This window comes from Hetaerina americana, unplaced genomic scaffold (assembly GCF_022747635.1).
Source record: "Hetaerina americana unplaced genomic scaffold, ioHetAmer1.1.p SCAF_46, whole genome shotgun sequence".
NCBI classification, from domain to species: domain Eukaryota; kingdom Metazoa; phylum Arthropoda; class Insecta; order Odonata; family Calopterygidae; genus Hetaerina; species Hetaerina americana.
In genome coordinates this window covers 1,473,304-1,545,392 of record NW_027287052.1, presented here as the reverse complement: position 1 = coordinate 1,545,392, position 72,089 = coordinate 1,473,304, and the positions used below count along the sequence as shown (strand labels likewise).

The 72,089-nt window shown below is 39.5% G+C and overlaps 2 protein-coding genes across 3 annotated transcripts; both read right to left on the bottom strand.

The window, feature by feature from the left end:
* Positions 1-17,069: 17,069 nt before the first annotated feature.
* On the bottom strand, positions 17,070-53,598 carry LOC139693288 (zinc finger CCCH domain-containing protein 18). Its single transcript, XM_071591401.1, has 16 exons — positions 53,113-53,598; positions 51,593-52,815; positions 46,067-46,196; positions 45,460-45,549; positions 41,806-41,966; positions 39,579-39,849; positions 39,148-39,256; positions 38,874-39,072; positions 37,050-37,256; positions 30,792-31,432; positions 27,906-28,131; positions 25,102-25,424; positions 23,416-23,495; positions 21,257-21,371; positions 19,886-19,980; positions 17,070-18,206 (listed from the first exon to the last, which is right to left on the bottom strand). The coding sequence occupies exons 2-16, from the start codon at positions 52,804-52,806 to the stop codon at positions 18,069-18,071; spliced, it is 3,999 nt and encodes a 1,332-aa protein (XP_071447502.1). The 5' UTR covers positions 52,807-52,815; positions 53,113-53,598; the 3' UTR covers positions 17,070-18,068.
* Positions 53,599-58,124: 4,526 nt separating this feature from the next.
* On the bottom strand, positions 58,125-66,578 carry Tcs3 (Probable tRNA N6-adenosine threonylcarbamoyltransferase Tcs3). 2 transcript variants are annotated; one of them, XM_071591409.1, is made up of 7 exons: positions 66,240-66,577; positions 65,279-65,358; positions 65,051-65,192; positions 63,065-63,284; positions 61,441-61,619; positions 58,701-58,932; positions 58,125-58,291 (listed from the first exon to the last, which is right to left on the bottom strand). In XM_071591409.1, exons 1-7 carry the CDS (start codon positions 66,352-66,354, stop codon positions 58,243-58,245), a joined length of 1,017 nt encoding a protein of 338 aa, XP_071447510.1. In that variant the 5' UTR covers positions 66,355-66,577; the 3' UTR covers positions 58,125-58,242. The 2 variants fall into 2 exon arrangements, with proteins under 2 accessions (XP_071447510.1, XP_071447511.1); XM_071591410.1 differs by having other exon boundaries at positions 58,140-58,291; positions 58,692-58,932; positions 66,240-66,578.
* Positions 66,579-72,089: the final 5,511 nt, after the last annotated feature.

Here is a 72,089-nt window from a genome sequence, read left to right as displayed (position 1 = left end):
TCGCCCCAACTTTCTCCCGGTCCTTTGCTTCCGTCGCGTCTACCCCATTGCCAAAGTGCACCATCGCCACGCAAACCGACGCCCCTCAAGTTACCGCTTTGGTCACGCAAAGCAAAAAAGTAAAAAGCACCAAAGAGGCAAAGAGTAAGGTGGACAATGAGCCACCTACTCCGGTGGGCCCTTCGAAGAAGAGCCCACCACGAAAAACCACCAAGGGGAACACGACGATACGGCGTGAGAAGACACCTTCCCCTACACCTCCCGCAAAACCAGGGAGGCCGGAGGTTCTGGAGGACCAGAGTATCTCGGATACGGAGGTCCTGGCAACTGAGTGGAGGAGAAAACATCGCTTTAAGCGATGATTTATAAACAACCGTTCATCTCCCAAATTTTAAAACACATTTATTTATCTATTTATTTATTTATTTTAATTATAATTAATTTTAATGGCCTTTTTACTGCAGTGGAACTGCAACGGTTTTTATCGGCACAAGGAGGAGCTGGCCGTTTTAATGGACGCTTTTGATCCCTCTTGCATCTGTCTGCAAGAGACGCATTTTAAGGCGACAGACAAGGGTGTTTTAAAGGGGTGCACTGTTTTCAGACTGGACGACACGAGTGGTCAACGCGCCCAAGGAGGAGTGGCAGTTGCGATTCGCGAGGCCCTTTACACCTCCCGAGTCCAACGGAACACCCCATTCCAGGCAGTGGCTGTCACAGTGCACACCCCAGAGACGATGACGTTATGCAATGTCTATCTGCCGGAGGGTGCACCGGTAACTCGTTTTAACTTGGAAGCCCTTGTCCGTCAGCTACCTCGTCCATTTATTTTGATGGGCGATTTTAATGCCCACGATCCACTTTGGGGAGGCCCATCCACCCCAAGCAACAGGAGAGGCCGAATTTTATCGAATTTTATTGAGGATTTTAATTTGTTTTTATTAAATAGCGGGGAAAAAACTCGCTTCAACAGCTTCAACGGGGAATTTTCAGCAATAGATCTTGCCATATGCTCGAGAAGCCTAGCCCCGAAGCTGAAGATGATCGTCCACAACGATCTTTGTGGGAGTGACCACTTTCCTCTTCTACTCGAGAAAGTAGACCGTTCGCCAAACACCTTCAGACCTCCGGAAAACTGGCGTATCAGCCGTGCCGACTGGTCGCTTTTTAGGAATAATTTTCATTTTAAACATGACGCAAGTCTCGACGCGTTGCAAAATGTCGAGACACTGACTTCAACGCTCGTAGCCGTAGCTACCGAAAGTGTTCCTCGCACGTCCGGCACCCTTCATCGAGCACCCGTCCCTTGGTGGAACGAGGAATGCGATAGGGCGATCCGGGCGAGGAAAAAAGCGTTGAATATTTTTAAGAAATACCCCACGGCAACAAACCTGACAGCCTACCGCCACCTACGAGCGCGAGCCCGGAAGGCGGTGAAGCAGGCCAAGAGGGCTTCCTGGATAGAGTACGTCTCTACTATTAACCAGAGAACTCCACTTTCGCAGGTATGGGACAAAGTCAAAAAAATCTCTGGGTCCAAGGGCTCCTTCGTCATCTCGCCACTGCTTGTTGCTGGACGGGTGGTGACTTCACCCCCAGAAATAAGCGACACTTTCGCCAAGCAATTCGAGGCCAGCAGCAGTGATGACGCCAACTTCACAAACTTCAAGAGGCAATGCGAGAGAGTCCCTCTGAATTTTCGCGAAGCTGGAAATCCTGCAGCATACAATGAGCCATTCTCGCCATGGGAACTCGAGTCCGCTATCACGGACTCCCATAACACCTCACCGGGAATGGATCAGATCCACAACGCCTTTCTTCGGAACATTCCGAAGTCAGCGTTGGGGGAGGTCCTCAATACCCTGAACCAATTGTGGATTGAGGGTAGTTTCCCGAATTCCTGGCGGGAGTCCCTGGTGATACCCGTTCCGAAACAGGGTAAGAATAAGAGCGACCCGAACAGCTATCGGCCCATCTCTCTCACCAGTTGCCTTTGCAAGGTGATGGAAAGAATGGTCAACCGACGTCTCGTTTGGTGCTTGGAGAGACGACACCTCCTCTCCGACGCTCAGTGCGGCTTCCGGCGTGAGAGGTCCACGACAGATCATCTGGTGCGCACTGACAATTTCATCCAGGAAGCCTTTCTGTTACGCCAACACGTCGTAGCAGTCTTCTTCGACCTCGAGAAGGCCTACGACAGTGTGTGGTGACGAAAGATTTTAAACACATTGCATAAGTGGGGTTTTAAGGGCAATATGGCCATATTTATAAAAAATTTTTTGTCAAACCGCCTTTTTAGAGTAAGGACGGGAAATCATTTATCCCGATCCTACACTCAGGAGAACGGCGTACCTCAGGGATCAGTGCTGAGCGTGACGTTGTTCGCCATCGCAATCAACGACGTCACGGAATGCATCAATAGCCCGGTGATGGCATCGCTTTTTGTTGACGACCTTGCTATTTTCTGCCGCTCTACGAGACTGACATATGCCTCCAGGCAAGCCCAGGTCACCTTGAACAAACTGGGAGAGTGGTCGCGAAAGAACGGGTTTCGCTTCTCCACGGAGAAAACGAAATGTGTTCATTTCCACCGTCTTCGCGGACACCACATTACACCGACCTTAGGCCTTCTGGGCAGAAATCTCCCATTTGTTGAGTCCGTCCGTTTTCTCGGCATGATCCTGGACAAAAAACTAAACTGGCGGGAGCACATACGGGTATTACGGGAGAGGTGTCGCCAGACCCTAAACATCCTAAGGTTTTTAACCCACACCAAATGGGGAGCAGATCGCTCCACCATGCTTTTATTATATCGAGGCTTGGTCCGTTCGAAGCTGGACTACGGTTCTATAATATACTCGTCAGGACGAGAGTCCTATTTGAGACCCCTGACGTGTGTCCACAATGCCGGGATACGTTTGGCCACTGGGGCATTTAGAACCAGCCCAGTCCCAAGCCTACTTGCTGACGCAGGTGAACCCTCGTTAGCCACCCGAAGGTTGATTTTGATGGGAAACTATGCCGGTAAAGTTTTATCTGTGACCAAGCACCCATGTTTTAACATTCTTTTTAAACCAAGATTTTTAGATATATTTAACAGGCGAAGAAGGGCAACTAGGCCCTTGGCCGTCCGTTTTACTGATTTTATCCAGGAACTCAATTTTACCTTACCTCAAGTGTGCCCTGTCGCCTATGCTAAACATCCTCCTTGGCTAACACCAAAGCCGGATATGAAGTCGTTGCCTCATGCGCACTGTAAAGCGTTCACGACCGAGTCAGAATACCTAGGACTCTTTAACGCCTTCCTCGGATCGCACCCGGACTTCGTACCGATCTACACCGATGGGTCGAAGTCGGAGTCCGCATGTGCTTATGCGGTCGTCTCCCGCTACCATGGAGTCGTGAGGGAAAGATTGAACATGCTTTGCGGTATATTCACAGCCGAACTGTCAGCCATAAGAACTGCCCTAAAACAACTACACGATAATAACGGCTCTTTTCTCATCTGTTCGGACTCGTTGAGCGCTTTAAAATCCATATCGGTGTTCTCATCAATGAACCCGATAGTCCAAGAGATCCACCATAGCCTCTTATCTCTTCAGAGAAAGGGGACCAGGGTATCCTTTATGTGGATTCCTGGTCATGTGGGAATACCTGGCAACGAAAAAGCCGACAAAGCAGCGAAGGAAGCCCTGGACCAAAATGAGTCCGATCATTCTTTGGTACCGGTGGAGGACATAAAGGCCGCTTTGCGGCATAATGTCCTAAACCAGTGGAAAGAAGCTTGGCGGTCCCTAATAAATAATAAACTTAGGGAGATAAAACCGGTTGTTTCGGCATGGCCCTCTTCCATCCGAAAGAATCGGAATGAAGAGGTGACGATTACGCGTTTGAGGATAGGGCACTCTGCCCTCACACACTCGTACCTCTTCACGGAGGGAAAAGTGCAACCGCGCTGCAATGAGTGCGACCTGCCCCTTACAATGAAACATATTCTTACGCAGTGCCAAAAATATACAAGGGCTAGAGAAAAGTTTCATGTAAGGGGAGATTTGAAACAAATATTAGGAGATGACGCCAACTCTTTAAGCAAGGTTTTATTATTTTTAAAGGAAACTGGACTATTGAGGCAACTTTAGCCATGGTATTTTTTATTCTTGTCGATGTCATTTGTTTTTAATATTTATCTATTTATTTATTTATTAAATCTTAACTGTGGTTTTTAAAAGTTTCGACGTGGTGCAAAATGACCTCAGCCGTCGATGCACCCCATAAACATAAATACTACTACTACTCTGTGACAGTGATTTAAAAAACTTATGTGTGTCAGAGGCAGACAGACTACTACAAATGTATACGTGAATATATATATATATATATGATATGATATGGAAAGTCTGCAGAGGAAGGGTGAAGTAAGAAAGGAAGAGCTATGCTAACAGTTAGAGATAAGGCGGGTAAGGTAATAGTTGACGCAGGAAAGATCCAAGAGAGATGGAAGGAGTATATAGAAGAACTGTATAGTAAAGAACTCAGACCAACAAAGTTAGACATTGGAAAAGAAAATGACCTAGAGGAAGACAGCTTAGGTCCAGGCGTACTAGACAATGAGATAGAAAGGACATTAAGGGAGATGAAACTAAATAAGGCCGTGGGGGTAGATAACATTCCCGTGGAACTTATAAAATGCTTGGGAAAATGTGGGAGGTAGAGGCTATATGGGCTGATCCGTAGTATTTATGAGGAGGGAATCTGGCCGGAAGACTTTGTGAGATCAGTTTTAGTTCCTATTCCGAAAAAGGTAAAGGCCACGTCATGTGAGGACTATAGGACAATTAGTTTGATATCCCACACAGCTAAAGTTGTTCTCAGGATCATAAACAAAAGGATAGAGAGTAGGGCAAATGATTACTTAGGGGATGATCAGTTTGGGTTTAGGAAGGGGAGAGGTACGCGTGATGCAATTGCAGTAAGGAGATTATTAATCGAGAGGAATATAGAACACAACCAGGAGGTATTTGCCTGTTTCGTAGATTTCGAAAAAACGTTTGATAGAGTGAATTGGGAAAAACTAATGAGTATATTGCAGAAAATAGGAATAGATTGGAGGGAAAGGAGGCTAATCCGCAACCTGTACATGTCTCAGACTGCTCAGGTGCGAGTGGGGAACGGGGAGTCCGGTTGGGCAGTGTTAGGAAGAGGTGTAAGGCAGGGTTGCCCATTATCACCGTTGCTGTTCAACCTGTATGCAGAGGAAATGATTAAAGAGGCATGGGAAGAACTAGAGGTAGGAATGAAAGTGGGTGGGGAATTCGTAAAATCAGTTAGGTTTGCTGATGACCAAGCTTTATTTTCTCAGTCAGCCAAGGGGCTGCAAGCATTGCTGAGTGAATTGGAAATTCAGTGCGACAGGTATGGGATGAGAATCAATGGTAATAAAACAAAGGTTATGCGATTTTCTAGAAAGAAAAAGGCCAACCTTAACATTAGAATAAGAGGGCAAAAACTAGAGCAGGTAGAACAGTTTACGTATCTCGGTAGTGTTTTGGACCAACATGGTCAAAGTGGTAGGGACGTAAGGAGAAGAATTGCACTAGGCAAAGAGGCTTTCACGAGGAGGAGGGAGTTGATGACAGGGATGTTGAGTAAGGATATTAAGAAAAGACTCGTAAAAACTTTGATATGGAGCGTAGCTATGTACGGCACGGAAACGTGGTCATTGAAGCAGGAGGATAGACGTAAACTGGAGGCTTTTGAAATGTGGGTGTGGAGAAAAATGGAGAAGGTGAAATGGACAGAGAAGAAAACAAATGAGGAAGTACTTGGTATGGTGGGCGAAGAGAGGGGTTTGCTGGGAGCAATCCTATGGAGGCAGGAAAAGTGGATAAAGGGGGTGTTGACCGGCAGTGGGATGTTGAAGACTGTGATAGAGGGTAGAATGTTGGCAAAAGAGGAAAGGGAAGGAACAGGATAGGGATGTTGGACAGGATGAAGGGAGGAAGAAAGTACTCAGAGATGAAGAGGGACCTGATATAGAGTAGGATGATGGATTTTGTGTTTTGTTAGGAGATGGATTTTGTGTTTTGTTTGGTAGTTGTGTCCATCCAAAAACCTACCTTAACCGGTAGATTACCTTAAAAAAATATACATATATATATATATATATACTCATACATATAGAAACAGATATGAGGAAAAGGGATAGGAACACATATAAAGGACGAACACACTAAAGGTGAAGAAGGCGGAATCGACCCACGGATCTCAGGGTAAATTACGTTTCCTCGATAGCTCAAGTGGTTAAGAGCATCCGCCCGGCAAGTGGAAAGACCGGTGTTCGAGTCCCGGTCTTGGAAATATTTTTACTCGTGTGATCCGTTCGATTCCGCCTTCCTCACCTTTAGTGTGTTCGTCCTTTATATGTGTTCCTATCCCTTTTCCTTATATGTTTCTATATGTATGAGTAGTTATTCGCCGTTAGGCGGGATTTCGTGTTTGAATGTGTATTTGGCCAATGTGGCTCATCTCTTTCTTCTGGCTATGCGTGCCACGAAACGCACTGTTCTTTTCCTGTATGATGTTGTATGAATTCTAACCCACTGTCCTTTCCTCTTGTGTGTGTCTATTTCTCCTTTGGTGGGTGAAAGAGTCCCCTGACGCCATCTCTTGGCTAAAGAATCGGGGCGCTTGGCGACATATTAGACCCACGGATCTCAGGGTAAATTACGTTTCCTCGATAGCTCAAGAGGTTAAGAGCATCCGCCCGGCAAGTGGAAAGATCCGGTGTTCGAGTCCCGGTCTTGGAAATATTTTTACTCGTGTGATCCGTTCGATTCCGCCTTCCTCACCTTTAGTGTGTTCGTCCTTTATATGTGTTCCTATCCCTTTTCCATATATCTGTTTCTATATGTATGAGTATTTATTCGCCGTTTGGCGGGATTTCGTGTTTGAATGTATATATATATATATAATTATATATATATATATATATATATATTTATCTTTTTTCTATATGTCATATATAGCTAGTGGTGGAAGTATTGTTCATACTCGAGGATTGACACATGTGTATATATTTTCCTGTCATTTTTCCGGTATAAGGTGTTGTATATGTATTTTATGCGTGCTCATAAGCTGTCACTGAGACAGGGTACTATTTGGAAGTTTCTCTTGTGACAAGCTGAGTTAGGATTCTAAACCCCGCGGAGCCTTTTTCTTTTACCGCGAGGGTGGTGTTGCAAGGTTTATGCGTCAGCACAATCAAACTCTTGGAAACCACCACCGCGACCGCCGGCCAATCAGTCCGGGAGCTGATACCGGGAGAACGTTGTGAGTCAGGAGCGGAGTCACGAGTGATTCCCCCGGCCCTGCCGTGCGTCACGTTCGTTTGGTCGTTACGACCAAACGAACGGCATTGCAATTCATTACTTTTACACATCTGGATGATTACCTTCACTTTATGCTTCTTGCAGGCGGCTTTACAATTCTTTCAGATGCGAACAGCTTCCTTAGGCGGAATTGTTTGTGTTCTATCCTTAGGACGAAATATTCCACATTTACCCAAAGTTGCGATTTAAAATGCCGACTTGTCCCCATCCCTTAATGGATACAAACGAACTGTGAACGGAAATAAGTATGGGGGAACGGGATAAGGATGGACATAGAATACGAACACAGGGAGGGGGAATTTAGCCGAACGCAGGGTAAAAAGCATTCCTTTTGTGTTCTCAACCCTTATCCTCGTACCTCAATGTCGTTGTAGCTGAATGTGTGTTCGCCTTGTGCAAGCTTCTGGTTTTCTATATATGCATCCGTGGGGCCCATTTGAACTTTCATGGTACACCGAAGATTGAATAAAACCCCATAATGATCAGTTGTATTTTTTAGTGTTCATTCAATGACTAGGACTTTTTTCCTTTTTTCCGCTCAAAATTAAATCTACGAGTCATTTCTTTTTCAATTAAATGGGCCGTTCAATAAATGTTCCATGTTTATTGCAATCAAGAATAAATATTGTGCAAGTTAATGAATGCATACATCGCTTCCATGTCACCAAACCGTTTAAAACTATCATTGGTAATTTATGCGACGTATTTTTAGGAGCACGTCAATATTCTACTTAACGAAATGTGCGAATAGAGCCAACATAATATTGAAGAGAAAAAAATAAACATGGCTAAAATAAGAAAGGTTAAAAAACTAGAGGTTCGAATGTAACGAAACCATTTTCGGGACACTGGTAATTTTCATGCGCCTGATTCAACTGATGCGACTGATCCGTAGACTGATCCGTCCATTAATCCGTTCATTAACCCGTTCATTAATCCATTCACTGATCCGTTCACTGATTCGGTCAATGATCTGTTCACTGTTCCGTTCACTGATCCGTTCATGATTCGGTCAATGATCCGTTCACTGACCCGGCACTGATCCAATCACTGATCCGTTCACTGATATTTTCAGCAATTCGTTTAATGATCCGTTCACTGATTCGGTCATTGACCCGTTCTCTGATTCGTGCACTGATACGTTCACTGAACCGTCCGTTGGAACGGACCTAATCCGTTCACTGATTAGGTCAATGAGCCGATCAATGATTCGGTCAATGATCCGATCACTGATTAGGTCAATGAGCCGATCAATGATTCGGTCAATGATCCGATCACTGATTTGGTCAATGACCCGTTCAATGATTAATTCACTGATCCGTATTCTGATCCGTTCACTGAATTGTTCAATGATTCGTTCACTAATCCGTTCAATAATACGTTCACTGGGCCGTTCACCGATCCGTGCACTGATTCGGTTAATGATCCGTTCAAAGATCCGTTCACTGATCCGTCCTCTGTTCCGTTCACTGATTCTGTCAATGATCCATTCACAAATCCGTTCACTGATCCGTTAACTGATTCGATCAATGATACGTTCACTGACCCGTTCACTAGTCAGTTAACTGATTCGTTCGTTGATCCGTTCACTGATTCGTTCTTTGATCCGTTCCCTGATCCATTCACTGATTCGTTCACCGATCCATTCACTGACCCGTTCACTGATTCCTTCACTGATTTGTTCACTGATTCGTTCACTGATCGGTTCCACGATTTTATTGCTGTTTCTTTCACCGACCGGTTCATTTATCCGTTCAATGATCCATTTTCTGATCCGTTCACTGAACTGAACAGGAACTGAACTTAACGGAACGGAACTGAACTGGACTGAACGGAAATGAACTGAAATGAACTGAACGGAACTGAACTGGACTGAACGGAACTGAACTGGACTGAACTGAACGGAACTGAACTGAAAGGAACGGAACTGAACTTAACGGAACGGAACTGAACGGAACTGAACTGAAGGGAACTGGACTGAACTGAAAGGAACGGAACTGAACTGTACGGAACGGAGCTCTGAACAGAATTGAACTGAACGGAACTAAACTTAACTAAAATAAAGTAAACTAAAGTAGACTAGACTAATCCTTTTTAAATTAAACTTAAATTAAACTTAAGTAAATTTAACCTAACTACACTAAGCCTAACTAAATTAAAACAAAAGCAAACTATAATGACTCATCTATGAGTTTTTGGGACATTTTAAAAGTAGTATCCATGCCATTGTTTTCGGCTTATACCCAAGTCGACAAGTAAAACTGCACCGAAAAATCCGGTATTTTGGTGTTGAGCTAATAAACAATGAGTGAATGTGCAACGAGGCAGTTTTTTACTACCAGTCCGATGAATATTGAAAGAAAACACTGACGATTGTTTTGCTGTTTAAAAATGAGATATGCTGGGATAAGTGTTTAGGGTTCCAAAATCAAGCATTACTACTTCTATTAAGAGAATATATCTTATACATAGACCTTAGTATTTTGAAATTTTTGTTTAAGGATATAATATTCTTCCCTGTTAAATGTATTGCATCATGGCTGGATTATTTTGAGGCAGACTTTTTGAATACTAAGAACTAATTTGTTATTTTGATAGAAGTACATGCATTATAAAGATCGTTATCACATCGTTATTTAAACATTGCTCTGTGCATCCAAAAAGGAGTATTTTATTGAAAAAAGTTCATTCATTTCTATTGCGGATGTACGGCCGTAAACCCGTGCACGAAAAAGGTCTATAAATACGAATTCTATTACCACCAATGTTAGTCGGACAAAATATTCCGTTTTTGCTCTGCTATGTTCAATGTCTCAAGTTTATTAGCAAATGTATGCAATTCTACTGGTATTTGGACGTAAGCAGTTCATAAGGGAAGCCATGATGAACACGGGTGTCACCAAGACATGGAAAAACATGTCGAAAATAGAAACATTTTTGCAATTTCCGAAAGCTATGATTGACTGCTTAAGCATTTATGATTCTGTGCATTAAAAAAATTTCAGACGACTTTAAAAATGAAATAAATAACCAGTTTAAAGTTGTGTCGAGATGATACCAAAGTTTCGGTTAATTGGCTTACTTCCTCAATTTAAAAAATATAAGACTTTAGGAGAGGAACACATCCGAGGGTTATTAAGTTATCAAAATAAATGTATTGGTTAATTTTGCGTCATTCCTTGGTGCCCATGGCGGCTTAAAATAAACAAATGGTGATTGACGCAACCAGTTTGAAGGAAAATAGAAGAAAGCGATTTTCATAGAATTAAGGTGTACATTTGGTTCCTATGGCAGGCGTCAAATTTAAAAAGAAGACTCCACCGTTCCTGATATGTCGCTTCAAACTCACTTCGATGTAGGAGTCGTGCAGGTGAACATAAACATAGGGATAAAAATAATCTAAAATGAATGATTGGGATATTTCAGGGCGAATATTGCTCCAATAATACAATTACTGGGTTGATTATTGCAGCAATCCCTTAGTTATTACGTCGTAGGCATGTGCTTCGTTGAAAAGATGAGGTATTACCTGGTACTATCATCTATTCAACCATTGACTTTATAAAAATTTCAGTTCAAGTTATTAATTCTTTTTCCTCATCAGAACTACACACTTCAGAATCTTTAAACTCCTGTCAAAAATCATTTGAAGCCTCCCCTAGATGTTTAGTGTAAAAGAGCCGATTCCAAGTTACTTAAGGCCGGAAATGACGATTATATTAAATGTTTCACAGAAAAATTAGATTTAAGTTCTTCACAAGCAATAGTTTATATTCCCCTCCCCGTAACAAATGACTCAGGGCATTTTCTGAAAACAATTCTTGCATTAATTCGATCAAAAGTCATCATAATAATAGTGTATAAACACTCCTAAATGAATCAAAAACATTGAACGCACTTAATTACTCGAAATTCCGTTTTAACAGCTTGAACACCTCTAAAGACCCGCCAAACACGATTTAGCAAGCATTTAAAAGACTAAAACGCTTGATTAGATAAAAGAAATCAAAATACCTTTAATTAGGTTTATAAACCTCTTTGCGCCCTCGCTAACCACGCTTGAACACGAATTACAATGCAATAACCTTCCCACACGTTTTTAAACGCTTCACACACATTAAATCCCTCTAAATTGTGTCAACGATACAATTTCTGGATCAACTATTGTTGAAAACCCTTTTATATTACATAGTTTGCAAGTGCTTCGATGAAAAGATAAAGTTTTATCTCGGGTTAGTAAATACTTTATCTCTTAAATGGGTGAGGTTGATAATTTGTCAATATAATTGCGTCATTAGCATAAATTTAGTGTCCCAGATGTCACAGTCTGTAACTACCCAACCCAACACTGCCAACCCCAACCAAATGAAACTTGTTAAAAAAATAAAACTAAAAAAACCAAGAAAAAACAAACCCAGACAACATAGCAATACCAAAAAAAAACAAAACAACTCAAAACTAGACTAAACGGTATCGTCAATGGCCCTTTCGCTGTGAATGCCGAGCAGTCGAAGGCGATCGTCTTCCACACGGGGCACGGAGTCCGCCAGGAGTGGACCTTTACGGGGAATGGAGTCGTCTTACCGTGGGAAACCTTGATTCTCTACCTTGGAGAGACGATGGACCTTTGGAATTCCCTAGCGCTTCGCGTTCGTGCGTAGGCATGGGCCTGGGCGCTTGGTCGGCTTTGGCCGATTATTCGCCCGCCTGTGTTGACCATGGACACGAAGCGTGGACTGCACCGTGCGTGTGTGTAGCCTGTCATCCCTTTGGCAGCGCCGGTGTGGTCAGTGGTGTCGTGATCGAGTCTCACTCGAATCCTAGAGGTGGAGATTTGAGCTCTTCGGTGCATTTTGGGTCGTGGTCGCTACAGTCACGTATCCCAGATGCACGAAGACGGGAAGCATTAACCCCAGGATGTACTCCTGTCGAATAACTGGAAGGATTTCTTCAGCGAAGCAATGGAATCCGAGGGGCCTCTCATTAGGAGAAAAACTTACATTAGAGTCAGGGCGTGGGACCGTTATCTTATCACCAGGTTGGAAATAAAAGATATCTCAGCGAGTAAGCGGCCAAGGATGACACTGAAGCATGAGGACAATTGAGGAACCCGAGAAAACGTGAAAGAACTCTGCACGCCTTAGTAGACTGGAAAGGCTACCGACGTATGTTTACTAAAAGACACTTGTACTCATTCCTCATGTATTTTCACCTGATGATGCCATGCAGTGGCGAAACCATGATCATCAATAAATATTAATTGTGGAATTGCTCTGTTTTTCTTGCGTCCATGCAATAAAACATTTCACCGGGTCAAGGAAAAACCGGTGTCATAAAATTAAAAATTTTTAAATACCCTGAGTAATTGTTTACCATATGTCCTCACTTACGGGACCCTGCAATGGGGTACGCTTGAACCAAAGCCATCTCCACCAACGCCATAATGGTCTTCTATGTCTAAAATTATTGGCAATATGTTGCCAATAATTTTAGACATTAATTTAGTAGTAGTAATTAATTTAGTAGTAGTAATTAATTTAGTAGTAGTAATTAATTTAGTAGTAGACATAATTTAGACACTACGTAAATATTCACATCTATTCCTACACACTTTCGTACCTCAATTCTTAATGTCACCTTTTAAAGGACGTTCGCATCTTCCCTTCTTTCTTCACTATAGTTCTTTAACCTTTCTTTACAAGGCACTCTAGTTCACATTCCTATATAAAATATCCATATACTCGCCCAACTCCTTTCCACTGAATGCTTTCCCGCCTTTGGTGACTGACCTTACGTCAAAGTCATTCTTAGGGCTCGACAGTATATAACTAGGAATAACTTTCAACCTTTTTTTGATCCGCACGGAAACCTGTGCTCAATTATTGCCGGTTCATCCTTAAAAGTATTTGACGTAAAAAGGCAATAGCAATACCTTCGGTATTTAAACACCAAGTCACAATCTAGGCGGCCTATAATTAGTTTGATACATGTATGCTGGAAAAAATAGCAAGATTTTAAAGACCCTCTTCATATATATTTCACGCAATGTAAAATCATCTCTACGTAAGTGTCGTAAAAACAAACATTTAAAAGAGCGAGGCGGTTTTGTCTTTAAAGCCACTATACAAAATAATGAAGGTTGTAAAAGAACAAACGTATTTCTAACCTAATCATTGGATGGTTAGTCCGAGACAGGGAAAGTAGCGATAAACATGTGGCATATATATCATTAAATGCTAAATATAGAGAACCACGTACTAACGTGTCGATGTGAATTGTGATTGAAGGAAAGGGAAGAAAGAGGAACTGAAAAATATTGCATGGAAAATGGTAGCAGCAATGTGAAGTAATGTAATGTAGAAATGCATTGATTTGGGATTAAATGAGCAGTCTTAATTTTAATTATCCTAATACTTTCAATAAGGAGCTATATATTTTGTACGCCGGTAAAAAGAGTTTTGGACAGCAATGCAGTTTCAGTCCCCAGTTAGATTAAGATTTCTCAAAGAAATTTAGATTCCTAATACACAACGTGCTTGTTTTTCAAGCACACGTTTTTCGCTTGGACGCGAGCTTTCAAATAGCACATCCGTCGCCTCCTTCATTTGACGGAGAAGCCATGACCTTGGCGGTCCCCTAGGCCTCGCTCGTATTCTTCCTTCGGTTCCTGCCTCACAAAACAATGACACAGAGACATCGTCGACCCTGACTCACCGTAACTGACTCTGCTAGCCTACCCGCGTATTATTAAGAAGGGATTTGATGGAACGGCATTTAATCTAGAGGATTTTTAGCGTGAGTGGGAACAGGGATAAAGGCAGGAGTATCGAACTAAGTAGAATTTACTAGTTACTCTCTCTCTCTCACGGACCCCCAATAAGATAAACGGGGCCCATTGGGAGGCTAACTTCAGTAACAGTAATTCACCGACATGACATGAGGAAAAACCAGACACAAACAAATCCTCATTTTCGATGTATAATTTCTTAGCCTAAATAATAAATAAACCATTGATATCACATAAAATAAGGAAAAATATACTCTGGATTAATTCAATGTGAAAGCGCTTCGAGGGCCAAATCCCTAAAGATGTTATTTTTTAGCTAATTCACACAATTACTTTCACTGACACAATGGATGCATTGTTCACTTTTCTGGTGAAGTACATGGAACATGTAATGGCAAACACTCACCTTCTGCCTCTTGCTCTTACACATGTAATCTACTTTCTATCTTCAGGAAATGAGTTCTAATTGCCTTCCCCTAATGCCAATGGGTGCCTGTAAAATTAGAAAACGTAAGATAGGCTAAATGCAAAACATGCAACTCAATTGCACAATTAAACGAGGTTATAAACATCAATCCCATCACCAATAAGAGTAAATGTCCATAGCCTTACGGTGACCCTCAACAAGTAAAATGAATGACAAACCTTTGTTTAACACCAATGGCTGTCAATTTAATGTTATAGAACCGGCTTCTCCGTTCTTTGAAATTTCTCAAAGCAATTCTGTCTTGCGGCCAGCAATCCACCCAGGCACCTGAATTATTTTTGCAGCGGGGGCAGTCCGATGGAACTGAGGGTATTAAAACCTTTGGCAAACGCAGTAATTACGGTCATAAAATGCAAAAAACTCTGGAACACTTTTTTAGTGCCTCAGCTGTAGTTGTCCCTGTTCCTAGTTCATTATATTTGTTACAATGTTTAAAATGCAATGTAACTGAGTCTTACATTATTATTATGGAATCAAATGTTCACTTCACGGTTGCAAAGAATCTTCATAAGGACGAGATCGAACAAGATATTCATCTTCATTATTCTATTAATTGTGAGACTATTCCCAACACTTCTTCTAGCAAATATTTAGGAGTTTGCATGTGCCATTTCATGCATACTATCACCCCTATGCTGATTGTGGATTTGTGGAGGGTTTCAATCACCAAAAGTGAGAAGTAGTTGTCAAATGATTGGCCATGGGAAACAACGAAAGTCGGGATGGGATAAGTTAAGGAAGGTGGGAGATTTTGATTCTTAAGGGAGAGATTAAGATTACACACAAAAGGCAATAACAATAGGAAAAGTAGTCATCCATTGTCATACAGAGTAGGTACAGTACGTTTTTAAAGGCACGCATAGCCAGATGAAGGAAATTAATCACATCAGCCAAACACAAAGGTCAACAAGAAAACCCTTCAAAAAGCAAGCAAATTTTCACAGAGAGAGATAAGTAGATGGAAAATGGATAGAAACACATAGAAAAGACTAATGAAAGGATATATAGGAAAGCAGAATGATGCACATTAAAACTATAAGTCTCCTCAACCAGCACTTGAACCACAGATCTTTGACATATATGCAGTCAAACACTGTATTTGCATTATTGGAATTCTTTTACCAAAATTTACAAATTTTTTATCGCATCCCATGCAATTTCCTATTTTACCAACATATGTGGACCATCGTTTTTACATGATTTCATTCTCTCCGATAATTGAATCACCACAAGCCTGATGAAAAATATTTCACATAGTAAAACAGTTACTCATGCATATCAGCCTTTATATAGAATTTTTTTTGATTCCATATCATATTATCTTGGCTTCCAAGGAAAAGATTCGAGCTATGAAATGAATACACTGTTGGACTAGGGCGTTAGTAACGTAGTTTTTAGATGGTTAGAACACCTAGGGGGAGACTATGGTCATTGCACATAAGCTGAAATTATTAGGTTGAAACTGATATTGAACTGAACGTTTAGAGGCAAGAAAAAACACAAGAACTATTGACTGACAACTGAGATCATTTGTACTGCCTTCACATTAAAGTTTTAGCAGTGATGGCTCCTGAACAATAAAAAGTATTGAAACTAGCTTCATCGCATATAAAAAAAACCATAAACATAGTAATCAACCCGAAGGTCGGTTTGTTAGGCAATGGCAAGAGTTCACCCAGTACTAAGCCTGATATCAGGTGAAATTCACACATTAGAGTAGGGGGGCCAGTTTCTTTCCCTGCGCAGGTTACGGTTTCCCAGGAAGATCTGGTACCCAAAAAATCACATAGCTCGGGTGGAGCTGCAGATGCTCAGAGAATTGCCCGGGAATCGAACCCGGGACCCTCCAGTCAATAGTCCAACACTCTACCCCCTGGACTACATTGATTCAAAGTAAATTTTATCTTCTTCATAAAATTTAGAAGTTGGGCAACTGTTCGCACTAGTCGAACAGGGAGGTAGCTCAGAATCTCATGTATTAAGACAATGACTTCAGTAATTAAACAAGTAAAAATGAAAATTCTCCTTTTCTCACAACTTGCATTTTCCCTTCATTTAACACTTTTTTCTTAGGTCCTTATTAAAAAATTTAAATGAGGGATTTTACTGTATGTTTGTGCGTGGCCCAATCATTATATTCTTTGCAGACAACAATACCATATAATGGTGAAATATATTGTTTAAAAAAGTCAAATCCAATGGAAAAGTATGTCATTCCTTTGGCTATCATAGATTAAGAAACAATGACAAATATTTGTCCCATTTCTTAATCCTGAGTATGGATTTACTGCTACTGTAATCATTTGTACTGGTGAAAAGGCATTCACAACATACCAGTGTGAGTAAAGTAAATGTGGAAATACAATTCGGGGGAATCAGTTAAGTAACCATCACCAATTGCCACCAATTCAGATGTTACATATTTATTTCATTCTGGCAGAGACACCAGTGCCAGTGGGATTTCCTCAATCAAACAATACAAACCTAAAACATGCACACACATACATACACACATTCGCTGGTCACATTAGCAGAATTCAATGTGAAATGCGGACCCACATCACTCTCTCATTGAACATGAGTCATGACAGTGTTGCTACCAGATATCCACCAAGTTCACTGCCATTTCAATGTTGAATGAATCAGATCCAGTCAGGAATCAGCGACCACAATCGACCAATGAGTGCTGGTGCCATCAGTAATTACACGAGATGCAAACAATGATGTTACAACACGTGACAAATTAACATGAAGCTCCATGAAACCTTAACAGCAAACATTCAAAAATATAAATTTGTATTCACAAAGACTACTTGAGAAATGTGTTTTTTTTAAATGATAAAAAGTTCCATGAATATGACAGATAAATTTTTTTCCTTTGCAAAAGATTTTCTTAAACAATTACTCACATGCAAAATTGAATCAAAAAGGCTTTGACTTCAATGACAATGATATTTTTATCCAAGCTGTTCATCAGAGAAAGGAACTGTTGTGATAACAGGTGAGGACAAACATACATCAAGTAGTTTCTTGTCTTCAGTTGAGCACACTAACTAATTAAAGACCAACATGGCGTTGTATTCAGTCTATAGCTAGATGAGAGCAATGCCAAGTTAACTTTAGTTTAATGTTTAAACTGCACAACCTCCACTCATCAAATCATGGATCTGGAATAATTTCTACTTCAGACATCAGGAAATATTCCTCACAGTCAAAATGCAACAAACAAGCATCGTTATCATTTCCTCCAACCACACAATCATTTCAATATATTTTTTTATTCAAACTTTTTGTGAGCCCACAAACCAACTTGCTACTCCTACGCAAACACAAATTTCATATAAGAGTTCCGCAAGATGAGCTCCATGTGAGAATGCAAATTATCCCCACCATCCTTTCTTCCTCCTTATGATGTCCCTGGGAATGTGATCTTTGACCTCTTCCGTGCTATGGCATCCTCCACGGCCTTTAGCTGCTTGAGGAGCTCCTCCCGACGAGAGGGAGCCTTCTTGACACTCGCCTTCGGCACACCCCCTATGGTCAACTGTAAGAAAAGCAAATTTTCAGAAGAGAACCAATTTGATGACTACCAACATGGCAGTGGTAATCTCTGTATGAAAATCCTCTAGTGGGTGTAAGGGCGATAGAATTAATGAAAATAGTAACACAATGGAAACTCCCTAAACGAGCACCTCAGATTTGCACAAGCAAATATATATGGCCCAAGAATGACTCAGTTAGCAAGCGACATTATGCATAATGGAATAACGAGGAGAGGAGGATGCCCAGAGTGATTGTACCAGCTGTTTATGTCTGTGTTTGACTCGAGTTCCACTAGCATCATAGTGCCGCTATTATTAAATTTGTCCAAAAATACACACTAACCAAAAGTTTGGGCGTATTTTTGTGACTTTTCAAGCAGTTTAATAAAATTCTATGAATGGTTTTAAATATATATTCCCACTGAAAAATCTGTAAGAAGACAGTCAAAAGAGAATGAAAACAAACATAGAAATTAAAAGTGAAATCATTCAAAAGGGAGAACAATGGGTCAGCACGGTTGATCTATCATGCACATACAATTGGTCGACATCAATGATTTGTACTATCCCCAAGAACAAGGCAAATCTCGACTCTTGAAGAACTTATGGAGTTGCATTGTGTTTCACAGGAATAGAGTGTGGAGGAGATTTTGTCTGAGGAAGAAGAGGAGGTAACAGAAAACAACTATCAACTAGCACAATAAGAGAAATGCTGAAAGCATGGAAATCTGTTGCATTGTACATTAAGAGGGCAGTCTTATTATCAGATAAATCATAGTACGCATAACAACTGCCCCAATAGGGCAGTTGTTATGCGTACTATGATTTATCTGATAATAATGCTGTGTTGTATTTTTGCAACAATTTGAAAATTTGGCAAAAACAAATGTATCTTGACAGTTTCATAGTAAAAAAAAGAATTAGGAATGTATCATAAATAATAAACTAATTACTTTAATCAGTTTCTCTACAAATCTAATTCTTATTCTAGGTTGGTTCATTTGATGATAAGAAAATGAGATAAAGGCTATAATTCTCTGTTGCATCGTATATTGACAAGCATCCCCGTGCGGCACTGTATTTTTTAGTTATATAGCAAGAATCCGACAAGGAAGCAGATGATCATTCCGAAAAAGGACTTGGCCCATTTTTTTTCTAAGTGGAAGAGATGCTTGGATAAATGTTTGAGATCCCAAGGGAAGTGCTTTTAAGCAGAACAAGGCCCCATTGCTCTTCCAGGTTGGCTATTTTTCTCAAAATATTGCATGGCTGGAGACCTTCTGGACAGAAATTGTGCATCCAAAGTTATTCAAACTGGACAACAGACACAAAAACTTTCTATTGCAACATTTAACATATGACCACTAATTTTCAATGATGAAACTCTGTGCATGCAGAGGACATTTAAATCAACTTCAATCCTGAGAACTGAGGATATATTTTTAAAAATCGCTCTTTTTGATACACCTATTTTGATGTGCTTTGGGACAGCATCAGTCTGTTCTATCAACTTTGCTGGGACAAGGATACCACACAACGTTTTGGGCTTCTCCTGGGCACACCTAGAAATGTCAACCTCACCCACTTGCCCTGCCAATTACTATCAGTCACACAGAATTGTTTGTTGAAGGAGCCGGTGCTGGGCTTAATTCAGTCCCCGTGGAAGGGTTTTGGTGCTCACCTTGGAGGGGGGCTGAGGTGGCTCCGTGGGAGATGAGGGCGAATCGGGTGCTGGCCTCTTCTTGCCAGCCATCAGCGGGAAGTTCATTGGGCGGTCTAAAGCATAGGAGAAACAAATAAATAGGCTCATTAAAAACATGCATGCTATAAAATAGGATATTGCAAACCATTAGGCATCATAAGGAGGGATTTTGTAGTTTGGCTTTGTAATAATTCCATCAAGCGCCTTCAGTAAGCTGTTATATAAAAAGTAAAATCAAAATCATTATTCTTACGCCATATTTTTTTGTAAGCATTCTCAAATATATAGATCTCACAAAATGAACCATTCACAATTCAGGAATATTATAGTTTGCAAAAGAGATGTTCATATTTGAGGTGAGCAGAGCAGAATTGATAGGAAAATTAGTTTTCTCTCAATTGGGGCTATGATTCATATTGGGGCCAATTTAGGGAGCCACCAGTTCTTTACATCCAAAGCAATAAAACAAATACCACTTCTGTTGATGAACAATTATGCCAGACAGACATTCTAGATGCCATCAAGACAATGCTTGAGCCCGTGCAAGGGACGTATAGGTACATCTGCCAACATCACACTATTTAATGTGAAATTACAGTCAAGGACACAAATCTGTTCTACTATATTTCAGAATCTACTATTTTCACAGTAAGAACATATTTAAACCCCTCTAGTGATTTGTTAACCGTGAGTACCAAAAAGATAGAACAAAGGCAGTCCCACATTTGTGTTATCAGTTTGTAACTGTAACCGGGCTGGGAGATGGATCTGAAGGAATGGGCATACAAACAGGAAAATGGGTTGCCAAGCAGCATCTGCACAAGGGCTCACAGTAGCAGTGATGTCAAAAATGTCACCAAAAGGTAACTTAGCATTCCTTACCCGATAAAATATATTCCATCCGGTTTTCTTTGTAAACTCTGTTGATGATCACTAACTTGATGAATAGCTACTAGAATAATGCACCAACATCTCGTTTGGAAAACATTATAAAAAGTATTTATGCTCAACGTCAATGGCTACATTAAGTAAAATTACAATAATGCAAAAAAATTATCATATCATGAAAAAATATAAATTCAGTTGATATAAAATTGAGTTTAACCTTATTTAAAGTATTGGATCATTTAAATTTGGTTGCACTTTGCTTCCATAATGAAAAACTGCATATTGTTGATCTGAAAACAAAAACACAAACATCCAAATGTGAACTGCTGTAAATGCACGGCCCAGTACATTAACTTGGTCACTCAAGTTCAGTGCTCCTTGGTGTTGTTTGCCTACTGTTTGGCGATTCCCCTTGCAGTGCACAGAGTAGGGCATTGGCACAGGGCCAATTGATTTACTTACCCCGGTTCCGCATGACCAGAGGTTCTGGCATATCCAGCATTGGTCTCTTCCCAGACACAAGGTTAGATCCAGGGGCCTTGAGGGTCAACTTGATCTGCTGCTTTTGACCTGACAGCTGAAACAAAATACAAGATACATGCTCATCAATTTTCTTGGCCCAAGGGCAATGATAAATGGGGAAATTTCAAAATAACAGCAAACCAAAAGTTGGCAATGGCCTTAGCTTAAGGAGAAAGGCAAAGCAAAAATACTTCCAGGACATATATATACATCCACATACATACATCAAAATACATGCACTTCCATTATTGCACCTACTACTGCAAATGAAAATGTATTCATCAAAACAATTACTGACTCTTTTACATATATTTATATTTTGAAAAGAAATATCTGCTGATCAGTTGATTCAAGATGGTGGTCACCTGAATTGGAGCATTTTAAGGAAGTAGTTACATAAATCACAAAAAATAAACTTCTGCTCTATAAATCACTGGAGTATCATAATCAAATGAAAAATGGAGTTAGTTTTAGAAATTGGAAGCAGGTCAGAAATATTCAAATGCAATGCAGTAATGAAAATATTTCAAACCAACCCATACAGCTCAAACAAAGGGGATATTGCTGGTGAGGAGTTGTGACCAAGGAAACCTTAAATTACTGGAATGGAGCGGGAAGTGTAAGTAGCTAAACACATTTTAGTAGCCAATAGTGATAAATTCAAAAGAGAAAAACGTGCTTGTATGACATAATTTACATTAGCAGTAGTTCACAGGCTTATGCTACAGGTCTTTTATGGGCTCTTACAACACATCAATTTATTTTCCATAGGCTATAACTAACGCGACCACAACATATCCTTAAATTCCATGCTAGATGAGTTGAATACTGAGAACTTGTAAAACACCATTACTCCATCATGATCCATGATTACAAGGGGGAGATGCAGTCTTTTTTTTCCAGATTAAAAACACAAATGCCTTAACCAATCACCCAAACTTATGAAACCCTGATTGATGATGACTGAATATAAGGATTTGTAGGTGATCAAATTATATCCAAATTATTACCAAAAATGTTCCCCAAAGGAAAAGGCAGTGGTTTCACCATTTGAAGAGATTAATGAATTTCACATGTCCCTGAAATACTATTATTCTAGGATAAGAGAATGAAGAAGTTCATGGAATAGGTAATACTGTTCCCTCTCCCAGCCAAATACTTAAATTTTACCTCACAGAACTATGAACAAAAAACACAGGAAAAGTACTTCCAAACATTTGTGATGAACATATTAAGATTGGTTACATAATTTGAAACTATTACAGTGTGGTAAACGTTAAGATTATAAAAATATCAACATGGGCAACAGGATGCATAAAATATTGGCACAAGCAATAGCCAAAATATTTCAAATCGATATATTTTACTTATACATATAAACTAATACAGAACCCTTTAATAAGTATTATATGTTTTGTCTTTTGCAAACCCAACTGAATGCATCTATGAATATAAGGGTCATCATATATTAAGTACGAGTTCAGGATGAAGCGGAAGGTGCAATTTATAAATTTCCATCTTTTTCGAGAAATGGGACTTCTTCAAAAGTATGGCTGAAAGAGTAATGGGAAAGTTAAAATATCCATGGTGATAAGGGGCATAAATGGCAACAAATTTAATCCACAAATGGGTGTTGCCAAAATCAAAAACATACTGTCCACAAAGTTTTAATATGCATTCAAGTTCCTTCAAATCTTTTATATAAAGCAACAATATAAGAGTGTAAAAACCATTTTTCCAGAACAATTTTTACGCTTAGAAATTGTTGCATGCACGCACGGTTAGCAGATGACCCAGTTAGTTATCAGTTAGATATCGCACAGTTAGCAGATGACCCAGTTAAAAGTTACTGTTGCGGCACCTCCCACAGTTTTTGGAATATTTTAAATAAAATTTATGATGAACAAATGGATATTTTAAAAATTCTGATGATTGAACAGAAAGAATGAATGCTTTCACTTGGGCCATACAGAAGTGGATCAAGGATGACCTCCCTTTCCCCCAACATTTCTCATATTGGAACACACCACTCGCCCCCGCACCACACACTCCGACTCAATCTACTTTGCTGAGCCACAGATTAGATTTTGGACACTTACTTTGAGTGCATCCATAGCTTTGACTTTCATGCTGTTGGCCAGAGCTGCTCGGTCGTCTATCATAAATCGCTTAGGTCTCACTGTAAATAGTGGAGAGAGGAAATAATGATTAAAGAACAGCAAAACCTCTTTTTGCACCATCATCATATCAAAACACATTAACACATTCATTATCATTGGCTGTTCAATCCTATGATTGGTTGACTGCAGCCCTCCACATCCTACCCTATCTGATGCTAATTGGCTTACTTCCTGGTATATTTTACATTGTACTTTCTTCTTTATTTGTCCCATGCATTTCTCCCTTGCCCTTCCTCTTGGGACTTTTCCCTCTATTTTTCCTTCTATTATATTCTTCACGAATCCATTGTGCCTCAGGGTGTGGCCAATCAATCCATCTGGTTCTTCTTTTCTCTATGTGGTTCCATAAGGTCCGTTCTTCATCTATTCTTCTTCATTTCTTATTTTACCCATCCATTTGAACTTAAGCATTCTCCTCCACCACCAGGTTTCGAAGACTGCTATCCTTTTCTGGTATGGTCCATGCTTCTGATCCATAGAGTGGCACGCTCCATACAAATGTTATCACATATTGTTTCCTAATCCTTAGTTCTATCTTCTTTGAACACAGCAGTTTTCTTTTCATTATAAATGCTCTCTTAGCTTGAGCTATTCTTCGCTTGATGGCTGTGTCCTTCCGTCCCATGTGATGGTACTTCCGAGTTCGGTGAAGGAATCCACTTGCGCTAATTTCTGTCTTTTCAGTGTGACTACTGTATTCTGCTTCTCTATTCCAGAGGGGAGAGGTAGAATTGAAAGCTGCAAGGTTTTATTGACATTTTAGTAATGATTTGCTGGCAACCACTTCTTCATGCTACAACGGTGGTCACCCCCTTCAAATGACTACAAATTCATGAATATTCACGGTTTTCATGGCATAAAATCAAACTCCAAGGTGTTTATATGAGTTATCTGAAAATTTTAATGAAATTATAATGGCTTTATCATAAGGATTCAATAATGCAATGGAATTATTCACCAGGTAACCAAGTCATTTACATTCCAGTAAGTCACTGCTTTCCTAATAAATATTTCAAACATAGATATTTATCATTTAATCAGAGCCATTTCAATTGTAATCAGGGGCAAGAAATATTAAGCAATCAATGTTTAGTAAATATAAGGTTAGCAATATGTAATAGAAACGTAAAAATAAAATATCGAAACAGTTCACTTTATGCACAATTTTACTTTATTTTTTGTATTTCTTCATTTTATTAGGGTGAGATTGAGAAATTGTCTAGTCCCCCCTTCCACCCTACCCTTACTACTTACTTACCTACTTACTACTACTTACTACCACCTACAATTACTAATACCCAAGGCCCTTGGTCAAGGAAAATCCAACCAGGCGGGAATCGAACCCACAACCTCTGGATTGACAGGCGAGGATGTTACCCTGCCGTCACTGGGGCCTCTAGATTCTCACTGTTTCCTTAATAAGAAATACAACTGATATCACTGCTTATTTAAAAAAAAATAAATGCTTGAAAAGCAAATTCGTGGCTGATTCACAGTTTTGACATTTCTCTTTGGGTGAATCACCATGGTTGGGCGTGTGCACCCGATGGATCCATGAAATGTGCGCACAAGAGGCTGGGGTCTCTTGAGGAGGGGGTAACGCACCTTGAGGAGACGTGGCTTTCTTGATAACTTCGCCGCTGGCATCCGAAGAGGTGGACGAAGTGGACGAGGTCGAAGATGTGGAGGAGGCGCTTGAGTCAGATGAGTCGGAGGATGAGCCACTGGCCGAGTTGTCATCGTCTGAGAGGTCATCGTCAGAGCGAGATGAGCGCGAAGAGGAACGCGAGCGGCGGGAGGCAGATGAGCGCCGTCGGCGGCCATGCAAATCACGACGCCTTCGGTGGTGCCTGGACGTGGACTCGGTGGCCGACTTGGCAGCGGCTGCCGCCACAGCCACGGCTGCCTGTGGTGCCCTCGTTGTCCTGCTTTTCAAGATGAAAACAAAGACGGAACTCACACCCATGTTTACTGGGAGAGAAGCCAAGGACGCCACATTCCCAAAGAATCCAGATTAGGGACTAATGGAAGCACAGGTTCGATTGCCATGTTTTGGTGCCCTGCAGACCTTTGAAAAGGTACAGATAGAGTGGGGACTGTATGAAGACAATGGAGAGACTCTGATAGAGGGAAGAATGGACTGAATGGGGAGAAGCCTATCGATGAGCCTCAATGAGGTTCAGAGAGATGCAGTGGTGGAGGAATGAGAGGGTGGGGTTAGGCTGGGTTGCAGCTTATCACCTTGAGATATACCAAGAAGGAATAATAGAAGAGTTTCATAAGAGAGAGAATTTCAAATACAGTGGCAGCTTGACACAATGAGAGCGACATTTCATAACAATCTATGCATTAATAGTTAAGTCTAAGGTGCAATTTATAAGTCTTATTATTTACTTGAAATATAACCGTAATGGCAAGGCCTTGCACGTGGTGCCCAAAACGGTCCTTTGACATAAAGAGTGATTCAGCATCATCATTAACAAGGAAATCATTATAATGAATCTTTATTTTGTGGGTAAGCACAAATATTATTAACCATTCCTGGCAGCCTGTATTTTTATTTTCACATTAACTTATTGGCTCATAAGCATCATAAAAATTAGTTTTGTTTTTAGTTTTCTGTCTACTTTTATTAATGTTACATTAGCAAATGTAGATCGATAATATTGCACTGGAAATGTCACTACCAAGATGAAATACAGTATCTGTCGCCCTGAAAGGAGTATTTAACCAAATATTTACAGGTTAAAAATTAAAATGAAAAAAAACAAGAGTTAAAAAGTTTGTAGTCTTTACAATAATAGATGAAATTATCAACCCCTTCAAAGATGCAGTCTGCAACCTACAGCCACGATATACTGTGTTCATGATATTAATCTAAATTACCCATTCAGATTGACCACAGAAACCTTTCTAACACATTACTACAACAGAGCAATGAATGGCTATTACAGTTTCTGAACAATCATAAAAATGTAAGGTAAATTATTATTAATTGTTCCATGGTTGGTATCATTAAATCTATGACAAAATTCCTACCCTTAAAAATAAAATATCCTGAAAAAAATAGGAATTAGCTCATGATTGAGTATTGAATCACCTTGTAGTCAAGGCGGAAGGCAAAGCAATTTAGTGGGGGGCCTTGAACTCTTTTCATATCAAGCTGCTTCTATACTTGCAAGTGTGGTGAAAAATAGCCAGAAATGTAAGAAGTGTGCTAGGGAAAGAATGTGAATAGCACCAAAGGCATTCATAAGGATTAAAACATTGTTTACCAGCAAAATGGATGTGGATCTTCATAAGAGATAGCTCAATTGTCATGCTTGGAGCATGTTCTTCTACAAAGGGAAGACAAGGATTTTGGGAGCACCAGTAGGGAAAAAACTAATTGAGGCATTTGAAATGTGGGCATGGAGATGAATGGAGGGAAGACAGTTGACTGAAAAATGGAGTGAGGAAGGTGCTTTGCTATGTGCGGGAGAAAAGGCTGCCAGAGGTAATTGAAGGATGGTGGTTGGCTAATTTCTAAGACATGATGGCAAACTAAAGGCACTTCAGAGGAGGGAGTGTTGGAAGGAAGGAGGGGAGAGGAGGGGGAAGAAAAGGGAAGAGTGGGAGAGGTAAAAGGATGACGGGAGAGAAATGTAAGTTTGAAAGAGACAGATTTGGAGAGCCATGATAAAGACGGAGAACTTCATAATGATGAGATGATGAAGCCACAATCAGGAGTGAGATGTCTTGCCAGTGTTTCTTTCACCTCATCATTTATACACTTCCAATCATTAGTGGTGAAATAATAGTACAAATTTTAAGTTACAAGATTCTCACAAATGCACATATCTAGGGATTTTGTCAGGAATGCATTGACCTGGTGTCAATTAATACTTTATGATACCTAGATACATAACAATGAGATTCTTTTGTGAACACTAAAATGAGTTAGCTGCTTACGTTAATAATAGCAGAGGCAATACCTTACTTGGAGGGGAGACATGCACAAATAGCGATATGAAAGGGGAAAGAAGAAATAGAAGAATGAGTGAGTAAGGGGGAAGATTGCTTTCATCGCCTCCACTTGAATACACAACTTTTGTTTATACCTGCTAACCTGTGCTCCCGCAAAGTGAACATCATCCTCAAAGGACGGCTTTCCAAAATTGGAGTCACACCGACCAACAAGCAGACATGGCACATGACCTCTAATAATTTCCATTCACCCTTAGAAACTCATACTCTGTTGCGTCAGGTCCCTGGGCAGGTTACCTCAAATGGGACTTTACACTCTTCCCATACACTTCAAATGCAGCAAAAGTGCCTTGTTTAACAGGAGAGGAGAGACACAAGGGTGACCAAGTTATGTTATTCTATGGACTAGAAAAGAGGCCAGGTGTCCTGGAGATTATGCTCACCCCATGATCCTAGGAGAGGGCTGTGGCATTGGGATGGATGCCGTGGCATGGAGAGCCTTCCTCACCAGCTGGGGAGATGGCTCCCGCACCATCGCCCCCTGGCTACCTCTTATGCTGGCCGTCAGCATGGCAGCCGAGGGCGGAGGCAAATTGTAGCCACCCGGGGCCCCCATCACCATTGCGCTCACCTTGCGCTCAACATGGCTGCTCCCAGGTGGGGACAGCGCTGCAAGAGAATTACCCTATTCAACAAGCATGCCACAAGAATCCATCGAAATCAGTCACACATCTCGCATTTACTACACATGCAAAGTCATATATTATTATTATTATTATTATTAATGGTATTCTACTGGTTAAGGTATGCTACACATCCTAGACAATGGTATAACAATACATTCACTGGCCTCTCCTAACAAAACAAAGCCTGATATCAGTCTCTCTTCAATTCCCCATATTTTCTTTCCCCTCAGACAGACAGGGAATTGATTTCTTTGCCACTTCTAACAAAACAACCTGACACTCTAACAGACCCTTTCAATATTCCACATACTTCCTCCATCCTGTCCAACTTGCTTATTCTATTCCTTCCCCTTCCTTGCTTGCATAACGTACTCCTCTCTATTAGAGTCTTCAACATCGCATTTCCTATCAATATGCTCTGCATCCATCTTTCTTGCCTCTTTTGGATTTCTCCAAATAATTCCCTCTCCTTGTCCACCCAACCCAGCACTTCCTCATCTGTTTTCCTTTCAGTATACTTCACCTTCTCTACAGCCACATTTCAAAAGCCTCCAATCCTAACCTATCATCTTGCTTCAATGAACAATTTTCCACATCATACAAAACTCCAGATTGAAGTTTTTTCTGGAGCCTTTTAGCATCCATCCTTATACATTGATCAAGAGTTTTAAGGTGAGACGGTACTGACATCAATAAAATGGCAGAGCAATACAAATTAATTGGAAAAAAGCTGTTGAAAAATATGATTTTAGATTGCTAATTTGAGTGAATTGGTTTAGCAGACTTACGGGAAACATGACTCTAATTTGAACTGTCTGGATATGGCCAGAGAAATTTAGTCTATCATTTATCAACATGCCATGATCCTTAACTAAGGGCATATGGTGCAGTGGTATGGAATTAATGCAGTTGAAGTTAAATTTTAAGAAATTGCATCTTTCTGAGATCCTATTTACAGCAACCTGAACTGGAGACTGCGACTGTCTGCAGGAAAATGCATTTGTTTGAATATCTTGCAGTTTACAGCTTAGAGCAGGATGAGCATTTGGGAGGCAAGAACTAGGGAGAGGCTACATGATCGATAAAATATTATTTAGATATGGCCTACGAAATAGCACAGCAATCAGTGTAATCATCCACAGGGAAAAAATAGGGTTCAAATAAATCCATGAGTCCTTAGATTGTGTGCAAAAACAAGGTTTGCAATTTGTTGATCCAAACTGTGGATTTAACAGCTCTGATTTTGATAGAGACTTGTCTACGTCTTAATAGAAAGGGATCACTTGCCCATTTAAAAATACTAGTGGACAACATGTGATATGAATTTCCCACAGAGATGGAAATGATGGGGGTGGGGAGGCATACACAGAAATCATTAAGCTATATTATATGCTAAGTATTACTCCAGTTGTGAGAAACGTGACACCAGAGCTATGGAGAGCAGAAACAGGGGTTGGATCATAAGGCTCGCAGCAACCAGAGTGGAGGGGTCAGGATGTAAGCAAATGCTCAGGTGGGGTCAGGACATTGCGGAAAGAACTCCCCCAACGGCAAGGCACGGTGGCCCTCCAAAGGATTACACTGATTTGCATGCAAATGAAAAGAAACTTGAAGGCAAGAGTTTAAAATTGCCTTCAACAAAATCAGAGAACTTGAGACTATGATGGATGTATGCCAACCTAACATTTAAGTGGGTAAAGAATCTTGGCTCAGTTGTAATAAGTATTATGTAAACATGATATTTTTCTGTCAAACTTAAAAGTCTTTGGAAACTGTCAGGTTGACACTGGGGAAGGAGGGAGGGGGGCATAAACTCCCTGTGTGGGTCAAACAATAACAATATGGCCATAAATATAAGCAAGAGCATGCACATTACTTACCTTAAGATGAAAAACAGAAATATAATACGTCTTATACATTTTTGAGAGTCACAGTTAAAAGTAATAATAATTTTAAATATCTACGTGTACTTGACCTTTGATCTTGGGAAGGGACTTCAGGTAGAACACATAACAAGGGGCACTTTTAAAAAAGTTGCACTGGGTGATAAGAAATTGGAAAGGAAGCGGAAAAACCACAAAGGAGAAAGACATCCGAAAGATTCAGGCAAGGGGTAGTGGAAGTTTGTCATTTTGAGAAAACAAATTTACACTTTTCCACCAGTTTATCAGTAATGAACTTGAACCTGATGATGGTTCTGTGAACCAAAACACGTAGCACATTACTAATAAAATTATGGATAAGTGCAAATTTCGTTTTCTCATAAAAAAGAAGCTAAGTCCTCAGAAGAAGCTCACTTGGTGAGCTTTCTTTGTTATGAGAAAACAAATGTACCCACTGGTGTGTACAAAGCTTGAACTCACAGTATTGGTGTAGGATCTACATGAGGAAGGTCACGTTGAGAAGCTGGAGAAAATACAGGGGTAGGTGGTGAGGTACGTCAAGAGTAGGCATTAGAGGACTGATAGCTTAATGGTTATCTTGGATTGGGAGAGCTTGCAAAGCAGGAGGAAAAGAAGAAAGCAATGTGAGCCAAACAAAATCACAAAAATAATAAAGAAGGAAAGAAAAACTTGTGGTACGCTATGCAAAGACACAGAAGAACCAACATTCACTAAGGAAGGAAGGAATGACCACACGAACCAGCAGTCCTGCCAACTTTCCTGCCAGCTGTCACCGCGCTCACTGGCATCCGCGGGGACGAGGGTGGGAGAGGCGGCTGGGTCGGAGGTGCCTGCTGCCCTCCCCTTCCAACCATGCCCCCTGCCATGGTCCCCACACCACCTGGTTGCTGCAGTAACCCTGCACCACCCAGGGCTGTGGTGCTCACCCTCCTCCGGTGAGCCCTGCTCAGCGGAGACCGTGAACGTGACTTGGCAGAGGGCCCTCCCGCACCTGGATGAGGTGCTGGTGCTTGTGGAGGCAGCGGGGGTGTCCTCGGTGCTGGGGGTGGCGAGGCCCGCTGCGCCATTGCCCCTGATGATCGGTGGTGGTGATGGTGGTGGTGTGGGCGCCCCATCGACCCACCCTGAGATGACGATGACGGCACCACCCCTGATGATGGCACCACCTGTGGCTGCGGTGGTTGCTGGTGGTGGTGGTGGTGATGGTGGTGATTGGCACTTGCTGCCTGCTGCTCAGGGGGAGGCGGATGCCGATGGGCATGGCGCTGCTGTCTCGCCCCAATTGTCCCAGAGGAGGGAGGTGGCACGGTGGGGCGAGGGGACCGCGAGCGGCTGCTGAAAGAGCTGTAGCTTGAGCGACTCGAACTCCGGCTGCTCGAGCTGCTCATGGGGCAAGAAGAGAACAAAAAAAGGAAGTGGAGGGGGGGGGCAGCAATCAGCGAGACTACACTAGGTTCTTCTCCACCCTGCCAGAGTTATGAACTTTCACAGCTCGTCAACACTATGACAGGATTGGCTGAAAAGGCACAGTTAAACATCATCTAAACATAACAGACATTCTGATTAGGGTCGAGTCCACTCCTCGTCCGGCAACTGCAAGGCCTTTGGGCCAGATACATGAATGGCCAGTTAATTAGAAAGCACAATCAAAGCATCATCATTCAGGGCTATAAATTGAATGAAATACTACCTTGATCAAAAAGTTCCCGGAATAACCACAGTGTGGCACTCCCATCGTTCTGATTTGAGTTCTGTTTTTTGGTTAAATTGGTACATCTGTTGTTGATATTCCCTTTAAATCTTAGTGTCATAACTTGACATTTGCAAAAGTTACGTAGCCAAGAGTACATCTATCTGTGTGTGTGTTGGCGATTTTTTACAATTGCAGAAATGGATTTAAATTTGCAACAACGAACTTGTATTAAATTTTGCGTAAAAAACGGATTTAGTGGCGCACGGACGTTGGAAATGTTGGAAAAGTGTTTCGGCAACGATTCTCTAAAAAAAAACGGTCGTTTACCAGTGGCGCGAGCGGTTCAGAAGTGGTCGTGAGTCAATCGAAGATGATGAACGCAGTGGCAGACCATCGACATCGAAAGTCGGTGAAAAAATTGATAAAGTAAAAGAAATGTTGGTCAATAACCGCAAATTAACCATCAGAGAAATAGCGGAGGACTTGAACATTGCCTATGGATCCGCCCAAGACATTGTGGTTAATGATTTGGGTTTCCGTCGTGTAGCAGCAAAGTTGGTGCCAAAAGACCTCAATTTCATGCAAAAAAGAGACCGTGTTGACGTCGCAAAAGACATGATTTGCGAGGCTGAATCCGATCCCACATTCATCAAAAGGATCATTACTGGAGACGAGACGTGGGTTTATGAGTACGACACGCAATCCAGACATCAGGCAAGTGAATGGCGTTCACCAAATGAGCCGAGACCAAAAAAACCACGTCGTTTTCAGTCAAGAAAGAAGGCAATGCTGACGGTTTTCATGGATTACAACGGTGTAGTGCATCATGAATTTTTGCCAGAAGGCCAGACAGTAAACAAAGAGTATTATTTGGGCGTTATGAGACGTTTGCGTGAAGCAATTCGCCGAAAGAGACCAGAAATGTGGGCAGAAAACTCGTGGATTTTGCACCATGATAACGCACCGTCGCACAGTGCTATCATTATTCGTAATTTTTTGACGAAAAATGCAACAAATACCATCCAACAGCCACCGAATTCACCTGATTTGGCTCCCTGTGACTTCTTTCTGTTCAATCGAGTTAAAAAACCATTACGGGGAACGCGTTTTAGCAGCCGAGAGGAAGTAATGGAAAAATCGCAGGAAGCACTGATGGACATACCGAAAACCGAATATAAAAAATGTTTCGAGGATTGGATCAAGCGCTGGCATAAGTGTGTTGCAGTCGATGGGGATTACTTTGAAGGGGACAATATAGATTTAGATGAATAAACTTGTATTTTTAATTTTCTGAATAAATTCCGGGAACTTTTTGATCAAGGTAGTATTGGGTGTTTAGCAATATTTTTCATTAACGATAAAACGAATAGTAAAGAAAAAATACATCAGGTATCATTGTCTACTATGTTCTATTAACTTTTGTGATCTTTCTTTAGTCACAGGTCTGTTGTTTGAATATAATTAATGATTACTTGAAATTAAGAGTTAAAAGGAAACTGTAAGACCTGATCTAATGTATCTGACATTTGAGATGAAATGATGGCAGCATCCACTGTTCCCCCAATGCACAGCAAAACCTTGATTTACAGGAAGCGTAGGGCTGGAGAGAAATTCAAAGAAGCCAAAAAGGGTGAATGCAGGGCATATTAGTAGCATTGAAACATTAAAGACAGAGATACAGTGAAACCTCGCTTTTAGACCCTATCATTTACTACTTTCTGTGGTTTAAAACATTCTCTATGGGTACGTTGAATTTTTGCATCCCTTTAACTTTATCATATCCCACTATTTATGCATTCAAATTTTGAAATATCCAACAATTCACAATAACTGGCAAGGTGGCACAATTTAAAAAGAGAAAATAACAAACATGACAGTAGTCATTTGGATAAGTTAAATATGAAATTTTGGATTATTTGACTTCCTCTAATCCAAATTTCTTTGAATGATGGAAGTGCAATACATCACTATCATTGGAATGCAAAATAAGTACGTCAAACATTGTCATAGTTGTGTATCAAATTGTTTTCAAATGGGAAAATTTCATATTAAGTTACAATCACACGAAAAATTTAGCGGATGCCAGGAAAAATTTAATTAGGATGCTAAGTTGGAGTGAATCTTCCAGAGCTTTAACCCTAGAATGGTAACTGGGGGTGAAAAAAACACCTCAGAGTGGTAGACTATATCACTATATAAAATAAATTTTCTCTCATCCGATAAACTTTGAAAAAAAAATCTTTGCATCACGTGATTCTGCGTTTGGAAAAAGAAAAAATGAGCCCCAAAGAACTCTCACAGTCATAATGGCTATGAGATACAAATTTTGAAACGAAGTTACCAGAATAGGGTGAAAAAAAGAGCGTGACCGTTTTAGGGTTAAGGATATCAATTAGTGGAATTTTGTCACAATGTGATTCAGCAAGACTAGGCATTAAAAGACTTCAAAGCATCAAATGGCAGAATAGCTCTGAAACGGTTTGTGACTGGTACGGTCAAAAACCATTTCAGAGCTATTCATACACACACATCTGTGCACTGAGCACAGCTCAGTGCACAGATTTGCATAATTAGGCTGATAGCTATATTTAAATATTTATCAAGTATTGCGGGTTTCATTATTATGTTATGTGTTCACTTTCTTTGCATGTACCAGCATTTCCTTTTCATTACTAATGTTATAATAATCTTAATTTATGAAAATGATGCCATAAAAGAACAGGCATAGCTTATTTTTTCAAAGAACATTTATGATTCCTGTGGCAATGGCAGTTAATAACATACTGTTGGATGTTAATTTTTCTTTATTCATTTATTTCAGATTCAGTGGTCAGACACTTGTGAGGAGATCAAATAACATAATGGACCAGTTATAATGTTGCTTTCATTTCCCACCAATTACAATTCACTTTTGATTTGCACTTTCCCGTGACTTAATACTTTTCTATTTGCTCCCCACAAAGAGAGGTTTCACTGTATACTGTAATAGAATATTAAAAAAAAAACACATAATAGCAATCACACCAAATGTTGGTTTGGTAGGCGATGGTTAGGTCTCACCTCATGCAAAACTTTACACAACATGTGAAATTCACACATAAGAGTAATAAGGGAAGCCAGGTTCCATCCCTGGGCCATCTATGATTTCCCACTAAGATTTTTCTAGATTTATTTGATTTCAGTTCCCTTCATGTCCTATCTATCTTGTAATCCTGTTGGTCTGTACATCGCTATCCTCATCTACATCACACTCCCTTACTATGTCTAAGCTTGGGGGCCTAATGTCTCTTCCATTTTGTTCTTCTATATATTCCTTCCATCTCTCTTGAATCTTCCCTGGTTCAATTAATAATTTTCCTGACTTATCATTGAGTTTTTGCATGGATTTTCCCTTCTTACACACTGAGTGCTTCCACCTTCCTATACATTGCACCAATTCCACCCTCCCTTTGCAAACTTTCATACCACCTTGCTGCATCTTCCACCATTCTTCTTTCACCCTATTAGTTTCCAATCTCAATTTCTTATTTAACTCTTTGTACTCCTTATATTTTACTTTGTCTTTACATTATTCTATTCCCTTCTCTCCTCTATCTTCCTGATGATTTAATCTATAATATATGGTTTTCTTGTCATATCCCTACAGTTTTTATGCGGCTTTCAATATACCTTTTTCCATATGCTCCAATTGTTTTATGGTACCTCTCTCTCTTGCTCTCTTTCCTCACTCATTTATATCTACAGCTCCTTAATAACTCTATCTTATCATGTCAGTTGAAGTTTCAAAATTCCATTTCCTAAACCATCTTTCATGATCCGAATCTACATCCCCTCCAGGGCAACTGTGAGAATTAATAACACTATTCCTTAATCCACACCTAATCAAAATATATTCTGTGGCCCATATTCAAAAAGGACACTACATAAAGTATGCACAGAGACCCTATTAGAATACTAGTGTAATGTCTCCTATAAATCCGTATTCATGGAATACTACCACTAGCCTTCTTATAGCAAGGGAGAGGATCATGTTACCACGTCTTTTTCCCTTTTACATGTGAATATCAGCATCATTTTCTTATAGTTAGAACAGGAATCGGTCAAATGCAGATAGGCAAATCAAATACGATTCATACTGACATGATACCAATCAACCACTTCCAAATTAAGTGGATTTCAAAACCTTTTTGGAGCATCTCAGTTAATCAAGAGTCTACCACGTTTAAAGGGAACACAGCAAAATACTTAAATCTTTAATCATTTCATGGGATCTTTGAGGAACCACGCTGAGTATTATCATCTTATGCAAGCTTCTGATGCATGGAAACTAACTCAGTGAAAATCTTACTAAAAAACATCAGTTTCAGATGTCCACCAGAAAAAATTGAAAGTACAATTAATCATCTTGAAAGAAAACTTCTTCGCTAGAAAATTGGTTCATATGACTCCTGGAAACCTAATTTTGGGTGATCAATGGGTTTCACAGTGCCAACCACCAGAGTTGATACAAAACAAATGTCTTGGGTAGGACCAGAACCCAAAGAAGAAAAACTATTGACAACAAAGATGACCATTGAGCATGCAACAAAATAATTACAGTAAAAATCCAATGTTATGAAGTTGATCAGCCAGAAAAATGGACTAGATATTATAAATCCTAGAAGAATAGAATTTTGTTAGGAAATGGAAATACATTTTCAGATATTTCCCAAAGACACAACAGAAACGAAGTACATACAATCACAATTATCATCTTCAATGAAAAGCATGTTAGGAAGCAAGGCATTTTATGCAAAAAAACAATTGTTGTACCCAGTGGATGCCATGCTGCTTTCAGTATTTTAAGAGCATTTTTCAATTGCCAACACCATAAGAATGAGAGTTGGATGGATGAGTTTATGAAAATATTTCTTTTTTTTTAAGTTTTCATCTTCTTTATTCCAAGAATGTTAGGTTGGGATCCAAATAACACCATTGGGGGACATCCCTCATTAGAATATACCTGGAGAGAACTAACAGTTAGCCGAATAATTACATATGGTCAGCAGAGTGGAAAGGTCCAAATGATGAGCAAAAATGTATCTACTTGGGGAAGGAGTGGAACAAGACAGGCTGATCATGTTCACTATAACTGTGCATTTCTCAGGTAAGGGTTAACAGGCTAAGAGTTTCAATCGACTTCATACATTTAACACAGCCATAAGGCTGTCACTTGATTCCACTCACACAGAAGCATCATCAAGTAATGCTTGTGTGTGGGCGCTAAGCAATGCCCTCGAGAACGAGGGAGGGAGAAAGACTCACGATGAAGAGGAGTAAGAGGACCCTGAGCTGAAGGAGTGGTGGTGACGTCTGGATGACCTAACGGTGGCTGCAGCTGGTGCCCCTGTTGGTGCCGTTGAGGAAGCCAAGGCGCGCCGAGTGGGGGACTTGGATCTCATCCATGGGTCAGCCCATTCGTCTCCTCGAGCCTTCTGCGAGTGTGGTGCAGATGGTGGCATCCCAGCATACCTGCGGCAGGGGGCCAAAAATACACTCAGATTGGTGCACTTGAAATATATTAAAGTTTCTTTGATGTACAATAAATTCCTTAATATTAAAGAGACAGGAAACTGTGCACACTGAAATAATGAATGGTTACCTTCAAGCATAAAAACCACTTCTCATTTTAAATATCATTCTTTAGGAAAGGGACATTGTATGACAGTATGAGGGACAGTCAAATGAAAAGCGAACACAGTCTACAAAAACATTCCGCACACCAACAAAGACATATCCCATCAACTGCATGCACCTGAGTTGTCACAATGCAGTTCCCCTACCACAGGGATGCCAGTATCAATATATAAAAAGCTAGCTTCTAGCAGGCTGTGTGCTATGACATGGAGGTTTCGGTTTTCATTTGATTGTCCCCCAATATATAATCGGTAGATGTCACCACAACGTGCAAGCTAATTAGTTGAACAAAAAATGGGCATTTATGGCACCCCAAACAATAAAAGGAAAGATCTTAGAGCAGGATTGGCTAAAAGAAAGTTGAAGAGGGTGGACACACTAAAAAGCATGCCAAAGGGAAACACTGCTTGCATCAGGAGTACAATATATAATACCATCCCTAAAAAATTACCAAAACCAGAATGGGATTAGGTGTGGTGAAGCCAAGAGTGGAATGCAATTACAAAAACACCATTGGTGGTGTTGATTACAGTGATCAAGATCTTCCTCATTACCAGTTACTTAGGAAGCTACAAAAAAATTACAAGAAGGTTTTTAGACAATTTATTGGCCAGGCAATATGGAATTCTTATGTTTTGTTCCAAAAAGATAAATCTGAAAAGCCGATTGAGTTCATTTTATTGAAAACTCAAGAAAAAAGAGGATTTAATGGACAAATATCACACTGAATTTCAAACATGCTATTATATTTCCCAAGTTTTTCCCAAAGCATTTGGAATCTGAATAGAAGCTCTTTGTGAATTATCTCACTCACTCTCTCTATCTCTCTTCACAGTCAGTCCTATTCAGGCATGGACCCAGACTTTCAACTTGGGAGATCGCATTCCCAAGATTTTAATTGGCAGCTCTAATTTTCTTCATTTTTAGCATTTTTTTTTAATAATGGTTTTCACTCATTCACAGAACAAAATCTTTAATTCTTCTATTACTCTCTCCAAAACTACTGATATCAAGTTCATTTTTTCCATAAATGTATTGCAAAGCAAGGCTAATGAGCTGGCCTTGAGGGTTCCTTGAGCACCATGACATTCTCATAAATCAAACACTGGTCCAACTATAATTTTAGTTCATCCCAAAGTTTGCAAATGCATGATGACCTGTGATAAAGCACAAACTGGACTTCAAACTACAGGGAACCTAATTCTCATCATGATATTCCAAACTGTACACCATAGTCCAAGAATTTTTACAAACTTTGACCCTTCCCTCTACTTTTTCCCAAACTTTTGAACAAATTTGAGAAATCACAGACATTTTCAACACTTCCCCAACTGATTCGGTCGTCCCAAGAGCGTGTTTCCACCCAGAGACTGAATATTGTACCACAAGAAGGGCTTCATACATCACAAGAACAATTTTACACTCATACACACATGTATACCAATGACTCACTTGTCTTCCCTGGACCATGGTGCTGTTGCAGCCACTGATGGCTTCTCTGGAGGCATCTGGGGAAGGGGGATGGCATTTGCCCCCGTGCGAGATGCACTCCCACCCCCTCCTCCGCCACTGCTGCTTCCGGGATGGGCCCCCCCTGACAACGCCCCCTTCTTCCGCCCAGCCCTGCCGCCGCCCCCTCCATCTGCTAACCCTGCCCCGTCCGTGCCCCCAGACCTGCTCCCACCTCCATCCCCCCTCCTCCCCTCGCCTCCTCCTCCCCGCTCGCCCCCCCCTCCCACGTGGTGCCTGTGATGCCCCCCGTGCTCCCCTCCTCGTGGGGGCGCCATGTGTCCCACTGGCTCACTGGTCCCATGATGGTGGTGGTGATGGCGGTGCTACAACAAAGAGGGGGTAAAAGTCAAAGACAGTGAATACACGCACCCCATCAACTCCACTCTTTAAGGTCCACTTTCATCATGTCACACTTTAACTAGCGGCTTAAGTTTAGCGTATTTAACATTTTTTTAATGCATGATCAAACCAATATTTGAGTAGAGGTGACATGATAGGGAATGTGCATGTTGTGCACCACCACTACTCCAAATTAAAACATGAAGTTGCATCATGAACCCATGCCAAGAGCACAACACTCCACAACAGTGATCACTGCAACATGACAACAATGAGGGGGAAGAAGGAAGAGGGGGTGCAACTCACGAGATCCCTGCCCTCTCGAGTCCGCTCCTTTCTATCGCCACCACTGCGGCCCACATACTCTGCCTCCACACGCAGGCTGCGTAGTGCATCGACACCTTCATAGCGTACCCTGCGCCAATAATCTCCACCACCCCCAGCGCCCCCCGCTGGGGCCATCCCTGGATGCCCATGGTGATGGTGGTGCGGCTGCCTCACTTCCACAGGTGCCATTGGAGCACCACCACCCATGCCAGTGCCCACGGGGTGGTAGAGGTCAACTGGGTCCTCATAGCTGCTTGTGAAGACAGACAACAGACTTCATTAACAACAGTGTCATCACGTCTCTCACCAAAAATACATCCCACAACACGTGAAAGCATTGGTACAGCTTCTTTCTGCTGATGATCAACAACTTAGAAAGTAACAAACCTACTGATTGTATCCTGTAACCTGGTGACACCACTTTTAAAAATTAATGTAAAATTCCTGAACAGGCAAATGAAGAACTGAGAGACTTTCAACGACAAGCTAGTGACTGGTTCTCAGCTAATAAAGTTTTTTGAATCGTGAAAAAAGACAATATCTTCTATGTGACCTTAGAAGTGCTGGTAAAGCTTCAAGCTCTGTCAAGCTCCTAGGGTTTTTTATTGACTATTAATCTTTCTTGGAAAATTCATGTAACCACAATCTCCAAAAAAAATTTCTAACAATCTCTTCCTCATCAGGAGACTTAAAAGGACTTCCTGTGGAGCATTTGCGACTTGCCTATTTTGCCTTTTTCCAAAGTCACTTAAGTTATGGCCCAAGGCTTTGGGGACGTGCAAGTGGCACAAAAGCTCTGCTTATGTCACAAAAAAGGCAGTTAGGATTATAACCAGCTCTGGCCATCATGATCACTGTCGTCTGCTATTTGCCAGGCTAAGAGTGATGACAGTCTTTCACATATATATATATTTACCAGTGCTTAATTCATGTAAAAGATCATGCAAATAACTATGCATTCAGAAGTAATAAACATAGCCATAATACAAGGTAAAAAATATGCTAGAAATATGTTACCCAATGCAGACTGTCCAAACCTTCAACCAGTCAGATAACCTTGCCTTAAAATCTTATTACAGACTTCCCCATACTGCAAGATTGACTGGCTACAATCCCCATACTGCAAGATTGACTAGCTACAATAGTTTCAAAAATATAATTGAGGATTCGTTCATTTCAAACCCTTTGTATTCTTTTAAGTGAATATTTTGAACTGGATTTCTCAAGGGTGAAATTTTAATGCATATGTATCTATTCACCACAGTAATGAATGTATGTATTTAAACTTTTTCTTTTGACAACAGCTATAGCAGCAAGTGCTGCTCTTTGATAAATAAAAATTAACATTATGTTCAGGCCTCTTCCATGCTCCTGAGAACTTTCAGTAACTTTGCACTAGTATGGAACTTCTCAAAATTATAAGTATAACTTCTATTAAGGTGATAATTCCTTTGAAGGTCATCAAGCTTTTGCTGACAACTGCAACTATCAATACACATCGGTTCAAAGCAACTATTGGAAGCAAGAACTGGAAGTGACAACTGAACCATTCCTCATCACTAATATCAAGTTTTCTAGAGCCATTTCATTCTTTACTTTTAAAGAAATTATAATTAATCACAAAATTCAAACAGGGTATTTAATTAAAGGAGCTTCAACTTCATTTAAATACTAACAATTACAATTAATACTACTCAATTTCTATGCTTATTACGGATTGTCAGTAACAACAAACAAAATTTTTCATTATTCTTCAGAAAAATTTTTCATTTTTCTTCAGCAAGGATTTCTGGCCGAGGGGTTTTCACCCACAAAATTTCCTGAAAATGTTCACCCATTTAAACTTGGAAATAGGTGTACATATTTGCGCACAGGCATAAATGTCATTTCATATATACATACACACTGATTCATGATTTGAAGGTCATATTATAGGAAATATTATATTATACATATAAGATTATACAGGAAAATCTGTCATATTATTAAATGATATACTGACTGCTGGTGCAACCATGTATATGTGTGTGCAATTTGATTATGTAATACCAATCCTATACACTTGATAGAACACAGCCATGTACTTCAACTTCAGAACTTGCTGGGATTTGTTGACTGATCATTAATGGGGAGAGAAAATAGGAATCAAGCGCAAAGCAGCACTTAATACATGAGAGGACAGAGAGAGAGAGAGAAAGGCACTCACTTCCAGTGATCTGGGTCATCCTTGGCTTGGATGATTGGACTGGCCGGCCGTGTGTAATAGTCGTTCTCCTTGTCTAACTCCTCTTGCCCCAGGCTCAAGTTCATCTTCTTCTCCTCAAAGTCAATGTCCATTTCCTTACGCTTAGTTGCCTTCCTCATCATCTGCAAAAAGGAGACCAATTCCTTCCAATGACTTGGGTGGACACAGATGGGCTTGCGAATGGCTACGCACCACAGCCCCAAACATGAACTCAATCATCCTTTTATCAGCTGGCTCTTACTAATTTTAATTAAAACAAACGTCCATGTCTGGACCTTTACTGATAATGTACTAATGGACATCATTGAATCTCATTTAAAGTGACTTGATTTCATTTGCCATAAACTAAGGGCTGAAAAAGCCATTCAAAATCATTAGCAGATTAAGGAGTAAGAGAATTCAACAAAGAAGCTGACAAGTCTGTAAAATACATGTGTAAATCTGAACATTATATACATGGAAATTAAACAACAATAAAATGCAAATATTTTCCAACTGATTTCTCCAAAATTTGTTCAGTAAGGAATCTATTATTATGAAACTTAAATGTAGACAATAAGGGTCAAAAATACAAACACCCTCTAATAGCAGAGACTGAAAGAGAGAGGTGTCTTCATTTTGGCAGATTCAGCACACAGGTGAGTCCAAATTTTTATTTGCCATAATTAACCCTCCTAGAGCAGCGGGCTGATATATCGGCTTTTGTATCCCTGGCGAAAAGTGCGGCGGGCCGATATATCGGCTCTTGCGTAGGCTATTGTTTAAATCGCTGTAACTTATGGTTTTTTCTCTAATAATTTATGTTTTTTGTGCTATCGATAGGGTGAATTCCATACAATTATATAACACATATTTTAATCTTTCATTAGCAATTTTAAATGCTTTTCAAAAGGTATAATTCTCACTATAATTTTAGGTTCAGTTTTGTACATGTCGAGAAGCTCAGACTAATTGCCTGCTCATAATTTTTCTGAGTGGCCTTTACACTATAGTGAGCCTTGGCCTTTACACTATAAAAGGCACTGAAAGGCTACTAATCTGTGTTTATCTGTAATCTCTTGAATGTGTTATGGTGTCGTGGTGTTGATACGATGGAAATGACCGCACTGCTTTGTAATCATTTTGATTTCTCTTGCTGTCCATCCTATCTAATCATTTGCGCCCTGTGTGTTGGATTACATTGTCAGTAGTTCTCTGTGAGTTAGAACTTCATTTTTTTCTGCCATTAGATTGTAAGCACATTGCCACAGTCTCAAGTAAAGGGGAAAAGTCCCAATTTGACTCAGTGAGATCAGCCTTTTCAACAAAATCGAACTATGCAGAATCTGACAAAAAAATTTTCAATTCACTGGTTTTTCTTTATTTATTTATAATTTTTTCTACATGTCTTTTTTATTCTTTCTTATATTTAAATATAGTAGTTTTATTGAAAAATGTTTTTAAAAAGTATAAGTATTGTGTTTAAAAATTGAAATATTATTCTAAAAAAATATTCTAAAAAATTTTATAATACTGTAAAAATTACATTTATTTTTCAGATGATGTAAATGTATTACATCATTATTAACTACAATATTTTATTTTAAAATAAACAAAACTGCATATGGATATCTAAACAAATAACTTCATAATGTTTTTTTTCCTGAGGTGATACATTTTCTTAAATTACCCTTCACACTTCTCACTAGTACCCCTGGAATCCCCGCCGCACTAAGAGGGTTAATCATTTGAGGGTTTATTTGATGATGTCTTGAATATCAATATTCATTTTAAAGAGCACATGTTTGGTCGCAACAGTTTTGGTTACATATCAAAATGAGCTTAAATGAGAATTACAGCAAGCTTTCATTAAAGACAGCCATAGAAATGAGGTAGTCTTAATATTTAATAAAAAAATAAATACAAACTAAATATGGTACTGCAACCTAGTGAAACTTACACCCAGCAACTTACAAGAGGATATTGGTTTCTATTGCTAGACAATACCTTTGGACAACCCTACCTGAATTATAAACAGTATTTACTTAAGAATTATTTTGGGTAGAACAATTTTTTAAATAAAAAATAATGGGTGAGTCTATAAACAAAAGTAGACTAGACTAAGCAAATGTCTTTATTTCCCAACAGCATGAGGGAAAGTAGGGATTATTGTAGCAATATACAGAAGAGTGGAGGCAATTTCATTGAACAAAAAGGTACCATGACACAGTAAAAAAAAGAGCATACACATGATTGAATATTATTAGTAGAGGCGAAAGATGAACCAATAAACTTTGTCATTACTCAGGTCTACATGCACACAAGCAATTACAGGAAGGATGAAATACACAGGGTACCCAACCAGTATAGGGGCATAGTTGTGGCTGTCCCTGGAAGGAAACATTTGGGATTGGAATGACATTAGTTGAAGGAAGAGAGGGAACTAAGGTAGGCGACTTCAGTTAAGGAACAAGGAATTACTGCAGGAGAAAGCATTGAGTTCTGAAGGAGACGGGTTAATTTTAAGTACCAATTGGTTTAGATAGCAAAAAAAGGCATAGATATACATGGAATATGCCAGGGGATTGAGGAAGATAGGCTACATAAGGTTTTACAGCGTATCCAATTAGTGTATTTTTACCAGGAGTGGACACACAAGAATAACAAATAATAACATTAAAAACTTCACAGTTCATAAAACAATAAATATAGCGCAGACTATAAGGAAAGGAAAGACTTGGGAGTACTTTAACAAATTTAATAAGCCACACAAATCAACTGTCACCTACTGGACAGCCATGGAGCATAAACAACCTAGCCACTAAGGTCAAGCATTTGTATTACCAGTCAAAGCACAGGATGCCATTCTATAAGGGCATTTATCGGAACATTACTGTTCACAACAGAAGTTCCAGCAGAAGAAAATTTAATGAGTTTTCCTAAAAGCTGATTCACTGTTGAAAATTCTGATTTCCGATATGGAAACTTTTTTTCATTCCTAATGATTAAAAGAATTATTGCTTTATAAGAATGCAGAATTATCATCATGGGAATATCAGAATGCATTTTCCTCAGCAAGCTATACCAATCAATCATGTAGCCAGGGAAAAACATTTGACAGATGAATTTGAAAAAAGGATCACAGATAAGGATTCATGCTCATCATATGATACACTGATTAAAATAATGCAGTGTAGTTAAAGACTTATTTGCTGCACAGTAAAACTTATGTACCCGCTCGCTATAAGGGAGAATATGGAACTCTCAGAGTTAGTGAATGAATGCAAGGGAAACAATAGTTGGATAAAGTATGGATGGTACGAAAATGTTTAAATAAAAATATACCATACCACCGACAACTACTGATTTTGTGAAATTAAAAACTTTGAAGAAAGTACAGATATTTCAAACTTTCATACATAAAAAGATATATCAAAGTTTCAAAGCATTTAATCATCTTTACGATTGTAATTTAATTTAAATTTAAAAGTTCTGGGAAGAGAAAAACACGAAGAGAGTAACACACAGATAATGAAGAGTTGACTGTGTTCTTAATTCAGCATCACAAGTCATCACCCTGTATAATATTCGCTACATAATTGCAAAAAGGCAACCAAAAGAAAGCAAGTCACCCACCTCCTTTGCGTGGCGTAGTCCCCGCTCCCAAGCACTCTCAAACACCGGCACAACCTCCTCCTTCCTGGTCACCGGGAAGGGGGCAGGCTGCTGGAAGAGGTCAAGAAGAAGGTAAGTGTCAGCCAAGGAGTCAACCCGAGGGGAGTTTTATCATTTGGGGGCAGTTTCCAATTAGTGAGGCAGTCCTTAGCAAAATCACCAAACTCAAAAGGGATCACATCCTCCATGGATATTCTTAAAGGGCAAGAATACGACCTCCTGGTAGGTGGGCTGCCATGTGCCACCACCATGCTGTTTATCATGAGAGAATAACCTATATAAACCATTTTAGCGAATGATAAGTCACTTTGAAAAAGTGGATTTTCCAATACTCCCTAGTCATGTGGACTAATCATCCTCAATCCAGTTCCACTTAGGGAATTTCCCAAAAGAATTATGGCTTGACAAGAGACCTTCAATGCTTGTCTCAATTTTTCCAGCATTCTGGCACTCAAAATGTCCTTCTTCATCACCTCATTCACCTGGTTACCCCCTAGATTCAGCAAAATGAACGAGCCAATAATTAGGTTCAAAATAAGTTCATTCATGAGATTTCAAATCCACTTACTTGGAAAGGCTTTTCATATGGTATCCTGTAGTCTGGGGAGTAAACAGGAGGCCCATTCACAGGAAGGAGTGCCCGAGGGAGCTCAAACATTGTGTAGTTACCTTTGTCGGTCACTCCCGGGTGAACAAACCTGAAAAATGATTAAAAAAACGATTACTTATTAGCAATAATAATATATTTATTTGCCTAAAGATCAGGTAACAATTGCTTGCATGAGATATGATGCACTTCAGATTTTAAATATTCATTAACAAATACATGTTAGGCATAGAATAAATCATCGTTGTACATAAATATGAAATTAATCATTGAATAAATATTATTCCAATTGTTTTGTAAATATATCATGTACTGAATGGTAAAAATTAATTCATGGATAATTTTTCAACCTCATCTTAAAAATAGATATGGAGTTGGCCTCATTTACATAGCTGGGTAACACACAGTATATTTTTGCACCCATTGCTAAGGGGCTATCACAAAAAATTTTCCTCTGATGGTGTCATAAATGGATTTGGTGACTAATTCTATGGATATGATATGAATATCTTTGTTTAAGCAATATTTTTTCAGGTTTTATCTCACCAAGACTTACACCAAGTGATAAATGTACAAACTTGGAATAGTTAATGCATTTAGCTCAATTAATAGTGGCCAGCAAGGAATCAAATAAGCCTCCCCTAGCATACATCTTTCAATTTTTTTCTGCCACAGAAACACCAAACACAACATGCCCACTGAGGAGCCCCCCTCCAAAAAAAAAACAAATTAATAAAACAAAATTTAAAATATGTGAGGGAGAAAATTATCTAATGCAGAAATTCCATTAATCTATGGCACAGTGAAAATATTATTGGATGATTAATTAAATGTTTCAAAGGTTTTTAATACATCATGACTTGAAGAATGCTTACACCTGTTTCATGTTTGCATGAGACTTTGGGGTTAAAATTGAATAATAATTGAGACCTTTTACAATGGAGATGGAAAATTGTAGTTTTTTTAATGCATAAAATGGTTTTACATCCTGCTGATAGTTCATAAATGTAATTAATTGATAAATGAACAATGCCATTAGTGGCATGTAAGCCTCAGCATATCATATTATCATGCCTTAGTGGCCTCTATTTATTATATCTCTAAGTATCAGACATTTAACTTCTTTTCCCCAGAAAAAAGGGTAGGTAGAGTAAATTAAGTCTCATACATAAGGGAACATGGTAAACCATTGGGATGAGCATGGGCTATTGGCCCTGAGAGGGCCTGGGTGCAATTCCTTGGGATACCTCAGGGAACCCTCATCTTTACCCAAGAGCTGTGAGATTTTTGGGGTAGCAGGCCTTCCTTGGAAATCACTGTTGGCACAGGAAAAGGAACTGGCCCCCTACCATGATGTGTGAATTTCATATTCCATTAGATTTCTCAATATTGAGTTCTATCCTCACCTATCAAACCAACCCTTGGGTTGACAACTGTGGTTATATATTATAAGCAGTATTCTACCAGGTTAACAGAGATTTTATATGGGCCTAGGCACTATCCATTGCTCTACTCCAGAGTAACTTTAAGTCCCAACTTACATGACAAAAAAATTCCTAAACCCCAACACATCATCTCACCAAAACACATCATTTAGCTGTGCATACTTTCTACCAGCCTTAATGCTATCCAAAATGCCAATTACTTTCTCCACTCCTTGCTTTCCCGGCATTCTCCCCTACGTCCCTGTCTTCAGCATCTCACTGCCTTTCAGTACTTATTTCATTTAACTGTCACACCTTCAAATTTTTCCCAACAGTCATCTCTCTTCCCTTACCATTTTCAGAACTTGTTTTTACTCCTTCCGGCCAATTTTATTTTTTCCATCCTTCCCCACACCCACATCTCAAAAGCATCCAATCCATGCTTACTCTATTGCTTCACTAATCAAGTTTTCAAACCATAGAAATTTATGAACCAAAGCACCAGTATTTTATTTATACCTTTACTTAAGGTGCCTGTAATCTACTCTGGCCACATTGTAAATTCATCTTTATACAATGTAGTTCATATTTTAATGTCGGTGGGTCGCGGTAGTCCAGTGGGTAGAGCATTGGACTACTGACCGGAGGGTCCCGGGTTCGATTCCCGGGCAAGGCACTCTGGGCACCTGCAGCTCCACCCAAGCTAAAGTGATTTTTCGGGTACCAGGTCTTCCTGGGAAACCATAACCGGCACAGGGAAAGGAACTGGCCCCCCTACCCTGATGTGTGAATTTTCACATGCCGTATAGGGCTTAGTACTGGGTGATCTCTACCATCACCTACTAAACCAACCTTCAGGTTGATTACTGTGTTTATGGTTTGTTTTCATGTCTCAACTATTTGGCCCACTCTCTTCCAAAACACCTCTTAAACAATTGAAATGTTCCATCTGTTCTAGTTTATGCCCCCCAAATTCACATTAGTTTATCTTAGCCTCCTATTTAGGATTTCATTAAATCCTAAATAGGAGGCTATCATTCTTGGTTTTCTAATGATTGATTCACATCTCATGCCTATCACACATTCTTCAAGGCACTCAGTAATAATTGTAACTCTTTGGCTGACTGGCTAACTGACCCTTGATCATCCGCAAATCTAACTGATTTGAAAAGAGTCCCACCACCACATGTTCACTCAAGCCCTTGCACTGCCTCCCTTACCATTTTCTCTGCATATATAGGTATGTATTGAAAAGAATAGGTAATACATAATGGTCACCCCTGTTGTTTTTCCTGCCTTGTACCGCAGAATCCAACTCTTCATTCACTGTCCTCACCTGTGCATTCTGAACATGTACAGGTTCCAGATAGGTCATCTAACCTATCAGTATCTTCAGCAAAATATTCATTAATTGTGCCCAGTAGTCTATATCAAATTCCTTCTCAAAATCTATGGACCATTCAGATATATCCTGGTGGTACTCGTAGTTCCTTTCTACTGATGACCTCATTACAGCTACAGCATCTTGTGTACCCATCATCCCCTTCCTAAACATAAACCGATTTTCTCTTAAGTACCAAATTTCCATCTTCTTCATCTTTTTGCTCATGATCACAAAGTAATACCTTTGCAGCATGTGGAATCAAACTTATAGCCTGCATATAGTTCACACATACAGCTACTTTTCCCTTTTTTCTGAAAGTTTATCAATACTGTCCTAAAAAATTCTTCTGGCCATATTCCTCCCCCATAAATGCTATCTCAAGTTTAATATGCCCATAAAAACATTTTCCTCATTCGTTTTCCCTGATTCTCGAGTAGTTCTGCAGAAATATTATCTATTCTCAAAGCTTTCTTTGATTTAATTTCCTTCTATTCATTTTCTTTATCGGCTCAATTTTTACAGTTTCATATCCTTAGCTATCATTTTCAACACCATATTCCCTTTCTAAATCCAAATTTACTGGTCTATAATCTTTATCATAAAGTACCCATCAAGTTTCATACTGTACTGAAAAAAATTAATACCATAAACATAGATAATACACTGCAGATATCTGTACACCAATTGCGCTCACTTATTAAACTAAAAATGTAACCTTTGTCGTTGATTATCTTTCCAATTCACACCAACTGAACTATTTAGTAGAACATAGTCGATCTGCTACTACTTACTTAGAACCTTATTAACAGAGAACTGCATACATATGGACTATTGTAAAATTTACAGATTCTTACTTCACTCTTAGTCTAAATGAAGTATTTGCTTAGTATCTGCCTTAAGGTGGGAAGGAATTCGGTTGATATCTATAAAAAACTTTTGCCCAAAATCTTAATTGCATTAAATTTTCACACCTGAATAGTTTTTATACAATAGATATGGAAAATTGCATCCATTTGCTAAAATATGCCCTAGTAGGAGCCTGGGTCCCTAGATATGTATATGAACAACAATTTTTATCGTGAAAGCACCCATTTGATAGACTCAAGTTGCAATCATGTTCATTAGCAACAATAGCAACACCCATTTATCCACCTGGTCAGCACTTCAAATTAGGCTTACAATAAATGGATATTCTACAATTACTCCTTCACAAACAAAATAGGCTCATGGTAAGTACGACACCAAATTACATCTGCTCCGTAACTAACAAAGGTAGGGATGTGCAAGTCTAGACAACTATCCACTTTAGTATTTATCACTCCTTGCTAATTAATTACGGCTAAAATGCAGAAATGTATCCAAACTGATCAATCATGGGACCCACAATTTTCAGTTAAAATCAATAAATCATAGTCACAACCACGCATGAGAGAACATTAAGGAGGGCTCTATGGAGTGTAGTGATGGACTATTATCCGGAAGTCTCAGGGAAGTTAAATCACATGTTAAAGGACTTTGACTAGAAGATTTGGTTTCTTCAAGAGATTCATCTTTGCCCTTTCCTGGGAGAAGTGAGGCAGGAAGAATGCGGTTGAATCGTGGGCAAATTGCACACAGGTGAGCATGATTCTTAGAATGGTTAAGATATCAAATGATGCTGGTATTAACAGGACTCCAACCAACCAAATTAGGCATTGTTATTTTTTAAATCAATTTAAATTGAATAATTGTTAATTCAATGGAAAAGTTAAAAGACTTATTTTTTTGAAAAATAATAATAGAGTGTAAAAGAATACATGGGGCAATGCTAAATCAATTCGGTTTGCTATGTTATGCATATGGTGTAACCACGTGCATATTGTATTATGTGCATACCACTACATGGCCTTGTTATTTCTGACTTGTCAGATCCTTGTGCGAACAAATCATATGGCATAATAAATATCATTTATACTTGAAAAATTAAACGCCATATTTTTACTATCATTATCATTTAAAATGGCATTAGTAAATTGTCCATATGGAACTCCCCTACTTTTCCTTGACCTTTGTGGCCCAAAAATTAAGAAATGAAATGCCACTCCGGTGGCAGTGGTTCAGAATATTAAATGTGTGAGGTGCTGAGAGTCTTGGAACAACTGGAGGACGCACATATTCAACCAAGCCTCCCAACTCAAAATTTAAATTCAAAAATTTGTACCTTTGAGAAATGGAATTTTGACTTTCATACAGCGCCTATTTTGACATCTAGCTACTCTAGCTCTAAATACAATGCATTGTTTTTTTTAAGGAACACTGGCCAATGCTATTAAGAAGTCTCAACAACTTGAAGGATATAACTTCAGATCATTTTTCTCCTAAAAAAAAAACAAAACTGATGGCTTTCGTACCAACCACAATGACACCTAACAAAGGTTGGTGTAATGTCTGAGGGTGGATTTCACTCAATCCATTATATGACGTATGAAATTCACACAGAAATTAACCAGTGTTGAATTACAGGGGGCGTCAATTACTTATTCCTTTCACTGCCCATGGCTTTAGAGCAGGCCCTGGCACGCAGAAAATCATTCAGATTGAGAGAAGCTGTTTGTGTCATCAGTCATGGTTTAACTTAAACGGCTAATCAGGGTTGCAGTTAAGAAATGCAGAATCACAGAGTGGGGAGGGGCTACGCACCGACAGCTGGAGCCCCACGTGCACTGCCCCCTGTTGTAGAAGCGGCACACGGGCCTCGGTTCCATCTCGCCCGGCCGCGCCTCGTCTTCGTCCGTCAACTCGCCCTCCTCCAGATCCTCACCCTCCTTCAACTCCCCGTCGCTCTTGTCGTCCATCGCGCCCTCCTCATCATCCTCCTCCTCCTCATCCCCCCCACGCCCCCTCCCCTTCCGCTTCTTCCGAGGGGCCGCCCGGGGCTCCTCGCACTCCCCTTCTTCCTTGTCCTCGTCCTCCTCGCCCCCACCGCCCGGGGCGCCCCCGCCAACCCCTGCCCCCGATTCTTTCACCTGCTCCTCCGCCTCAAAGTCCAACTGCTCCGTCTCCACTATGTGCTGCACGGGGATCATGGAGGGGGCGGTGGCGGGGGGTGGTGGAGAGGGGACACAGGAGGGCGAGGGGGCAGAGGGCGGTCCCGGGGGGGTGCAGGGCCCTCCCGAACGCCCCTCCTCGCCCTCTTCGTATTCCTCCTCGCCCTCCTCCGCCCGGGAACCCACCGACATCGCCGGGGGCGACGCCGCGGGCCCGGACCCCGGGGGCTCCCTCAACCCCACTTCACCCCCGTCACTCTGTGGGTCCTTCACCTTGCAGTCCTGGGCGAAAACCGCCTCCAGACTGTCTCGGGAGTCCATGTCGGAGACGTCGGAGAGGTCGGCGGGCGGCGGGGGCGGAGGCTGAGGGGAGCGAGACTCCCCCCTGCCGCCGTCGCCCGACTCCTCGCCGAAACAGCAGTCCTCCTCAACCGAACACTCCCCTTCCTCCTCCCTGCCAGGGGATTTGGACTTAACGCTGCCCTCGTCGTCCATCGCGTCCTCGGCCCTCTCCTCATCCCTGTGCTTCTCCACGTTCCCTTGTCCCTCACGACTTGCATTTTCCTCGTCGTCGTCCCGACCGACCGAGGACGCGGAAGTATAGGACGACTGACTACGAACATCGTCATCTTCCTCTTCACTCGTCAATATGGAATTGGACTCGCCCTGTGGGGATTTTGGCGTCGCGGATCGCGCGGGCGCCTCCTTGGGAACTTCCCTTTCCTCCTCTTCGTCCGAAGAAGCGGAGGTCTCACTCTCCGAATGACCTTCCTGGGGACTCGGGGTGTTGGACCGAGTCCTGCCGACTCTCACGGCCACTTCACCTCTAGTCTCAAAATTTTCATCCAAGGAACTATCAGAGTCCATTGTGACAACCTGGATGCAAAAAAAGAATTAAATGAAACGTCATATTCGTAGTAAGTGGTTTTAAGCACAAGACTGCCAAATAAACTGACTCGGAAAAAATGAGTGCAATGCAACGAAACAAAATCCAGGTAAATTAAATCAACATGGAATCGACAATCGATAAATATTTAGGACGTGCATATCCTTATTATCGAGAAAATTATGCTAATAAGCCATTAAAATCACTACGAATCGCCGACAGAAAAAGTCTAAATACCTGTTCACCATGATGACATCTTAGTGAATCAACTTTAGGCAATGGCTTACCTTTAACACGGTGCAAAACTGCTTTGGCACGTTGTGGATACCAGTAATCCATATTGAAAGTTCTTATATTTGGTGACTTATATGTCTTCTTACGGTAAATTTAGTACCACGCAACATGGCAGAAACTACTTATCCATCGCAATTTACAACATATTAACTTTCACATTACACGTACTCCACGGTATTTTTCCGTCACATTTTGATTACAAATAACTATGACCTCGTTAGCACACGGTATGCCTACCCGGCAATTCTCCAAAGCCAAAACTTCACTTTAGAGATGTCTTCTAACGGTGAACTTTCAATCGTTCTTACCTTAAAAACCTTGACGCCAGACTCAGAACTTGTTCAAGCTTCACAAAACAAATAATACTCCATATGTGCAGGTTATTTATCGCAAAATGATAGAAACCCGCTTCATCCTTTTTCGTTAAAATGCTTTTCTTCGTATTCATACACCGGATAAAGCGGATAAGGCGTCGGAGGTAAATGGCCGTCACTTCCCGTGTAGCATCCTGATGATAACAAAACACTGTTGATGTTTTTTCGTTATATAAATACGGAAAAAATAGGATATTACGTTTAATTCTAGAGATATATCTCGAACATTAAATTAACTATTGATCAAGATACCATTCTAGTTCAAATTCCGGGAATGAAAATGCATTGTAATTTAATAGTAATTGTTGTTTCCAATCGAATTCACTTGTTATTGTGCGCATCGTACTGCAGTGGAATAATCACGAACATCTTTAAGCATGCCGAAGGGCGGGCATGAAATTGTTATTTTTGCAAGGCTCCTGTGTAACCCTGTGGTTTGGTTTTAACGGATACGTATCCTAGTTTCGCATTGTCCGTTCATTCTGTGTAAATATTTGTGAGCCCTCATTAAAAATGAGAAAATCTTTTGTGACAAATTTAAGTAATAGTTCACCTCCACGTTTTGAATTGTTATTTAGAAACTTTTTGTATTCTCACCCGTGATTTATTGCGGATTTATTTATTACACGCTGCGTATTTATTGTTCATTCGTGGTCGCTTTGTGTGGAACTAAAAATGTATCCGCCTGGATTTGTTTTCAAATTTCGATGTCTGTGTCATAAATATAGAAGTATTAACCAGGTACATAGTTATTAAGCACTTGAATTTAAGTCGGTGTACAAATGAGTGGTATTCGAATGTAATTAACGTACACAATGTAAGCAACGTATGCCATGTTTAGATTTGGCACTGTGTTATGAGCTAGAAAACACCAGCCTGCCGGAAAGAATAACTGGGTTAATAGTTACTTAATGCTTCATTACGAGAAACAAGATATATTGGCCTTGGAATTATAAATGAATAATATTATTTTTCTTTAAATAATTTTCTAATGAGTTTAAATTTGTGTCTATTTATTTACAATGTGAATTGTAATGTTTGAAAGTGAACTATATTAATATAATTGGGTGTAATCCTTATATTGAACTAGACTAGAATTTAAGCAGTGGTCAAGTAAAAGCCTGTTAGGGTGTAGTTATTTCGTGGAAAATGCTCATGGATGTCCCAGTGGTCAAATTACTTATTAATAAAAAAAAGCCGATAAACAATGTACCCTAAGACTAGGTTAGCCTTTGCGTGTAATACGATGGTTGGTACCCCAACATTCCCAGGATCTTTGGTGAAGTTGCTTCGCGTGGCAACTAGTTGAAGAGCTTAAATTTTTTAGTATCGATCATAGTTGTTTGGTATATCCTTCACGGCTTGATGATGAAATTATTGATTTTTTGTTATGTCAACGATGATATTCTAGATGTATGTTCTATTTATTATGCCAGAGATGAGCACAACATCAAAGTATTTTTTAATGTTGCCTTCTGAGTTTGCGTGAGATAGGATCGGCAAAAAATTGGAACTTAAGTAGAAGTATGAACTTAAAAGCCAGTATATAATGATTCACAACATCTATTTCATTATATATATATCAGAATGATTGTTTGTGTTAACAAATAAATACGTATGGCTGGTGCCCTTATACCACGTTATTGTTTAGATAGAAGCCTTCAGCATAAATGTCTTCAAAACAAAGTACCTCAGACAATGCTTTGGGAGGCTAGCCTGACTGAAACAAATTTAATTGCAATAGTGTTCTTCACAATAGAAAGCCCTGGGAATGCAGTTGTGGTGGGAAAGTGGCGACTTCCGAAATGCTTGCATCGTATGGAAACCCAAAAATGTATCTGTTAATTTCCATAGGTCCTTTCAAAACAGTGTATTGCTTTTGAAGAATTATTTTGAGAAATAGCCCTACATAAAGTACACGATGTTGAAATATTTATAGTCCATTTAAGGTTAATTTGTAGTCGTATGTACAAGCAATGATTGCAATATCGGAGATAGGTATAAAAACTCATTAACTGAACAAAAGCCTAGTATACAACATGCTTCACTTTGTGAGTAGTAACTGCATTGCTTGCTTCTTTAAAATGTTTACAGTGTGTGTTAAATAGGTTAATGCTCGTAGTCTTGGGCCGCCGAATTTACTCTTATTGGTCCTACCAAGAGGATGATGGTCATTCAACCTTCTGGTAGATTAACGGTATACATTCAGATTATTTATCTCGTCAAAATCTTGCTGTACTTCACAATAGAGAAAGCCATGCTCCATGTTTCACCCCAAAAACAGTATCCTAGGTTATAAGCCCAACTAAAATAAATGCAATCACTAGCACCCTTTTAGATAGCGCTACGAACTCCAATGATCGAAATGTCTGATGTGCCCAAGTCAGACTTCCCATGATTATTAGAATTTTCAGTGAATCTAATGTGCAGTTGTTTACATTCTGGGTACATTTAGAACCGGGCTGAAGTTTACAGTTCGGCTTTACTCTGTGATGGCTTTTGTCTCTTTATAATATCTTACCTCTTGTGTTAGAACAAAGCCTAAATAGGATAAGTACTGAGTTTCTGAAAGTACAAATCTTTCTTATGAAATAAAAAACTTGTTGCTGCGTAATTTCCACACTGGTAGTGAAAAAAATCATTAAACAGTATACTGAGCTAAAAAGAATGCACAGAAATCAAGTCGATCAAGGGGAAATGAGATTTGATGATTCCTGAATTATGAATGCCTGTGTTAAAACCAAGGAATCATGGAGTAAATGGAAGAAATACTGGATTGGCTCAGAGGAAGCAAGGCCTTTATCCCTGGTATGTGAGTGATGAGGCAAGTAATTGTAATCCTATCCATTGGCCTGGCACAGTCAGTTTTCTTCTTAAAATACCTCTGACACTACTGGCAATATTGTCGCCGACTTAAATGCAATAATGATGACTTAATCTACTGCTTATTCCATGTTCCTCCAACCCAACTGAGCTCCATGCATACTTGCATAAAGTGGCCAATGGAAACTGCTGGTGTTGATGGTAATCCTGGTACTCTTCCTAAAGAATGTAATAATGCCAGTCACCTCTTTTGTCAGAACTTCTGGAGAGTTCCTATATGCTGTGAAATAGCTCCTTAATGTCATCTGGGCTAGTGGGACCTTCCCCTGCAGATTTCAGTGTATTATAAATTTCCTTGATAGCTCAAGTGGCTAGGCCCGGCGAGTCAAAGACCAATTGTCTGAGTCCTGGAAAGTAAGCATTTTTGAGCTTGCGACCTGCCAGATTCCTGCGTTCGTCTTTCCTAGGTGTCCTTATCCCTTTTATCTGTATCCATGTGAATGAATGTGTTCGCCATCTTTGGTGGGTGAAACAGCTCCCTAATGTCATCTTCTGGCCAAAGAATTAGGGCACATGGTTGCATAAACCCCCGGCAGATTTCAGTGTGGATTACGTTTGCTTGATAGATCAAGTGGTTTGTGCATCGGCCTGGCAAGTTGAAAGATCCGTGGTACAAGTCCCCTTCAAGGAAATATATTGTGATCTGCTTGATTCTGCCTTTCTTACCTCTCCTGTGTTCGTCTTCTATATATGTGTTCCTATCCCTTTCCCTTATTTCTATGTATATAAGTATAAATATATATATATTTAAAGGCAATATAGAATCTAACAATTACAGACCCATCCCTTCTTTTGCAATTTTCCAAAATTATGGGATAAGTGTACTGCCAGGTTGATGGAATTTTTTGGGGAAGCACATGTCTTTCTCTTTGGGACCATCAGTCTCAATTGGATTTTGTAAAGGGAAAGCACTCTTCATTGTCATTGATTTTATAACATTGGTTCTTAGATTCCAACAGCATTGATCAGTAGATTTCTCTACATTTTTCTTAACTTTCCAATTGACATTGCTGACAACAGTTACTACTTCAGGCTAATAAAGGAAGCCAGTGAAATTGCCAAAAAATGAATTGAGAAGACTGATGACCTATCCATAGTGGTTAGAAGAGAATCCTTTGAGAAAGAGCCAATCTGAAAGCTGCAAGTTCAGGTATACCCTTTATAAAGATGATCAAAACTTCAATCAGATGCCTTAGGCCTGAAGATGCTGGTTGGAACACCAGTGAAACTTGTCAACTATGTCAATGCACAGAGTGAAGACCTAACAAATGGAGAGTTATTCTACCTTTAACTTATAATTGAACTGCCAAATAACATCAAATCTACCCTAGGTATATTCTCACTTATGTCTTTAATCTTGTCAATCATGAGATCCTTTTTTTCTAGTTGTGATAGGATAGGCACAATATTTTCCCATAGATGGAAAATCTTACTCATCCAATGATCACCAAGTAGTTTAAAGTATGTTAAGCCTTTTGCGTGTAATGTTAGTGTGGTGTGTCCTGGTGTTCCCCTAGGCTAAATTCTGGGACCAGCCTATGCTATATGCCATGCCATAAAATGTCCGCCAAGAAAAATATAATTAATATGAGAATCATTTATTTTATCTCTGAGAATGAATGATTAAAGGTTTTAGAAAGCAAACAAGAAAGGGTAGGCATTTATGATAAAATGAGAGATAACTATGAGTGTAGAATAATCAGACACAAATGAGCAAGAAATTTTTTTTGAGTGATAAAATTTATTAAACAAATACATATTTTGCATCAACACTCACAACATGACAGCTTCACATCTTTTGGTTCACACAAATTTGGAAGATCTGTAGCCTGGAGACATTTCATTTTTAGGAAATCCCATTCAAAGCTAACTGGAACACGCTCGCCATTCCACCTCGACTTCATCAGTGCGATACCTGCAAACAGAAGTAAACAATGTTTTCTTTCACAATGGTATCAGAAAGTTCATGGTGAACATATGAGAATACCATGAAATTCAGTTTTGGGAAGATTACTAACATTGAGAAAATGATGACTGATGTATTTGGTGAAAATACAGTCAGAATTATAAATCAGTATCCCCTGGCAATGTTATCAAAATTTGAATTTCCAAGAAATGAAATCATATGGAATCAAACAATTAAAAACTAATACCAAACAGCTGGAGACAGTACACTCCATGGTAAGAATATAATGCACTCAAATTTCAAAGAGCTGCCCTTCTATCCATCCAAGTTAAAAGCCCATTCCTTCAATTAAGTACACACACATTTTATTTTGCATTTCATAAATGGAACAGAAGCAAGAAAAAAATACCATTATCACCTCTGCGTGCAAGTGGTTTCCTCCCATGGCGTGTACATTTGACAGTTGAACATTTCAATGCCTGCCTGTGCGATCATTGCGCCATTGTCGATGCAATACCGCTCATCTGTGGCATAGAGCGTGCCACCCCTCTCACGACACATTTCGGCCATCATCTGCTGCAGCCGCTCATTGCACCCAACGCCACCCACCACCAGCACCTCATCCGAACCAAACTGCGCCATTGCCCTCTCTGACAGACAGACATTGATGTTGATAAGTCAAACAGTCAGGTCCATAGAATCCCATTCAACACATTTCACTGATAATGCAATGAAATCTAAAATTCTCAACCTGGGAATACGAGTGAAAAACAAATATCTCAAGTCAAAATTTATTGAGGCTGGGTGAGAAAGCTATTTCAATAACCTATTTTAATTTTTTTAAGAATTCATATATTTATCACAGGATCTTTATGTGGGGCTAGCACACATCTTCCTCCATATGGTTTTCCTGTTTATGACCAAAGGAGGAAGTGTGGAGAGAAACCCGGTGTTGGCATTAGCCTACTCTAAGCAAAAGGCGCCTAGGGGTCCACAGTTTAACATCTCATCCAATGGATGTTGTACTCAATTAAAGTTCTCTCCACAAAGCACCTCAAGTAGAGATCGGGATACCACTGAAATATATCTCCCTTCTCCAGGATTCGAACCCTGGGTGGGCAGCCAGTATGCTAGCCACCACGCAATAATCTTGATCCCCTTAAATAAAATGCATACCTAGGGCTTTTAAATGGGAGATTTGGTGAGAGTTTCATCTCACGCCAGGGATCCTACCATAGGAAATATATTCACTCAAAACTGACACATACAACAATTTCTCATGCATGGTAAAGTGGGTCAATTCCTGGGAATTCAATTGAGTGCTAATATTTCATGGGATAAGCACATTAAATCAATCAACTAAGCTCAGCTTGCTATCTCTCAAGGTAACTGTGGTAGTATCATACCACAAGCAAAACTTTTCTTTTAAATGTACACTATGGAGATTTCTATTTCCAAGTGATACACAGTCTCTGATGTTTCGGTCGCTCATATTCATCCCTAATTACCTTCAAAGGTAATTTGTAGAAATAGACAAAGAGAATAATGGCTGATAAATCCTATTATTCCCCTTCCTGACCAGTATTTAGGAATGAGCAGTTACTTTCTTTTTCTTTTGTGTACATAATTATTGCAGTTATCTACATAAAAAATAGAGAAAACATTATCACCAAATAGTGACCATCATGATCACCAAACAAGGAAGGCAATGGATACACATTACAACAGTTAGACAATTTAATCCATGAAAACAGGGCAGAAAGAAATAGGAATTAAATTATTGAATTGCCTACCAAAGCATCGACAGCAATTTCATAATCATTTTATTGATTTGACATGCATTACATCATGCGCCATTGTCAATGCATTATAAGTTCTGACAACACCAGTAGTAAAATAAATATCACTACCATTATTATGCCAAATAACTCTCAGGCTTCTTCACTTGATTGTGTGTGTTTGAGATAAGAACATAATTCAGCTGAACATCTGACTCTTTCCCCTTAATTTTTCTTGGGCTGATGCTGAGAAGAAAGTGTTTGCTGTAACTATTAAGGTTCCCCCATCACCCAATATGTTCCCTTTCCTCTTTTTAAGCGAACGATTTTCTTTATTAATTCAAATACTCTTCCTAATTCCTCTCCATGATGGCTGGCATATAAGGTTTACATAGAAGTATCAGTAACAATTTTTTCCTGAAGAGTGCGTGATGTGCTGAATTCAGACTATTGATTAAGTCTCCGCATGATCGCAGATCATATTGGCATTGATACGATGACAGTGCAGACCATTATAACTGAAAATTTAGTGATGTGAAAGATCTGCGCTAAACACGTCCCAAAGGTCTTTGGACGGACGAACAAGAGAGCAGAGTCGAGAGTGTCTCCTTTGCAAAGAACTTCTGCAACGTCATCGCGATGATTCCCTCGATCCCCTTACAGTCCCGACTTGGCATCAGCAGACTATTTCCTATTACCAAAAGTTAAATCTTCCCTCAAAGGACCCCACCATGGCACCCTAAGTGTCGGTAAAGAAGTTTGCACGCGTACCCTTAAGGACCTTCCCGAATCCATCTACTAGGGAGCTTTCGAGCCGTGGAAAAACCACTTGAAAATGTGTATCGACACTTAAGGGAGGTACTTTGAAGAATTTTGAGGCAATGTAGCAATATCTGAAATAACTATATTTATCCAAAACTTTCCTGATACTTTTTATACAAACCATGCACATTAAGAGACCTTAAATACCACTGATCCAGCCTAAGTTGTCAAAATACTCACATCATTCATTCCTAAGCTATTTTTTCCAAGAAAACTTGGCTTCAGTATTAAAGTTTTTGGATTTCTGAGGTTAGTGACATAAAATGGTTGTATCAAGTTCACATCATCCAATGTTGAAACACTTTCAGTATCACAATAGATAAAACTCATACTGGCTAAGGTTCAACTTTTGGTATGTGGTCCCTGAGCTTTATACAGAATAGATAGAACAGAACGTTTAGGAAAACTACTACCTAAGCAGAGGGCTCAATTCCCAGTTTTGGAACTAAGGAACTGACGATTGGTCATGGGTGAGAAGGGAGAAGCTCAAACACATTTAAACCATTCATAAAACAGAAGCTGATCAAAATAAAAGGCAATAAATGTGAGGGCACCAACCTGTGATTTCCACCAACATTGCAAACACAGTTTCCTGCAACGAATAACACAAGTCCGCTGCCTGGTACTTTCCTGAGTCAAGAAGTTCTTGGGCATGCTCTTCAATGTACGAGAGCAATCCAGAGAAAGAGACATCCATCCCCTTCACCACATATGGCAATGAAACAAAATTTACACCCCTGTAAAGCAAAAGACAAAATTTAAGTAAGACGACCAAGACAAACATCTGCAAACTAACTGATCAGCATAAAAATTTATGAGAGTGAGTACTCTTGAGGATAAAGGAAAAACATCTCGAACAATTGCTTACTCTGCATTAATATGCTAGCTAGCAATCACTTCAAAAAGATATACGTTAACCAAAAGCTAGAAAACTGCTGGCTCATAATTGCCATTCCCAAGTTTGTAAGTTTACTCGCACATCAATAGTTACCCAAGCAAACATTCTGATTACTAACTTCTACCCTTAAACCTACGAAATTATCACAATGAAAAAAAAGCAGGTAATCAAGGCACAGAACTGGGTGTAATTTAGGACTTTTACAACAAAAATTATCACAAGTGTGGTGACTGCATGGGTGGGTCAGACAAATTTGTGAGGTGAAGGTAAATACCCGAGATAACTTGCTTGAATGCCTATCGTTGATAGGAACAACATCTTTCCTCGCAGGCCTCTTAGGAGGAGTCCCTTCTTTTTCACTGGGCAAGAGCACAGGAACACACACTTTCTAAGTCAGGGAATTTTTTCAGTGGGTGTGAATGGACAACGCAAATCTAATTTTTTTTGGCATACTATTTAGACTTCAAATCTGCACTATCTGCAGTCATTACTTCCACCAATGGTTAGTGCTTCTCCAAACATCTACTGCCACAACTTTCTCAGCTGATAGACTACACAGAAATTTTTACAATTTTCTTCGACTGAGGGTTGTTTGAATAAAATGAAAAAACTCTTCCTTTCCCATAAACTGACAAATACAGCTGGGAATAAGTGTGATAATTTTGATAATGTTATAGGTCAAAGATGCATTACAAATGCCAATGACTGCCAAGAGATACAGCAGAAGTTCCACGATGCACAACAGCATATTTTTAACAGAGGAAAATGTAAAAAAGAGAATTCGGAGTGATAAGTTACAATCCTATTTTCCGAATAACTTCCATTTAAAAATCAAAGCATTACATTGCCTTGCTAAGGCCTGCTACACTTTTTAAGGATTTTATCAACATATTTAGAATTGCTTCACCAGAGTGCTAGAAAAAGTCTTTCACTCCCCATGGTATCACATTGGCTACCTCCCACCATTCCCAGTCCCTCGGTATATTTTCCCACCGCACAGCTCATTTAATTCACACCACAGAAATCTCTGAAAGAAGAACTTCAGATTTATCAACCCAGAGATAACTTGATTTAGTTTCAGTGATAAATTTTTCTTATTGAAACTTCCTAATTAGAGGAAAATGAAAACTTTTTCCACATTCCCATTTATTTTCCAAATTCCTCATGTTCCGTGATTCCATCACCATTATGCACCGCCTTTCTTTGGATTCCCATGCATCAGAGGAGACCAACAAACCTGTGTCCATATTCATGCACCAAACCAATTCCCAAGCTTATTCTCACCCTTTAGCCAGCTGCTCAATGTTGTAACCAGGACTTGGATCGTTGGAGAGCTTCAACACCCTGGCAAACCTGTCAAGGCAATTTCCAACGGCAATGTCTATGGTTTCACCAAATATCCTGTACCTTTGATTTGAGTATGCTATAACTTGCGTGTTTCCACCACTCACATACAGCACTATGGGGTTGCTGCATTTTGTTACCAGCCTTCCCATTTCAATGTCTGATAAACAGTCAAGGAGAGTATACACTGAATGGATGCATGCACACATCACATGCAGTAAGGGTATGTTCTATTCCATACATGGCACTGAAATGCCACTGCATCACTAACAGTGCCATTTCAAAATTACCACTCCTCAAAAGTTGATGTTAACTCATCAAACATATTTGATGTGGTCAGTTATTGTATTAGTACTCCCTTAATATTATTTTTTTAATAAATTTTTTGTTAAATTCCAAAGAAACTGCGGGAGATGCCGCAACAGTAACTTTTAACGGAGTCATCCGCTAATGTGCATTTCAATGCAACAATTTCAGAGCGTAAAAATCATTCGTATTTCGTCATAACATCTAGTTCCTTTAAAAGCCCCAAAATTTCAGAGTTTAAGAGGACGCCTCGGTAGCTTAAGTGGCTAAAGCACTCGACCGGATATTGAGGGATCTGGGTTCGAGTCCCAGTCAAGGCGAATGATTTTTACGCTCTGAAATTGTTGCATTGAAATTTTTTGTTGTTTTGAACATATTTTTGTGACATAAACAAGCCATACCGCCTGTCATAGTTTCTGCTGAGGAAAATCTTTATATCTTGCTAATGAAAAATTTGTCTTGCATATCTGTAAGGCAGTTTTTCTAGGAATGCAAACAATGTTTCATTGACAGAACTAATTAAAATTAACTAATGACTTGTCTACTAATTTAGATTGTACTGCCAACTGTGAATAGCACCAATACACTTGGTCCTCTACGTCAATCAGGGGATGAGGATTATTCACAATTTAACATGGGAGCTCCCACTTCCCAGGCAAAAACATATGCCTAACAAAAACTCTGAAAAGAAGAAAGAATATTTTGTCACACTCATTATGAGATATGATACCCTGATAAAGCAAAGCATCGATGAAATTACTTAGCATTTACATGATGCAGTGAATGCACACCATGTGATGAAAAAAACATAAGTCTGAATGTGAGAAGAATTGGGAAGACTAAAGAAATATGACCCCAAGAGAGCTGCATCAAACAAATAATAACAAGATTTAAAACAGAGAAGCATGTGGTGGTGAGTAGATATCATAAATGAGCAAAGAAGTGTGTTAAAAGTTCCCCAGGATTGAGAATGACGGTGACATGGTTCAAAATCCTTCCAGGCCATCCTTATCAGAGCAAATCTGGTCACACAGTTTGAATGAAAGCAAACCACTTTTACAGTGTAGTGCGAGAATATAAAGGAATTAAAAAGCATACAGTTCATGCATGGTATCTGCTAAGTTTTTATTTGCTTTATAAGTAAGGACAACTACTAAAACATGAAGAAATGAATTTCTCTATACAAGCATATTAAGATATGTATCGCAAAATATAATCATCACAATGTCATCAACTTCATTCATTTCTATAAGTCACGATGATTAGTTTATATTAAAATATATATTCAAAGAATAATGCTAACATAATAATACCAAAAAATTGAATTGGCAGGATGCAAAAACCTCATAGAATTGTACAAGGTTCTTACAGTGAGCAATTAAATCTCGGCAGTAGAGGAAAATTTCCAGAATTCAGCTGAGGCCTACCACAGAAATTAGTCAAAACTTGAAATAATCAACATCATATCACAGCTTCTGTGTGCATTAAAAGTGAATGGAAGATCGTTAAGAGAAATTTAACTCAACTCAGAATGGGGAAAGTCATTTTTTTAAAAAGGATTTAACCTCTGTCAGGAGGTTTCTCACAATGGTTAACCAGTCTTTTCTTGATAAAGGATACGGCCTATGCAGTGATTCACCCCGATGATTGGCTTACACCACAACTGGGCCACGGTTCTAGCTACAACAGCTACTGAAACAAGAGGGGACCCCATGCCTGGCCCTTTGGTGTAGCATATGACGTCAATTTCTTCCGGAGTCACCTATAGTGCACATAAACATTAAGTTATTCAATGACAAGAGAAAAGAGTCATTCAATATATGTAACATAAATACAACAATTTGCTACCTCAGCTTCGGTGAGGGTTTCATGTAATAGTTCAAGGATATTGGCCCTGTGATGCTCAGCTGTGGCTTTTGGTAAAAATCCTGTGGAATTAAACAAAATAAAACGTCTTTCATATATTATTAAAAATTTTTGGAACACTACGCATGACTTCAACTCTTTTTACCACCATAAAATATGATTACTTCATTGTATCCTACCTAACCAAAACACACTGCCACCAGAGATTATTTTTTTATCTTTTAAAAATTGTTATCCTTCCTGATTCGTCCGCATTGAATTATTTTTGAAAACTAAAGCATGTTTCTGGAATTCGGAACATCCATTCGCACTCCCTGAGTCGGCCTGACACATGGAATGCGAAAGACTCAGAAAGTTCTGATTGCCTGTAAACAGCTTGGATGATACCTCGGGGTGCGAAGATGCACCGCCAGGATTTGAATATAGAACTTTATCTTCCACGATCAGACGCTCTACATACAAGGCTACTAAGCCTCACCATCATATAAACACATTTAATAATATTATCATGTCTATATGGAAAAGGCCGGCATCTTTCGGAGAACAATTCTCCCCTGTGCCTTAGGAGGTACCAAACCTTTTCCATCGGTACAAATCCAGAACTTTTTGACACAACCATTCGCTAAATATTTACATGTAAAGTTCCTTAGCAATAAAACAAAAAATTGAGACACATTACATCCCATTCATTTGCAATTAGTTCATTGGATAGCAACAAATTGCAGTGAATATGTTAAAATACATTAAAGCTCAATGTTCATGTCGAGTGGGTATCCACAGAAGCACGAGATCCACCAATTCAAAATAAAGATTTGTACAGTGTATATCCGTTTGAATAAGGAGTTATGCGCTGTAATTAGTACATAATTTCCATTTTTCTTACTGGAATCTTACTAACATTTCGAACCTTGGTAAATAGATTTGTTTACAAAGGATTACCTACCTTCACCAGGGGGTGAAATGTATGTTCTACGGCGGTTGGAAATAACTTTACCATCGCGAATGATTCCAATCCCTAATTTATTTGCACTGCCCTCAAATCCAATCGCAATAACCATTGCTACAGTTAGGCTTTCAAGATGCCAGAGAGTTTTGCCTATATTCGAATGTCACTATCTCAATTCCACACAGCGCCCTTAATCATAAAAATGTTAACGATATTCAGGCTTGAACAAGAAAACCGATTATGTTAATCAAAACATTATGAAAAATTCTGGACAAACAAGAGAGAATCAAAACATTATGAAAAATTCTGGACAAACACTTCCCCTCGGTGATTTCCTATCCTATTAAATGTTGACTAATGAAAGAAGTGGTGCAAACTGTAGAAAAATGTGCGCTACAGAAGGAAAAAATATAAGTTTTTCCTAAGAGTTTTCACATAATTTGAAAAAAAAACTTTGTTATAAAATTTATCATAGTAAATACAATCCATACCATTAATATATAAGTTCTGAAGCCACGAAAGACTAAAATAATTAAACTCATATATGTGGCTTTTATGAGTCTTATTCGATAGTCGTTATACATAAACTCGTACTAGTAGCGCTACTTTCAAAAGGTGTTTCGAAGGATGAGCCCCTCTTGACATCACCTTTCTTGACAGTGATATTAGATTATTCCACAAATTTTCACTTTTGAAAATATTTTTCTGAAACTAGTGCTCTTTTTTTCACACAGTAACCATACTAAATACGATATTCAGGGTTCTATGTCACAATACCCGCAATTTAACCTGATTTTACGCCTTTTCTCGATTTTCCTCATTTCCGGATTTTCTTAGAGTCATCAAGAATACCACAATAACTCATACTTTCATCTCGTTGGTGCATTTTTACCTCTTTACAATCTAACACAACATGAGAATTAGGTTGTTATCTAGGTGCTGACATTTGAGTAAATTCAGATACTTCCCACCTCACCCGGCAACTGTCACTGGAAAGTTGTGGTAGATACCTGGGATCATTCTGCCTAGGTGCGATGATTTATTACTTCTTTGGTAGTTTCCAGAATATATATAAATTCAAATGAAGGAGCGAAATTGGTGTTGGCCAACAAAAATAAAAAATATGGAAAACTTATAAAAAGGACAGTCGCTCGCATTTCGTATTCTCGGAATAGGTGTGAGTGTCCTTTTTATGTTTATATATATTTGCCAACACCAACTCGCTCCTTCATTTGATTTTTCTGGAAGACGGAGCTAAATTCCGCCGAAAGTATTAAGATATAACGTGTGAGTGTTCTTTTTATGTGTGTTTATACTGTTTGTTGCTGTCCAAGTTTTTCGACACACGGTAAATTGTTCGAGCTTTCGGCCCTCTCAGAGGACTTCTTCAAGTGAGACTGCTGACTGTCACTGTCAGTATATATATATATATATATATATATATATATATATATATATATATATATATATATATATATATATATATATATATATATATATATATATATATATATATATATATATGCTTTCGTAGACGTAACACGGAAGTGCCGAATAGTACAATACACAGTAACACACAATAAAGAAACACAAAAAAAGAACACTCACACGTATTTTCTTGATATTTCGACGGAAACAATCCGTCTTCCTCTGAAGATATAGAAGTAATGACTGATCTTCAGAGGAAGACGGATTGTTTCCGTCGAAATATCAAGAAAATACGTGTGAGTGTTCTTTTTTTGTGTTTCTATATTGGGTGTTACTGTGTATTGTACTATATATATATATATATATATGAAAATCAATTTTTTCGTTTGGGGACACGTCACGCCAGGGGGTTACATTATTTTGCAAAACAAAAGTAAAATTTTCGAAAGTAACATAGGTTAGGTCCGATCCGAATACACTTTTCTGGAAATTTTTGAGATCGAAGAAACTAATATTTTGGAAGAGCATTTATTTTTCGCGCACAGATGGCAGCACAGATTTCACTCGGAATTAAGATCTCAATGCATTCACTTCGGTGATGCTGATGCTGCTCGCACCCCCAGCAGTATTCCTATTAGCAAGCCTGCCGCTGGCATTCACACACACATATTCAGCTCCAAACATTAGACTGTCTCTATAAAACTGCTTGTCTTGTATTTGGCATTTGCATTTGTTCGACAAGATCAATGTAATTTTGAATCGGTTGTCAACAGAAGGAAATTCGCTACAATGTAAATAATATTTCATTTACTTCCCATTTTGAGGTCGTTCCTTGAAGCTTGAAGAAAAATAAGAAAGAGAGAAGATTTTCGCCTTTTTGATCGTTAGGACAATCCTATGGGATTTTCTCACACTGAAAACCTTACTGAATTTTCTTCAGTTAATTCTTACAGCCCTGCGGTTTAACATGATGTGAAAATTAACCTTTGGCCTATTACTGTTATAACTCTTATTTAGGGAATCCTACCTGCAAATCAAGCAAGATAATCAAGTTCTGCGAAATACAAGGATACTGTAACACACTCCCGTAACCTGGCAATTTATATTTCTGTCATTTATTCTTCACAACACATTTTTTTTGTTATTGACGACCATAAGACATCTTCCAGCGAATAAGAATATTTTAAGTTTAGCTTTAGGCTACATGAATGCTAATTAAAAGGAGAGACATGAAAAAAGTTAAGACTAGGACTATCTGAATGGTCACAAGAATTTCCAAAACTTTAATACACAATCCATGCATACCGCTGGTGTAATATATATGCTTCTCAGATGAAGTTTCTTTTTTCCATTTTTGATTTCAAAGACTATCGAGCTTCTGTCCTTATATCCGAGTTTGTTTAAATTTCTAACAATATATTTTATATCACCAATCGAGTTCAAATTTTTAATGTTGTTGCAATAATTCCATATTCTGAAAAGAAAATTGATGGATAAACTTTTCAGCGTTTTTAAGATTCATGTGAAATAATTGCTTTCGAAATAATTTGTCAATTCCGGGGCGCAGAAGTCCTGGGGATAGACCTCTGAGCTACTGACTGGAAGGCCTGGGTTCAGTTCCGGGTGACGACACTTGACACCCTCAGCTTCTTTCTGTCTAGATGGTTACTGCCCGCTATCGCTAGGGTACGTGGTAGGGAAGTTTATGAACACATTCAGAATGCGACATCAAACATTGTCTTAGTTAATTTTTAGTTACCTCATATTTCTCTAAAAATTCTCATTATGTTTTTTACGGCGTGGAAACATGGTCTTTGAAACAGGATGATAGTCGTAGATTGGAGACTTTGGGAATGGGGATTTGGAGAAGGATGGAGGCGGTGAAGTGGGCGGAAAGGAAAACATAACCAAGGGGTGCTAGGCGTGGCGGGGGAGGAAAGGGGTTTGCCGAATAATTCCAACAGGAAGCAGGAAAGATTGGTGCAGAGCTTTCCGCATTCAAATTGTATTTGTCTGAAGTATCCGCAAAATCTCGTCACAGACAACACCGTGGCTAAGAAATTCCTCGCGCCCATAAAATTGCCTATAATACGAATTAAAGCCAGTTACAGCTGCACAGATAAATTGGTCCGGAAATGCCGGACATATTCGCTAGTATATATATAACCATAAACACAGTAATCAACCCGAAGGTCGGTTTGGTGGGTGATGGTGGAGTTCACCCAGTACTAAGCCCGACGGCGTGTGAAATTCACACATAAGGGTAGGGAGGCCAGTCCCTTTCCCTGTGCTATGGTTTCCCAAGAAGACCTGGTACCCGAAAAATCACATAGCTTGGGTGGAGCTGCAGGTGCCCAGAGTACCTGCCCGGAAATCGAACCCGGGACCCCCCGGTCAGTAGTCCAACGCTCTACCCCCTGGACTACCACGACCCACACACACACACACACACACACACACACACACACACACACACACACACACACATATATATATATATATATATATATATATATATTTATATTTATTTATTTATTTATTTGATTAATTATTTATATGTACAATATACGACGCTCTACTCCTGAGCTACCGCGTCCAGGGGTAGAGCGTTGGACTACTGACCGGAAGGCCCGGGTTCGGTTCCCGGGCATGTGTCTCTGGGTACCCTCAGCTTCACCCAATCTGTGTGATTTTTCGGATACCAGCTCTTTCTGGGAAAGCGCTGGTCCAAACACTTCCGAGATAGGTAAACAGCTTCACCTGCTCTAGTTCATGAACTTGTGCATTAATATTTAATTAGCTTTCTCTTTATCCGTAATCTTTCTTTTGCTAAAATTTGTCCTCATCACACATCTGCGTAAGTGACCTTAGCTGTCGGTCGCCTCCCTGAAATACTACTAACACCACACACCTAATTCACTGACTTTTCAATTTTTGCAGCCCCTTACCAGACTGGCAAACTAAAGTTTGATCATCTGCAGCCCTAACTGATTTTGTGCATTCCCCAGGTACTTTCATTCCTATCTCCTGTTCTTCCCATGGCTCTTTAACCATATCCTCCGAATGTAATCGGAAATTGAGGGTGATAATACACACCCCTCTCTTACTCATCTGTCTAAAATCACCCATTCGGATTCTCCACCCGCAAATATCTCACCCGAGCATTATGAGACGTGTATAGGTTGCGGTATAGTCTTCTAATCTTCCCAACTACTCTTACTTTCTGCAATTAATTCATTAATTTAACCCGATTAATCCTGTGAAAAGACACCTCGAAATCAACAAAAGAAAGGCATATACCCTGAATATATTCCATTTTCCTTCCTACGGTGACCTTATTACTACTATGGCATCGGTCGTGTATCTCCCTTTTCTTAACCCGAAATGGTCATCCCCTAAGCAGCAATCATTTGCCATCCTCTTGAGGATGATTCTGATAACCACTTTAACTATCTGTGAAATCAAGCTTATTTTTACTTATTCCACACATATTGCTGCATTTCCCTTTTTGGAAAAGGAACTATCACTGATCTGATGAAATCTTCGTACAAAATTCCTCCCTCATTAATGCTATTAGAGAGTCCATAAAAACTCTCACACCCTTCCCACGTTTCCCTAAACCTTTGAGGAGTTACATGGGAATGTTTTCATAGCCCCATAGCCTTATTTGATTTAAATTTCCTTAACATCCTTTTTATCGCGCCATCAAGTATACCTGGTCTTAAGATATCCTCATCTACGTCGTATTCTCTTTCTACGTATTTTCCTTCAGCTTGCAGGCCCAATGCCTTTAACATAAAATTCGTTTATATTTTCCTTTCATCTCTCTTGACTCTTCTCTTGTTCAGGTAATATTTTTCTTGACTTATCTTTGATTGTTTGTAACGATTTTCCCTTTCAACACCCTTACAATGATCTCAGCTTCATGTATAACGCACCAATTTCGCATTTTCTCAGTAAAATCTCCATATTATCACACTGTCTTCCACCAGGATTATTTCGCGCCTCAGTTTATTATTGAACTCTTTCTTACTTCCTTCTACCTATCTCCCTCTGTGTTTACATTCTTCCATTTGCATGCCTCCGCTATCTTTCTGGACATCTTTTCCGCAACCCATGTTTTTTCTTGTCCTTTTCCTATTTTCTGTTTCCACAGGTTCGTTTACGGATTTCTATGTCCCCTTTATTTGTTATTGTCTCAATTTTTCTCAATAGAACCCAGCTTCCTTTCCTCACTAATGATTTTCTTTAAAGCCTGCCGGTGCTATATTCTTTTCAATCCTAGTAATGCTTCCAAATATCATTTCCTAAACTGGATTCCCGTTTTATCTTTTGGATTCGGATGCTCTACTCCATTATTACCAAATTATGATCTGAGCCCGTACCCGCTACCGGGATATTGTGCGAATTAATCATGAT

Coding starts and splice junctions, on each gene's coding strand:
- LOC139693288 (XM_071591401.1), bottom strand. CDS start 52,806: ATGGACTCTGATAGTTCCTTGGATGAAAATTTTGAGACTAGAGGTGAA. Junction 46,197..51,592: donor ACGTGGGGCTCCAGCTGTCG/GTGCGTAGCCCC, acceptor ATCATTTTTCAG/GTTTGTTCACCCGGGAGTGA. Junction 39,257..39,578: donor CTCGAGAGGGCAGGGATCTC/GTGAGTTGCACC, acceptor TCTTTGTTGTAG/CACCGCCATCACCACCACCA.
- Tcs3 (XM_071591409.1), bottom strand. CDS start 66,354: ATGGTTATTGCGATTGGATTTGAGGGCAGTGCAAATAAATTAGGGATT. Junction 65,359..66,239: donor CATTTCACCCCCTGGTGAAG/GTAGGTAATCCT, acceptor TTAATTCCACAG/GATTTTTACCAAAAGCCACA. Junction 58,292..58,700: donor GAAACCACTTGCACGCAGAG/GTGATAATGGTA, acceptor TTCTGTTTGCAG/GTATCGCACTGATGAAGTCG.